At 38.8% G+C, this 60,948-nt stretch overlaps 5 protein-coding genes and 1 long non-coding RNA gene across 10 annotated transcripts; 2 read left to right on the top strand and 4 right to left on the bottom strand.

Moving 5' to 3' along the window:
• The first annotated feature begins 529 nt into the window (after positions 1-529).
• On the top strand, positions 530-21,832 carry LOC102714603 (callose synthase 7-like). 3 transcript variants are annotated; one of them, XM_040521512.1, is made up of 43 exons: positions 530-599; positions 1,502-1,602; positions 2,223-2,320; positions 2,395-2,479; positions 2,570-2,686; positions 2,795-2,926; positions 3,086-3,172; positions 3,346-3,431; positions 3,520-3,649; positions 4,256-4,375; positions 4,468-4,544; positions 4,611-4,677; positions 5,791-5,898; positions 6,000-6,117; positions 6,230-6,561; positions 6,661-6,713; positions 6,785-6,845; positions 7,959-8,040; positions 8,768-8,817; positions 8,901-8,987; positions 9,079-9,162; positions 10,304-10,386; positions 10,475-10,556; positions 10,644-10,807; positions 10,910-11,033; positions 13,283-13,383; positions 13,467-13,551; positions 13,628-13,779; positions 14,777-14,886; positions 15,176-15,298; positions 15,376-15,444; positions 15,569-15,722; positions 15,799-15,904; positions 16,304-16,426; positions 16,495-16,610; positions 16,730-16,813; positions 18,053-18,165; positions 18,248-18,477; positions 18,927-19,724; positions 19,811-19,861; positions 19,936-20,121; positions 20,597-21,134; positions 21,239-21,832. In XM_040521512.1, exons 1-42 carry the CDS (start codon positions 539-541, stop codon positions 20,948-20,950), a joined length of 5,544 nt encoding a protein of 1,847 aa, XP_040377446.1. In that variant the 5' UTR covers positions 530-538; the 3' UTR covers positions 20,951-21,134; positions 21,239-21,832. The 3 variants fall into 3 exon arrangements, with proteins under 3 accessions (XP_040377446.1, XP_040377447.1, XP_040377448.1); XM_040521513.1 differs by lacking the exons at positions 530-599; positions 1,502-1,602; positions 2,223-2,320; ... (5 more) ...; positions 3,520-3,649; positions 21,239-21,832 and having other exon boundaries at positions 4,314-4,325; positions 4,420-4,544; positions 20,597-21,232; XM_040521514.1 differs by lacking the exons at positions 530-599; positions 1,502-1,602; positions 2,223-2,320; ... (6 more) ...; positions 4,256-4,375; positions 21,239-21,832 and having other exon boundaries at positions 4,465-4,544; positions 5,796-5,898; positions 20,597-21,232.
• Positions 21,833-23,245: 1,413 nt separating this feature from the next.
• LOC102714058 (beta-galactosidase 1-like) lies at positions 23,246-29,388 on the top strand. Its single transcript, XM_015843399.2, has 17 exons — positions 23,246-23,445; positions 24,073-24,168; positions 24,255-24,367; positions 24,499-24,565; positions 24,662-24,754; positions 24,864-25,016; positions 25,125-25,213; positions 25,353-25,458; positions 25,536-25,623; positions 25,697-25,815; positions 25,912-26,073; positions 26,187-26,377; positions 26,497-26,585; positions 26,682-26,791; positions 26,902-27,015; positions 27,087-27,194; positions 28,450-29,388. The coding sequence occupies exons 1-17, from the start codon at positions 23,272-23,274 to the stop codon at positions 29,050-29,052; spliced, it is 2,475 nt and encodes an 824-aa protein (XP_015698885.2). The 5' UTR covers positions 23,246-23,271; the 3' UTR covers positions 29,053-29,388.
• A 2,744-nt stretch (positions 29,389-32,132) lies between these two features.
• On the bottom strand, positions 32,133-33,105 carry LOC107304738. Its single transcript, XR_001550775.2, has 2 exons — positions 32,969-33,105; positions 32,133-32,549 (listed from the first exon to the last, which is right to left on the bottom strand). It is a non-coding gene; the product is annotated as an uncharacterized LOC107304738 (long non-coding RNA).
• A 1,752-nt stretch (positions 33,106-34,857) lies between these two features.
• On the bottom strand, positions 34,858-46,774 carry LOC102699723 (pre-mRNA-processing protein 40A). Of its 3 annotated transcripts, XM_006644192.3 has the most exons (30): positions 46,668-46,774; positions 45,970-46,055; positions 45,801-45,866; positions 45,402-45,701; positions 45,127-45,270; positions 44,951-45,012; positions 44,757-44,826; positions 43,902-43,954; positions 43,756-43,813; positions 43,616-43,682; positions 43,354-43,537; positions 43,208-43,280; positions 42,769-42,867; positions 42,606-42,674; positions 42,462-42,539; positions 42,243-42,329; positions 42,120-42,154; positions 41,860-41,965; positions 41,574-41,654; positions 41,396-41,488; positions 41,272-41,325; positions 41,069-41,185; positions 40,893-40,991; positions 40,562-40,609; positions 40,384-40,476; positions 40,106-40,213; positions 38,774-38,838; positions 37,771-37,873; positions 37,227-37,535; positions 34,858-36,116 (listed from the first exon to the last, which is right to left on the bottom strand). In XM_006644192.3, the coding sequence occupies exons 2-30, from the start codon at positions 46,003-46,005 to the stop codon at positions 35,982-35,984; spliced, it is 2,892 nt and encodes a 963-aa protein (XP_006644255.2). In that variant the 5' UTR covers positions 46,006-46,055; positions 46,668-46,774; the 3' UTR covers positions 34,858-35,981. The 3 variants fall into 3 exon arrangements, with proteins under 3 accessions (XP_006644255.2, XP_006644253.2, XP_006644254.2); XM_006644190.3 differs by having other exon boundaries at positions 43,354-43,682; XM_006644191.3 differs by having other exon boundaries at positions 43,354-43,682; positions 45,127-45,258.
• A 2,567-nt stretch (positions 46,775-49,341) lies between these two features.
• Positions 49,342-53,113, bottom strand: LOC102699443 (40S ribosomal protein S15a-5-like). Its single transcript, XM_006644189.2, has 3 exons — positions 52,810-53,113; positions 50,781-50,941; positions 49,342-49,749 (listed from the first exon to the last, which is right to left on the bottom strand). The coding sequence occupies exons 1-3, from the start codon at positions 52,937-52,939 to the stop codon at positions 49,651-49,653; spliced, it is 390 nt and encodes a 129-aa protein (XP_006644252.1). The 5' UTR covers positions 52,940-53,113; the 3' UTR covers positions 49,342-49,650.
• Positions 53,114-56,311: 3,198 nt separating this feature from the next.
• LOC102713785 lies at positions 56,312-57,544 on the bottom strand. The gene has a single exon (XM_040524746.1). The coding sequence runs from the start codon at positions 57,499-57,501 to the stop codon at positions 56,719-56,721; it is 783 nt and encodes a 260-aa protein (XP_040380680.1). The 5' UTR covers positions 57,502-57,544; the 3' UTR covers positions 56,312-56,718.
• Between the last annotated feature and the right edge of the window lie 3,404 nt (positions 57,545-60,948).

Here is a 60,948-nt window from a genome sequence, read left to right as displayed (position 1 = left end):
CTTCCGTTCGCTCTCGGGTGACCGCGATATCGGTGTCCACGGTGGCGCCTCAGGCTTTCCAGCGCCACCGCCACCCCCCGCAGAGGCCGCAGGGGGAAACGGGCGGCGAAAGAAAGCACTTGTCACTTTCCAACGGCCGAAACTCACAAAGAGAGAGATAGAGAGAGAGAGAGGCGGCGAGGCCGATTCCTTGCCCTCCTCGCCGGGGTCTCGAGCAGGGGGGAAGGAATACCGCCGGTGCCCGCAAGCGCCCCCTCCCCTCCCCTCCGCCGCCGGTGCCCTCTCTCTCCTCTACGATGGCGTATAAAGCGGCGCTGGCCGAGCACTTGTCGATGACACCACCAGCAGCAGCAGCAGCAGCAGCGCCGCGCTTCGGGGGGAGATGGCGATGGCGTCGACGTCGACGTCTACGGAGGTGGTGCCGGGGACGGGGAGGTGGAGGCGGGACGCGCTGGCGCACACGCTGGCGTCGCGGAGGCTGCCCGAGGGCGTGGCGGGGGCCGGGGAGCGGGTGCCCGACGCCGTCGCGCCGGCGGTCATGCCCTTCGTCCGCGCCGCCGACGAGGTCGAGCCGCTCAGCCCGCGCGTCACCTTCCTCTGTAAGCTCTCTCTCCGGCTTCCCCCCCACCCCACATTGCGGGCTTCACCCCCTCCCCCCCCCCCCCCCCCCCCCCCCCGCGATTGGGACCCATCCAAATGAGGCCTCTCTAAGCTGGCAATGCTGCCTTGAACCGATTCATCCAGTTCCGCCAATTCCATACTATTAACTGGTTTACATTTATGTTTCCGCTTTTGTTACAAATATGATGGGGGCAAACAATGCTGCATACTATTTTCTATTGAGTTGGTTTGCTTCACACCTTGACACATGTTTAGCGGCAAAGTACTCAAAGTTCTACAATATCCATATTTATTTCGCTGGAAGCCCTTTCATGCTTGGCGTTTGTGCAAGAGGCATTCATGTTGACATGTGTCTGTAGTTAGCTTGAGTAACTCATATGCATACTGGAGTTTCACAGCCTACTTACATACAATGGGAGAGGATAGGAGTTCTTTCTTTTCAGTCTAAAAGTGCATAGAGGAACTTTCATACTGGATTCGAGTGTGTTGCTTTCAGAGAGGAGGCGGCTTAATCCTTCACTACCATACAAAGCTTAGATCAACTCATGAAAACCTGAACTCTCAACAAACGCAGCACTTATCTGTGTAAATTGACTTGTCATAGAAGTTTTACTTGGGGCAACTAGTAGTTTGGTATTTAGGTATATCATGCAAGTGACAGCTTTACAAAAGTAATCATGAATCCACTTTGTTGATACAAATCCTAAATAGAAATTTGTTCACCAAATGCCATACAGCCATAGTGCATCAGGATATGAACCGATTTGGTGCTGAGTGATTGTTTTCGTGTTTATTTATCTTATCAGCTTTTTGGTTCCTTCTTTCATGTATTTCACCAAGATGTACAGGTTTTTCTGATATGAATTTTGTTCACATGAAGGTCGCCGGTATGCCTACAAGAAAGTCCAAAGAATGGATCCATCATCAATCCAACGTGGAGTTCGACAGTTCAAAACATACATGTCCCTTAAACTAGATCAGGTAACCATGCGTCTGAAATTGTAAATGTTGCAATTCCTCTTCCTCACTGTTGCTAAAGTCTGTGTAATTTCTATTGAAGCTTGCTCATTCTGGGTAAAATGTAAATACACCATCTGTCAACTCTTGTTTTGGTATTCTTTTGAACCAGATATTAGATAAAGTCTGTTATACAGCACAATTACGATGTAGATATGCTTCCTAGTTATTTATAACATCACAAATGGGAACAGGTGCCCTGCAGGGGCATTAAAAAAACCTCTCTTTCAAATGACTGCTTAATGTAGTATATTGTCGTGACCCATCTGACCAAATATGTTCCTTCGTTACTGCATTTAGCTTGATATTATAAAAACATAATATTCTCTTTAGGCTGGTATTTGAAATAGTCAAACATATAGAGCCCTATATTTATATAGTCAATAACAACTCTGATGATCATGCATGACTGCAGATTACCTATCACCCTAGCATGGAACTCTAAAATGATCCTGTTGTGATTATGTTTGCCATATTACCTTTCCTTTGATTATAACTAATTTTATGTTCTCCATTTTAAAAATGTGTTATTTAATAATATTTTCTCCAGTGATGAACCTTTGAGTTTACTCTCTGTTTAACAGGATGACACCCAAGTTATGGGCAATGATGCAAAGGAAATCCAACGATTTTATAAGCACTATTGTGCTAATCTGAGTAGGATTTCAGAAAAGAGAAACTTGTAAGAATGAATGCACTGATTAGCTGTTTCCTTGATGATATGTTTTAACCACCTTTTGTGATGTTGAAACTCAGTGAGGAATTGGTGAGACGTTACCAAGTAGCATCTGCTCTTTATGAAGTTTTAAGAGATGTGACTAACAACAAAGTTGATTCTGAGGTACTTACTGCAAACTGTTTCTTAATATAAGCTATCTTGCTTGCTACTGGTAATATTCTTCTCTACAACCTTGCAAACCTTGTGTTATAGGTGTTGAAGTTTGCGAAAGTGGTTGAGGAGAAGAGTGTTCATTTCAAGAACTACAAGTACAACATAATTCCCCTGAACTTTCCTGGTTCATCTGAGGCAATTGTGGAACTCCCTGAGGTTAGATATAATTCTTCGCACTTATGTTCGGCTCTTTGCTCACAGTATTTCTACCTGTATATGAAAACCTTTTGTAAATTATGGTATTCTTGCTTGCAAATGATGTAGATAAAAGGTGCTATTGATGCACTAAATAGTATAGCTGGTCTTCCGATGCCACACATGTCTTCTGTGCATAGGGATGGGGATACATCTGTACGAGATTTACTTGACTGGCTTTCACTAGCATTTGGATTTCAGGTAAATTTTTTCATGTCCATGTATATGTTCTGATGGGTCCCAATGAGGCGATACAATGTTATTTTCTGCTACTTGCCATTTTTATTTATGCACATGCTATTATGTTTGAGAACCATATTTAAACATTGTGATATCTGAAGTAAATTATTCTTGCTGCAGAAATCAAATGTGGAAAATCAAAGAGAAAACTTGGTTTTGCTGCTTGCAAATATTGGTGCAAGGACTGCTGGGCAAGAACATCCTTTGGTAAGATGTGTGCTCTTTCTGTTTCATTAAAACCAAGATATATGCTCTTTGAAGGCTTTGCTGCAGCCATTTTAGCTCATGTTTTAAGTATGTGCTTTGCTTCACTGAATGACCAATTTTGGTATTCACTTTTAGGAGAAAATCTAACAGTATGCCGGCATTTTAACTTTCAGGTTGACACCGTGGATGAATTATGGACAAAGATATTTCAAAATTACCAATCATGGTGTAGCTATTTGCATATTAGTTCAATTATCAAGTATGTCCAACAGTTTATAAAGACTTTATTTATTTCTCTTCACAATATCCTCAGCATTTAATATCTTTAAATGTGATTTTTCTATCAGACATGCTAATGCAGTCACAAGACAAAATAAACAACTAATGCTTCTTCACATTGGATTGTATCTTCTTATCTGGGGTGAGGCCTCAAATGTCCGTTTTATGCCTGAGTGCCTGTGCTACATATTTCACCATGTAAGTATCTGCAAGCTAGCTTTCGTTTACTTCTATAAGGGCTTCTAGTTTAAGTAACTTCTTACTGACCTTATTGTGAAGCCATGAATTTGCATCTTTCTTCTTCTTCTTCTTGAATTTATGTCAGTGCAGATGCAATAACACCGGTAGAGGAAGCAGTGGGTCACCAGTGTGTTGCAGTGTTTGGCAATATCTTTCCTGCACAGGCAATTAGATAGAGGATAGTACTACGGACCCCTTCCAGTATGGTAGATCGATCGGGCTCTATTAGGGTTTTAGGAATTTTGTCAAAGCTTCAGGCGTCCCCTCCACCTCTCCTCTTTCCTTTTATATATTGCACTGGTGGGGCTCTGGAGCATATCTCGATTAGAATCTAAGTTGTTACCACCGTTCACGGTAACTTTATCTCTTGGTACTTTTCTGTTAGGGAAGATAAAGGTGAAAATTTTCTCTTCCCTATTTTCACGGTAATTAACCAATAAATCAACCAACACATTCAACCATCTTTCATCATACACTGTTACTTAAGTTGCAATATTTGTTTGACTGGTTTTCTTATGCCTCCTGTATATAAGTGTTGACTGTGACTTTCCAACAATTTGGCAGATGGCAAAACAGTTGCACAAAATGATCGAAGAAAATTATTTTCAATCACCACCTGGATTTGAAGAAGAGGGTTCATTTCTGAAAACTGCCATTGAACCTATCTACATGGTTTTGCAGAAGGTGAGCATTTAATGTTTGAGAAATAACTTGATTATTCCTTGCAGGAGATGTTCTTGTGCTTACAAACTGTTGTTCTTAATTTAACCAAAAAGGAAGCACATAAAAGTAAAGGTGGTACAGCCGGCCACTCTACTTGGAGGAATTATGACGATTTGAATGAACACTTTTGGTAATTTCTTAATCTTCTGTGTTGGCTTTTTTTTCAGTCTGTGAGTCTTATTTTTCTTCCATGCAGGTCCGAGAAATGTTTTACGACGCTTAACTGGCCATGGGACCTCACTGCAGACTTCTTTTATCAAGAGGTAAGTAGCAGATGATATTGACTTGATTAGTGTCATGACAGTTTTAATGTGTGGTTCCTCATAAAAAAGGTAGAATCTGGTTTTGAACTTATCATATTAGGGATATTAAAGTCCAAGAATTTGGTGAACCATATTATGGTTTAACCATCTTTTGATAATGATTATGGTTTCATCATTAATGAATGAATGAAGAGACTTTCATGGTGACAGCAGTTAAAATGATGCTTATAATCAGTGACATGTTTTGATGGGATTTTTAAGTAATCATACTATATCCTGCAAAATTTCTGTGTTCCAAACAGGCAATCTGCAATGACTATAATTCAATACCTTAGGCAAGAAGGCTTGTCCTATATTAAGTGACATTCAAAATTGGGTAGCCCTTTCTCACTTTCAAATGATTTCTGGGCTCTTTTAACTAGAGCTTTTTTTAGCCATACCATATACATTTTTCTTGAAAGGAATACATCACAGGAGAGCCCTGCCACTGGGAGAAAAATAAAAAAATAGAGCACAAATTATCCACAGGTGGAAAGGAGCTTAACCCAGTAGCTAGACATTGTTGTTTCTATCTATTTTTTTTATGAATTCGCTACTAACTTTTGAAGATCTCTTAACTTTTACCAAGCCTACATCAAGGAGAATAATAGTTCTCCATTCAGTCCAAATTTGTCTGTGTCAAATCGCATTCCCTTGAAATATTGTATCAGAGCTATCAGAGATTGTGCTCTGATGCATGTAAAATATATTGGCTGGAAAGAAATTGAATGGCAGTCTTTGTGGTTGGTTGTGTTGGAGAGTAGAGAGAGAGAGATGTACTGTCTAACTGGGGTTGTTGTATTGAGCCTTGAGGGGCTGGTATATTTAGGACTCCAAGAAGTTGATATAAGAAGGTACTAGAGATAAGGGAGGACTCTAATCAAATCAATCCTATCCTAATAATCCTCTAACTACCATATACTCTAACATGTTCGTTCCATGGAAAGGTTTTTTTAGGCAGATAGTTACATGGAAATACTGCTCATCCTATTCAGAGCTTGAACTGTTTCATGCTCACTTGAAATATACATTATACATAGTTGCTTTTCAGCTAATGTTTCTTTGTTTTTGCAGCACAGTACATCAAGAAAGGCCAAAACGAATTTTGTTGAAGTTCGCACATTTCTGCACCTATTTAGAAGTTTTAATCGTATGTGGATGTTTTTGATACTAGCTTTTCAGGTGATTCCTCTTTCTGAAGTACATCAAATCCTCTTTCTGAAGTACTCAAATATTTTTATTTTATAAATTCAACACAAACACCTTGAATTTCCACTTTCTAGGCGATGCTAATAGTTTCATGGAGTTCTTCTGGATCTCTTTCTGGGCTTGCTGATGCAACTGTTTTCAGAAATGTATTAAGTGTCTTCGTAACAGCTGCTCTACTCAACTTTATTAAAGGTGTAGTACTCTCTTCCAAATCCCTTTTCACTGTCAGGTTGAACTATTTTGTTGTAGTATTCATTTCAAAGAGCTATGTTATTTCTGTAACTCGTATGTTCTACCTGTGCAGTAACCCTGGACATAGTGCTTACTTTTCAAGCGTGGGGGAATCTGGACTGGACACAAATAGTCAGATATCTACTAAAATTCTTCGTGGCCATTGCTTGGATAATAATTCTTCCATTGGCCTATTCTAGTTCCATCAGAAACCCGTCTGGTGCTGGAAAACTACTAAATAGTTGGGTAGGAAATTGGCATAATCCGTCAGCATATAATATTGCAATCATCATATATATGGTTCCGGACATTTTGGCTGCGTTTCTCTTCTTGTTGCCACAACTTCAGAATGTCATGGAACGCTCAAATTGGCGTGTAATTGTTCTTCTTATGTGGTGGATTCAGGTCAGTGTTGCATATTTCTAGTAACATGATGCACACATACATAAGTAATTTGAATGTTGAGTACAACTAGTGCTTACATGATGTTTTTCCACATATCAGCCAAGATTATATGTTGCACGTGGTATGCATGAAGATATATTGTCCATTATTAAGTAAGTGCTTCACCTTTTCAATTTATTGTTTTCCTTTGAATTGAATATGAAAACTAATTTGGGTTCAACAGATATGTCTTCTTTTGGGTTGTATTGCTCACCTGCAAGCTTGCATTCAGTTTCTATGTTGAGGTAAATTACTAAAATTTTGCACTTCTTTTCCAAAGGTAACGCATATTTGAAAGTTGTCAATTACTAATACTCTTCAGCCGGTGCAAATTAGATAACATTTTTTAGAAGATTGCCCACTTGTTTGAGGGGTTATATTTGTCACACTGCATATTATTAAGATTTGGATCCTCCAAAGTTTCTCGTGTGATTTCTGTTGGCAAACTGTTACAAGTACACAACTTACATGCCACTAGTTATGTGTGAAACAAGAAATACAGGAAAGCTCCTTTTTTGCTAGCATCAGAAAACTCTAGGTTTAAGCAATAGTTTCTCATGAAAAGGGTCAAGAATTTTTTTTTTGCAGAATATAGAAACCATATGTTCATCACTTCAAGTTGTTTTGGCTTGGTTAGTGCCAGGTCTAGCATGTTAGTGAGATTCATTGTTCTTCTCTCCAACGTCATTCCTATCTTGTCTCTCCCCTCTGCTCTCCTGTAGTGACACAGTACAAACCAGTGCCTGCTACACCAGTGAATAGCTAATGCTCACATTTGCCATAGTGGCTTGATTATGTGTGCTCGCCCCTGCGTACTCAGCGGTTTGGGTAGGTGTGGGCTGTACCGCCAAACGAGGTCAGGCTCCTATATGGAGTCCGGTTGGCTTGACATGATGAATGAGCCAGTTCATGGTGGCCATGGGCTGATGACCGTTGGACCCAGGAAGCACAGTACATTGTGATTACAGCCTGGCTGCACTGGGCTGTACATGAATACCAAGTGTAGTCTTATGGGCTAGGGCCAGAGACTTAATCTGGTTTCCCCTGAAAAATTGAATAATCCAAAAAAAATGTATAACCTTGCAATCAACTTTTTCCTTTACCCCAGAAAATGAAACAACTACTGAAAATTTAAATACGAGATATATTAATGTTTACATGGCATTGTCTGCCAAGTGAAAAAATTGCCAAGTAAAATATCAATGTTAGAACACTTCAGCAAATAATAGCACTACCTGTTATTTTTTTTTCTTGAAAAAATATGTCCTCTATTCTGCAATAGGGATTATCATAACAATTCCTATGTATGCAATTTCCTTCTTTTCCTTGCTCTATGGAATTTGTTTCATTTTGTGCAGTTATCCCCAATGATTGGTCCAACAAAGTTCCTTCTTGACCAAAGGATTGGGAACTATGAGTGGCATGAGATCTTCCCTTTCTGTAAGTATCTTGTAACATAGCTAGATGGGATCAAATGACCCATTCTTCAACATTGAATCAATCAAAACCACCATGGAGTCAGGTTGAGGGTGTTATCTGACCAGATTTTGAAGTTCTGGGGAAAACAATCATTTTTCATGCGCGGAGTGAATAGCATTCCATCAAAGTTTGAGGGCCAAATTTGATTTGTTTTTCTTGTGATAATGTTCTTTCATTTGGGGACTTCATTTTCTAAAATACTAGATGAAAATCCCGTGCATTGCTGTGGGAATATTGTATCACAATGGTAAAAATAAGGTGCGAGATACATTGATTTTATATGCTTTGTGCAATTTTCATGTTTGGTCAATCATCCAAAGGCTAATAATTGACATGATGTATCTTTACTCTTTACAAGAGAATGAAGATAGTTTGCTCCATAGGCTACTCAACAAAGGTTAAAAGCAATTAGACTATTTAGCTTTATAATAGAAGGGAGGCAATTTGAACCATAGTTTAATCATCCAAAGCTAGAAACAATTGAAGTGATGTGGCTTCATGAGGGAAGAGATAAATACAACTACACTTAGTTTTTGGCTTCATATATTTTGCAACTGTATAATTAAGTATATATAACTTTTCCTTATTTCTTCCTACTATTCTCTTATTCTATTGGATTATACTACTATTTGCGTGGTTCTTACGAGGAAGCGAATTTACTTATAATATTCCTGTTAATATTTGATAGTGCCACGCAACCTTGGTGTCGTTATCACTATATGGGTGCCAATTGTCATGGTACGTAATTATAACCATGAAGGTTCTAAACTTCCAATGTTTCCATGATTCATATAACCTACTGCTCTATCTGTACTCTGTAGGTATACTTCATGGATACACAAATATGGTATGCTATTTTTTCAACTGCATTTGGGGGCGTTTCAGGTGCCCTTAGTCATGTTGGTGAGGTTAGTGACTCTTTTATATTGTATATGGCAATACATCTGCAGTATTTAAAAGTATTTAGTTGTAAGATATCTCATTTTGCTTCCAATGTAGATACGCACACTTGCCATGTTAAGAGCCAGATTCAAATCAATGCCAGAAGCTTTCAATAAAAGCCATGCGACACCACATAGAGAGGTTTGTATTTTCCTCACGGGGACTGCTAACCATATATTGAAAAGTCAGACTGGTGGGTGGATCCATCAAGCTTTTGGTTCACTGATGTAGAAGGCAGACAGTCAGTCTAGGAAGTCAACTGTTGGTTAATATTATTATACTTATATGCGGTTTATGTTCCATTTAAAATGCAACAACCTTCATGATAGGATGGTGAAAGCACACATTTTAACATCTCGACCAGTGGTTGAATCCCATATCACACACCTTTTACTGTTTTTTTGCCAAAAGAAAACTGTGGTGGGCCTCGAGGGAAAGGATCAGGGTTTCGTTTGGCCTATTACAGACATGCTTTCTTCCCCAGCTGACACAACCGTGTATTTTTGTTTTTGTTTTTGTTTTTTTTTTGCCAAAGAAATTAAGCTGTGGTCGGTCTCGAGGGAAAGGATTAGTCCACCGTTTGGCCCATTACAAACACTCTTCTGCTCCAGCCGGTGCAACCTATCCAAGTTTAATAGCCAGTTCACCTTGACTATCTGGTTCGAGCTTTTCAAAGTGGTCAAAATGCACTTCCAGTCATTTGGTGCGACCAAAACGTGCTAAACTGTTCTGGTTTTTTTCTGGTTAACCACCAGTCCTGTCTGGTTTTTACAACTATGCTGCTATTACATGGACAACTAAAGCAAATGAAACCACACTCCCCTCATCATATCTGTTACCTGTCTCCTTTGCAGAAACCCTCTCCACGTTGAATAATTGTCATTTCCCTCTTCATCCCTATCTCCAAAAGCAAAGAGGAGAAACTCAAATTGACTTCACAGCTTTTGACTCAAAACTTGAAAATATTTCAAGCAAAGAAAATTCAATTTTTGTTTTCAGAAAACATCTACCTGGGAAATTTCAAACTTCTTTTGAAGATTTCAACCAGGGAAATTTCCTCTAGCTCATGGTTGTGAAACTTTCACCTTAGTGAGGTTAGATAGGCTTTCCAAACATAGCAATCTGAGTTAACCATTTTACATGCAATGGGAATGAAAGTGTAAGTAGTTGCTATGCATACGGGGACTATCCTTTATGTGGGCTAAAGACATAGAAATGCATAATTTCTTTAGTAATTGCTAAAGCTGTTTGAATTTTGAGTGATTTTCTACCTTCATTGCAGCAAGCATGTAGTGAGGGGAGATTCTTTTGTGTTTGGAATTCATTCATCAATTCGTTACGAGAGGAAGACTTCATCAGTGATAGGTTGGACCATTGAACTTTTTTATATAGTATGCCATTATGTGTCTATGCAATTGACAATAAGGTTAAACCTCAATTTTTATTTTGATAGAGAGAGGGACATACTGATGGCCCCATCATCTTCAAGTAGTTTCTCTGTTGTTCCCTGGCCTCCTTTCCTTCTTGCCAGTAAGGTGCGTAAAGGCTGTAAATGGATAATCAATTATCAAATATCATTTGATGATTTTACAGATATGCTCTTGATCTCATGAATATACTAGGTACCCACAGCTCTTCACATGGCCATGACATCTAAAGAAGGGGATTACCATGAGCTGATTGAAAAAATCAAACTGGACCGGGACAGATACAATGCTGTCATAGAATGCTACGAGTCCTTGATTCTTATACTTATGAATATTCTGCTAGACAATAATGATCAGATGTAAAGACCATACTCTTTCATTTTGAATTTTACTTGCTGAATCTTTTCCTCTATAAAATATCTCAGAAATTACTGAGTTGACTCATTTGACATGCTCTGCAGAATTGTCGATGATATTAATAAAAGGGTGCTCGATAGTGTGGTAAATTATACTCTCTTGGAAGACTTTCATATGGCAGAAGTTGGGAAAGTCAGCAACATGCTAGCAAAATTATTGCATCTACTGGTAAATACTGCTATGCCTGATTTATTTTATTAGTTCATTTTCTGCATATATCTATAACATTTAATGTAGATTCATTTTGATCACTTATTTTGCAGAAGAATGAATTGATTTAGTTATATTAGTTCGAGCAAGACTAATCTGTGCACCCCTCTTAGTATAAGCTATTCTACACCCCCACTCTTCCAAGGCCACCAAGGCCCATCCCACCTCCTACCCTCCTCCCAAGGCCCAAAAACTACCCCACATTGTTTAAAGGCTGGTCAAATGGTTAATCCCATGGGTCAACCCCTTATGGGTTTTTCCTCGTGTCTATCTAAGCTCACCTCTCGTCTCACAGGAATTATGCAATAACACGACGATAAAAATACAGTAACATGACGACTAATTTACAGTAACAACGTCGAAACATACCCATAAGGGATCTACTTTTTTAGAACAATTTTTTCAAACAATATGGTACAAAAGTTCTTAAAAAATAATATATGAGGTGAGAGATAAAGTTGTTTAAAGTTCAAAATCTTAAGAAATATCTATATGTGCAGCAATGATGCGTCTCCTATACAGTAATAACGTTATGTTGCTATAAAATATATGTATTGTTACAGCACAACTGCAGTAACGTCATGATAGATGTGCAGTAACATCACGATATACGTGCAGTAACACGTGTGTTGCATAGTTGCAATAACTTCGTGATAGAAATACAGTAACATCACGATAGAAATACAGTAACATCTTGACTTTATATTGTTGTTACAGTACAACTAATGCATGTGAGGGAACTAAAAATATTGTATTCCCAATCTTTAGAGAGCAATATCTCATGTGTTTTATATTATTTTTCAAAACCGTTTTCACCACATTGGTTAAAAAAATATGATTTAAAAAACTAGATCCGTCATGACTATATTTTGACATTGTTACTGTATTTTGTAAGGCATGTTATTGTATTTTTGGTTTCGTGTTACTGCACTTTTCAGATAGACGGGGGTTGGCAAATGTGGGGTGTGGACTGTGGAGGAAGATTAAATGACGGGTTTGACCGGTGAGAGAGCGCTTTGACCAAGCTAGAAGAGGGGTTTTGGGCCTTTGGAAGGGGGTGGGAGAGGGTTTGGGCCTTATGAGGGAGGGGGGCATAGAATAGCTTATTCTACTAATATGTGCACCCCCTTAGAATAAGCTATTCTATGCCCCCCCTCCCTCATAAGGCCCAAACCCTCTCCCACCCCCTTCCAAAGGCCCAAAACCCCTCTTCTAGCTTGGTCAAAGCGCTCTCCCACCGGTCAAACCCGTCATTTGACCTTCCTCCACACCCCACATTTGCCAACCCCCGTCTATCTGAAAAGTGCAGTAACACAAAGCCAAAAATACAATAACATGCCTTATAAAATGAAGTAACAACGTCAAAATATAGTCATGACGGATCTAGTTTTTTAAATCACATTTTTTTAACCAATGCGGTGAAAACGGTTTTGAAAAATAATATAAAACACATGAGATATTGCTCTCTAAAGATTGGGAATACAATATTTTTAGCTCCCTCACATGCATTAGTTGTACTGTAACAACAATATAAAGTCATAATGTTACGGTACTCGTGATGTTACTGTATTTCTATCACGACGTTACTGCAACTGTGCAACACACGTGTTACTGCACGTATATCGCGATGTTATTGCACATCTATCATGACGTTACTGCAATTGTGCAGTAACAATACATATATTTTATAGCAACATAACGCTATTACTGTATAGGAGGCGCATCATTAGTGCACATATAGATATTTTTTAAGATTTTAAACTTTAAACAACTTTATTTCTCACCTCATATATTATTTTTTAAGAACTTTTGTACCATATTGTTCTAAAAAAGTAGATCCCTCATGGATATGTTTCGACGTTGTTATTGCAGATTAGTCGTCGCGTTACTGTATTTTTGTCGTCGTGTTACTGCACAATTCCTTTGAGACGATAAGTGAGCTTAGATAGACATGAGGGGAAGCCCATAAAGAGGTTGACCTACGGGATTAACCCTTTGACCAGCCTTTAAACAAGGTGAGAGTGGTTTTTGGGCCTTGGGAGGTGAGATGGGTCTTGAGAGGCCTTGGAAGGAAGGAGGGTATAGAATAGCTTATACTAAGGGGGTGCACATATTAGTCTTGTCATATATATATATATATATATATTCATAGCTAATGCCCTGCAAGAGCATTTAATCTATATTCATTTTATCAACGCATTTTGCAGAGCAATGAATCTACTAATGGTGGTGATGAGAGAAAAATTGTTAATGCCCTGCAAGATTTTATGGAAATTACTACACGAGACTTTATGAAAGATGGACAGGGGTAAGAACTATGGAATTTTATGATAGTAAAGAAATTCCTTAGATATGTATTGTGTTGATTTAATTGTTTGAAAACTGTGGCAGTATTTTGAAAGATGAGAATGAGAGAAAGCAGAGGTTCACAAATTTAGACATGGATATGATAAATCATGCTTTTTGGAAGGAGAAGGTGTGCAACTATAATTGTGATTTATCTGAAAGTTGTTACCTAATTGTTTAATACTAAATAGATGTTTTGCTCCCAGTTTGTCCGGTTGCACTTATTGTTGACTATGAAGGACTCCGCAATGGATGTACCAACAAACTTGGATGCCCGACGTAGGATCACCTTCTTTGCAAACTCACTCTTCATGAAAATGCCGAAAGCACCTCAAGTTCATGATATGATTTCTTTTAGGTGTGCAGTTTATCATCAATGAACTTCTATTTCAGAAAGATGTTGATTACTAAAGTTAATGTTCTGCTTGCATATGTTAATTAGAGCATAAATTGATGATATTTTGATGCCTGCTTAAATCTTAATGACTATTAGACTACATCATATTTGTTTGGACATAACAGATCCTAATATTTTGATATGTGGACTAATAAATTAATTAAATAAAACTGTGTACTGCATTTTGAGTTTTTTTTTTCTAATATGACATCGTGCATACCTGCTGCATTTGACTAGTTAGTAATAAGGGACTGGCAGTTAAACTGGTAAAACTAGAACCAGTACCTGGTTTGGTCTGGTCTGTATAAAAGACTAGAGATGCATACAAACCAGTGGTAACCTGTTGAAGCTGATAGTTTTTCCAAGACCTGGCTGAAAGCTGGGGATGGTTCGACTGCCTAACAAGATTGTTCTTTCCTAGTGGCTCACAAGATTTATTTTAGGGAAAAAAATCACTCATATATGTGGGAGGTCTATCTCCTGACCTCTCCATGTGCACTTGCTTACCAAGTCAACTGGACAAGTTATCTTCTTCAATCTACAGACAAAATAAATTTACTACTAGTCAACAAAAATGTAAAAAAAAGAGGCTCGAAGTCAACCGTTGAACCAACGGACTCACCAATTCGACCATTATATAAGAAGCCATCAGGCATCATATATAGATTGTTTATTTAGTAGATGGTTGTAGATCTATTATGCCCAAGTGGTCATCATATTCCTGCAACAGTTCTTGGAACATTGAGACATGGACATAAATGTATTTTCTTTTTAACTAACCGTATTCAAACTTATGCCTTTTGTAATAAGTCACGTTCACGACATGATGTTTTTATTATATATTCGCAAACAGTCCTGTACACCTGTACTTAGTGTGCAGTGTTACTTCTGTAATGAATTTACTGTCCTCTACACTCATTTCAAGGAACTTCACATTCTAACAAGCTTCACTATTTAGTGTTTTGACTCCATATTACAATGAGGAAGTGCTCTATTCTTCTCATGAACTGAATAAAAAGAATGAAGATGGCATTTCAATTTTGTTCTATCTACAAAAGATATACCCAGGTAAGCTGCAGATTCTTGTTTTATCAATAAAAACTACTGTGCATAATTCATGAATGATCCACAGTATCAATATTACAAATAAAAATAGATTATATGATAAGAGTAATGAGTGAAAGAGCAAGTGTAGCACAGCATGGCATACACAACAAAATAATATTTCCACCAATCTGGCTTCCCATACTATCAACCATCTTGGGACTCAGTGGATTTTAGTTATCTTAAATGTAGTTCATCATATTTTTGTTTTCATAGAAAAATTTTAAATTAGTAATGCTTGGCACTTCACCAGATGAATGGAAGAACTTTCTAGAACGCATTGGAGTTGACCCAGAAGATGAGGAGGCAGTAAAAGGGTGCATGGATGATATCCGTATATGGGCATCTTACCGGGGTCAAACACTTGCCAGAACTGGTAATGTGAATGGTTCTATCATCTAGTAAGCTTATATCTATTCTCCAGATCTTATTGTTTTATCTTCTTATGTCTAGTGAGAGGAATGATGTACTATAGACAAGCTCTTGAACTACAATGCTATGAGGATATGACAAATGCGCAAGGTTAGCCAGATAGTGTTATTATTACGAAACACTGGTTGTCCATTTTTCATTTGGTGTGGATACACTTGAAAACAGTTAGCCTTGGTTATGTGGTGATGAACATTATTATCTGGTCAAACCTTAGCTGATTTGGAAGGAGAGGAATCTGCAAGGTCCAAGGCGATTGCTGACATCAAATTCACTTATGTTGTCTCCTGTCAACTCTATGGCATGCATAAGGCATCAAAGGATTCCCGTGAAAAAGGTCTTTATGAAAACATCTTAAATCTCATGTTAACGTAAGTTGCTGAACACCCATTTCATTTTATAAAGTGCATACCTTTTGTGCTTCCTTCAGTTTTATGTGCAATACAGGTATCCAGCATTGCGCATTGCTTACATTGATGAGAAGGAAGTGCCATTACCAAATGGTAAAATGGAGAAACAATATTACTCAGTTCTTGTGAAAGGCAACGACGAGGTACTGAATTTTCATTGCATGAACTCAAATATCTACTTCTTTCTGTATATTTATTATCAATGACAGTGATATAGATCATTTTCACCTTTAATTGGTAAAGTTCTCACCATGTTTTGGATAGTGATATTTATGATATAAATTGGAACAGTATTCAAATGCATACAGACATCAACATGCTGTCAGAGTGTAGGCATCAGGTCAACATTCCAGAGAAATAACAGTGGATCAAGGATCGAACAACCTCTTAATTGCTCCATGAATATGTTGTGCACTAATGAACCTAGATCAAATATCTGTTGTAAATAGAGCTCAATATTGTTGTTAACCCAGTCAGTACATGGTGAAGTAAACTAACTAACAAGACCTTACCTTACATTTTAACATTTAACCTGTTTTTAGGAAATTTATCGGATAAGGCTTCCAGGTAAACCGACAGAAATTGGCGAGGGAAAGCCTAATAATCAAAATCATGCAATAATCTTCACTAGAGGAGAAGCGCTTCAAGCAATTGACATGAACCAGGTCTGTAATCTCTTTATAAAATAAGTTCCACGTAGTTAGCAGTTCATCTTATATTCTCTGCTGTGTAGGATAATTACCTTGAGGAAGCATTTAAAATGAGAAATCTACTGGAAGAGTTTCTTATTAAACATGGAAAGTCTGAACCAACAATATTGGGTGTCCGCGAGCATATCTTTACTGGGAGGTTGGCTCTTCTTTTTCTATTAATAACCTCTAAACTTTAATGAGTCATTGCTGATGGATAGGGTTTATTTTTGTGACTTCCTTTGTACTACTAACATTATGTTCTTATTTGACATATAGTGTTTCATCCCTTGCGTGGTTTATGTCCAACCAAGAGACCAGTTTCGTTACCATTGGACAACGTGTTCTTGCAAACACTCTCAAGTATGTCTCCCTTCACCTTCAAAATTTTATTCAATTTTCCATTTTATAGATTCATATGTTTTTTATTATTATTGGTTTCTTCCCAAGCATCCTTGCTAGGGTATAGTTTTGTCTACCTTTGAACCTGTATAATTTGTGACATAGCTCCTAACCTGTAAAAAATGTAGCTGTGGATTTTGATCAACTCAACTGACACAGGACTGATAACTAGTAAATCTTTCATGGAACCACAACCAACCACCAAACTAACATATGTTTTGAGTTACACAAGGGACTAATAGTATTTAGTTAGTAAGGATCAATATTCTCTGGGAGATTTACTTGTTAAGGTGTAAAGGAACTATAGTTTTGAACAATAAATAGGACGGCAAACAGAAGTTGTCCTGCAATAGTTGATTTTGGATATGTTGCAACCATTTCTAGCCAGTGGGAACACTACCCCCACCATAGTCTACAAGGCCATGCATGCCTAGGAGCCCAAGGGCTGAGGTAATAGAATTAGAAATGACAATTTACAGCATGTAAATTCAACCGTTTGCAGTTCGCCTGACAGGGTTGTAAAATCCAGTAGAACCAGCTAGTTCTCACATGTTTATGGTTGAATCAGTCAGATGCAACAGACCAATTATTCTTGTCATTTACTCATGTGCAGGGAGTTAGTAGTGATATTTATACCAATTTACTCCCATATTACACTGGTTTGACTAACCTTGAACAATTTTCACCACCCAAGAACCCCCCAGTTTTAGGAAAACCAGTGGGGCTAGGTACTATCTCAATTCTGGTTGTGTCAAACTTGATTTTAAGTACTACCTCTATTTTAAATATATGACACCATTGACTTTTGAACATGATGTTTGACCATTCATCTTATTCGCAAATTTATTGCAAGTTTGTAAAAATATAAGTCATGCTTAGAGTACTTTTAATGATAAAACAAGTTACAACAAAATAAATGATGGTTACGTAGGTTTTTGGAATAAGCCGATGGTCAAACGTCATGTCCAAAGTCAAACGCCATATATTTAAAAACCGAGGGAGTGCATATCATGCAAGAGAATTTTTGTAGAGGATAGGATGTAAATTGTTGTTAAGTAAATATAAGAATTATATAACTCAAGTAATACATATTAAACCAGAACTGTCTATTTGTACCTTGTTGTGGAAATCTTTGTACAATTGTACTACGAGCACTGAACTTTTCTTTTTTGTTGTTGTTTCTCCAAATTTCTAATGCAGGGTACGATTCCATTATGGCCACCCTGATGTTTTTGATAGAATCTTTCACCTCACAAGGGGTGGCATAAGCAAGGCATCAAAGGTTATCAACCTTAGCGAGGATATCTTTGCAGGTAAAATTTTCAGAGAATATCTGCATCATGCATATTAGCTTTAGTTATATATGCAGTAAGCTCATGGTTTTTCTGATTGAAGGATTCAATTCAACCCTGCGGCAAGGAAATGTTACTCATCATGAATATATACAGCTGGGTAAAGGACGTGATGTTGGAATGAATCAAATATCCAACTTTGAGGCCAAGGTGGCAAATGGAAATGGTGAACAAACACTCTGTCGAGATATTTATCGACTAGGGCACAGATTTGATTTCTACAGGATGCTGTCTCTATACTTCACTACAGTTGGTTTCTACTTCAATAGCATGGTATGAATCTTTTTTTTTTTTTGACATGTCAACTTAGTAACAAACTTTCAGGAACCTGTAGTTGCTGATTTATTCACTCTATGGTCTGTAAGCGTGACAACAAACAAGATATGAACAAAAAAAAATCTCACCGCTAAAACCAATAGCTACCATTACTGCAAAAGAAAAAAAATAAGTCGCTGTAAGGTTGAAACTGATAAGTAGATGCGAAGTTTGAGGCACATTTAACATATAGCCCCAATAATTATGTTCCCTTATCATTGCATTTCGTTTTATCTGAGATGAATTCTACAAGAAAACACCTTGTAGGGAAATAAAATGGTGTGTATTGTTCTTAATTCTTTTTAAACCAGTGACCAGAAGATCGTAAAGAATTAAAAAAGTGTGATGTAAGGTTTGTACTTTGCTCAAAGTGAGCTAAGGCATTTTATGCTCTTGATTACTTTCAGGTGGCTGTTCTTACAGTATATGTATTTTTATATGGGAGGTTATATCTTGTTTTGAGTGGCCTAGAGAAGTCAATTCTCCAAGATCCACAGATTAAAAATATCAAGCCCTTTGAAAGTGCACTTGCCACTCAATCTGTTTTCCAACTTGGAATGTTGCTCGTTCTCCCTATGATGATAGAGGTTGGCTTGGAGAAAGGATTTGGCAGAGCCTTGGCAGAGTTTGTGATCATGCAGCTTCAGTTGGCTTCTGTTTTCTTTACTTTCCATCTTGGAACAAAGACTCACTACTATGGAAGAACGATACTTCATGGCGGTGCAAAATATAGAGGTACAGGCCGGGGGTTTGTTGTGCGCCATGCAAAGTTTGCTGAGAATTACCGGATGTACTCCCGGAGCCACTTTGTGAAAGCACTGGAGCTACTCATTCTTTTGGTTGTCTATCTAGCTTATGGGATTTCGTACAGGAGCTCAAGCTTGTATCTGTACGTCACAATTTCAATATGGTTCCTTGTTTTCTGTTGGCTGTTTGCACCTTTCGTCTTCAATCCATCATGCTTTGAGTGGCACAAGACTGTTGATGACTGGAGTGACTGGTGGAGTTGGATGAGCAATAGAGGCGGTATTGGCCTGACACCAGAGCAAAGTTGGGAGGCTTGGTGGATAAGCGAACATGATCACCTGAAGAATGCTACAGTACGTAGCTTGCTGTTGGAGTTCATCATCTCTCTTCGTTTCCTAATATACCAGTATGGTATTGTTTATCATTTACACATAGTGCACGGAAATAGAAGCTTCATGGTAATTAACCTGACTAAAGTGCTCTGCATCAATTTCAATCACAATGCATAAACTCTGACCAGACTAATGATTTTCTGTTTCCCCAGGTTTATGCATTATCTTGGCTGGTTATAGCTATAGTTCTTGTATCACTGAAGGTAGAAGTTTATTTTGGTATTGTACTATCCTTTGTAATAATAAATCTTACCGTCGAGCATATTTCTTCTCCCAGGTTGTCTCAATAGGGAGAGAGAAGTTCATTACCAATTTTCAACTTGTCTTCCGTATCCTCAAGGGCATTGTCTTCATTGTCCTCGTCAGCTTGGTGGTCCTCTTATTCATTGGTTTTAATCTGACTGTCTCTGATGTTGGTGCTAGTATTTTGGCCTTCATCCCAACTGGCTGGTTTATTCTTCTGGTTAGTGATGCATCTGTTCTCACAACTTTAAACCTGATTTTTATTTCCCTTCCCACTAGAATTATCTGTCAATATACTAAGCTTGGCACACCTTTACTATTCTCAAACTGTTGTAAATACTCCCTCTGTTATTTTCTACCTGTCATCATACAATACGCATCAATCACTATAAAATTAGGTTCACTATATATAGAATAGAAGTATTTAAATTTGTCACATGAAAATGGTATTAATAAATCTGTCATCAAATGTACTTGCGTATCATTATAATTTTGGCATGGGACTCCAGATGTTAATGGTCAATCATGTGTATTGCCATTGGAGACCATGTTTATGGACCAAAAAAACAAGTAAAAGAGAGAATAGGAGATATAGTAGCATCTATCCCATGTTCCATTGATATGACCCTTCTGATTTACTCTTACATGTCCACTCATTGTCAAGTGCATTCAATCACTTCTATCGCTTCTTGTAGATTGCACAACTCTCTGGACCATTGTTCCGGAGATTGGTCTCGGAGCCGCTCGGCGCCATATTTTGTTCATGTGGCACTGGGGGTGCATGCAAGGGACCTTGCTGCGCCAGGTTTAGGCTGAGGACCCGGGCTGCCCTCCGCAAGATAGGGCCATGGGACTCCATCCAGGAGATGGCGAGGATGTACGAGTACACCATGGGTATCCTCATCTTCCTTCCCATCGCTGTCCTGTCGTGGTTCCCCTTCGTCTCTGAGTTCCAGACCCGGCTGCTCTTCAACCAGGCCTTCAGCCGGGGGCTCCAGATCTCTAGGATCCTCGCCGGCCAGAATGGGAACGGCTCAAAGAGAGACTGATCCTGATCATGGGTTCTTCTCAGGGTCGACAAGTGAAATACCAATGTAATGCTGCTCAGTTTGCCTGATCATGGGTTCTTCTCAGGGTCGACAAGTGTATATACCAACGTAGTGCTGCCCACCAGTTTGTTATCACTGTCTCTAACTGCTCTTGCCGTCATATGGCGCTTCTCAGGAATTTCTGGTTAGATGTTCTTGAGACTTGTGTGCAGTTTCTATATATTGTTTGTTGCTTGGTTGCAGTGTTGAACGTCCAAAAATTTCTATAACAATGAATAATGTTTCTAGTTCACTTCCCGAATGCACGCAACGACTGGACAACACGGTAGTGCGCGGCTGGGGTGGAGCTTAGTGGAGGCCAAGCAGAGTCAGCAGTCAAATTTAGTTAAAACTAGTTTCAACCCTTTTCTTCAGTTTTCTGTGGAGAGTTTGTTAGTGCATGCCGCTTTTAATCAATGTTAGAGCAAGTATAATAGCAGGCTATAAGCTGGCTATATACTTATGTGAAAGAGAGAGTGGACGAGAGATGGCTATATGCTTATGTGGAGGAGAGACTGGATGAGAAAGAGTGTAAGCAGACTGTTAGCTTATAGCCAGCTTGAGCATAGGAACCAAGAAACTCTCTGAGAGTGATATGTGGGTTCTGCATTAATGATGAAGAGCTAACTAATATATGGGTGGGCTAGGAGAAATCTATAAGAAATCTTATAGCCAGCTTGTTGACTATATTATTAGCCTTGCTCTTAGTTCAACTTGTACCATGTCTCCAATAATTATATTATATGAGGAAAAGTATGGAACATGTGTCCAATAATTATATTATATGAGGGAGAACAGTATAACGTTCCATGATAATGGTATACTGTTTTCTAGCATTTCTGTAATTACATTTACCTCCTTTCCTGGCTTTTTTAATGATGGATGTTACCATATCTTCGTAATATTTCTCTTCTTCCTCTTTTCGATTTATATATGATGGCTCCAATAGATGACAATTGGCAAGTCTTAATTTTATTAAAGATGGTTATGTTCAACACAATATTTTATTCAAACTCCAATATATTTTCTCTAGTATTGAAAACATGGTTTTAGCTCTTCCATTTATTAACGAGCATATGTGTCATTATCTTATTAATTTGTTTCCAAATAATGTATATCCATACTAAACTAATCTGTGTCCACTACTGTAGCTCCTTTGTGTTTACCTAACAAAATATCGTAATCTAAAGAATGAAGTTACGTAAAAAAGAAATATATATAATTCCTATGAAGAGAAAAAAAAAGGATAACTCCCTTGATGGTATGTTATGATGATTTTTTATTAACTTTAAACTTGCATGGTATACTTAGTATGATACATTTACGGTATTTAAACGAATTTGATCGCCTAAACTTAGCATGCTAAATACTGGCAAAATATATTGTATATTGAAATTATTGTTATTGATATATTTTTACTCTTTATCTCCATAGTTGCCCTAATCGATCTGTATCTTTATAGATCTACTATCTCCGCCGCTGAGTGCCTGAGTATGCATGCATGTTGGGTGCACGTACATACCGAAACGACGATGGTAATTGGTACGTAGCAAGTAAGCACGTCGTTAGTATTGTATAACGGCACAAATAGCTACATATATATCTTCGATCTCCCTCGCTGATACATTTGTATTGTTTGGATGGATATCCTCTCCTTTGTTACCCTTTCATCTAAATAGTTAATAAAAATATTTAACAAGATAAATTAATACGAGAAATAACACTCTATAAATTTACATGTTCAAATTTAACTTCTAGTACAGTGTATAAGTAATATAACTGTGTATGCTACGTATCCTAGCTAGCTTCAGCTTAATTTGGCCCTTTCCAACTGGTAAAAGTTAAATTTTAGGTTTGTACGTATTTTCATGTAGCGATAAATATCATATTAATATTTTTTTAAAAAATAATAATAACTATTTAACTGACGTATAAGAAAAAAATGACGAATATCCAACCGACCGGCCGGTTTTCGGTTGTGTTCCGTGCAATATCTAATCTTCAGTTAGCCAATTAATATATCTCCAAAAAGCTTAAGTCGATAACAATTAACAAACCAATGCCACGTGTACGTACGTACTTGCTTATCCGGCCGCTCGCGCGCGCATGATCTCGCACCGGCGCGCATGCAAGCTGTCCCTATAACTACCCAGCACCGACATCCCGCCTCTTCCCATCTCGATCGATCTGCAGCTTCCTCCGATCGCCTAGCTAGCTAGCCTACTACTCTCCCATCGATCGTCTCTCGTCTTCTCTCCTCTCCTCTCCAAACGTGGCCGGCGATGATGGGGCGGCGCGGCAGCTGCTGGGTGGCGCTGGCGCTGCTGCTGGCCGTCGTGGCGGCCGGCGGCGTGGGCGGCACCAGCGTCAGCTACGACGAGCGGAGCCTGGTGATCGACGGCCAGCGGCGCATCCTCATCTCCGGATCCATCCACTACCCCAGGAGCACCCCCGACGTACGTAATTAATTATATAGTATATAACTCATCACTTCAATCATTCACTCGCAAGCTTAGCTTATACATACATCTTATACGTAATTATATTATATAACTCACCTCATTAATTCACAAGCTAGCTTATGTATTAATTGTACGTGATCGGTCGATATGACGATGGTCAGATGTATTAATTATTATATGCACCAATTGACACAGTTGCACGTACGTACGTATAGTCGCTGCACGCATATACGTATGTATGTATATACGTGCGTTTCGCATCGACTGTTATCTACTATACTTAAATACAATTCCATGATTTTGTTTTGTCATGCATAAATAGAACATATTATAATTAAATTGCATGAAGTAAATAAAAAACATTCTTTACGGATGTATCGTCAGTATTTTTTTTTTGCCGACAATAATCCTTCTTCTCAATTTTTATTTTGATATAATATCAAGAAGTTCGCGTGTATGCATGAATGCATCTGCTCTATGCAATATTTTCTCTAGATATCTATGTATACTATAGTCTGTGTAAGATCTTGTCCATACACATGTATTTAATTTCTTTTATTGTGAAGAAAGTGTCGATGCATATACGGGCAATTAATTCGCTTCTCCAATTTATAAATGCAGATGTGGCCTGATCTAATCAAGAAGGCCAAGGAAGGTGGCCTAGATGCAATCGAGACTTACATCTTCTGGAATGGTCATGAGCCCCACCGTCGTCAGGTTACAACTTCTTTAATTTGCACATGTAATTAAACATCACTTCCTATTCCTAATTAGCTTAATTTAATTTTATTTATGATCTGCAGTACAATTTCGAGGGGAACTATGACGTCATCAGGTTCTTCAAGGAGATACAGAATGCTGGCATGTATGCCATTCTTCGCATCGGCCCATATATCTGCGGTGAATGGAACTATGGGTATGTATACAGTATATATACACACGAGTATTCTCACCATGTTTCAATGCAAGCAATACGAATAACAAAATATGCTAAATATATTGCTTATTACCTTTTGATTATTATTTTTTTGTGAAAAAATCTTGCAGAGGACTTCCTGTTTGGCTGCGTGACATCCCTGGAATGCAGTTTAGGCTGCATAATGAGCCTTTTGAGGTAACTTAAATTCGATCTCCTATGTTTTTCATAGACTTTTATATACACTAAAGTAGACATTAAGTGCTGTTTTTTTTTCTGTTTTCCGTAAAATAGAATGAGATGGAGACTTTCACCACTCTCATAATCAACAAGATGAAGGATGCCAAAATGTTCGCAGGGCAAGGAGGCCCAATCATTCTTGCTCAGGTAATTAATGGGTTGATCACTTGATGGAATTTAACATGTTAGTAATTTTCATGCTCTATCTCCATTGTCACAATGTCACTAATCATTGTTTCAATTAATCTACATACAGATTGAGAATGAGTACGGGAACATCATGGGAAAACTAAACAACAACCAGTCTGCGTCCGAATACATCCACTGGTGTGCGGACATGGCGAACAAGCAGAACGTCGGTGTCCCATGGATCATGTGTCAGCAGGATGATGATGTGCCGCACAATGTGGTCAGCATTTGAGTAGTTTTAATATTTCCAGAAAATGTATATATATAGGATATTTCATTTATCTATATACATCTAAGCTAACATACATGCACATGATTTAATTATTAGGTCAACACTTGCAATGGATTCTATTGCCATGAGTGGTTTCCAAACAGGACTGGCATCCCCAAGATTTGGACAGAGAATTGGACCGGCTGGTAATTAATTTCTGCTTTTCATGGTTATCTCTTTGTTTATTTAATAAATTAATTAACTTCTGAACTTGGCAGAGGTGTATCCTACCATTTTTGGTTTAAAAGTTTATACTTGAATTATGTTGGCATGATTATTCATTAGGTTCAAAGCATGGGACAAGCCTGACTTCCATAGGTCAGCTGAAGACATTGCTTTCGCGGTTGCGATGTTCTTCCAAAAGCGTGGATCTTTGCAAAACTACTACATGGTATATATGTTTCCTCCTCTTTTCACTGTTGATACTTTTTCAGTTAGACTGAACTGAATTTCTTTTTTTTTTGTTAGTACCATGGTGGGACCAATTTTGGCCGTACCTCAGGAGGCCCATACATCACAACTAGCTATGACTATGATGCGCCTTTGGATGAGTATGGTAAGTTTTATATTCACAATTAAGACAAGTTAACAATTAAGTGGAAAACTTATTGGTCCAATTTAAACAACAGGTAATCTCAGGCAGCCCAAATATGGCCACTTGAAGGAGCTACACTCAGTCCTCAAGTCCATGGAGAAGATTCTTGTCCATGGGCAGTACGTCGACACCAACTATGGCAAAAACGTCACGGTAATTTTAATTCAGATCATGGCTTCTTTTTTAAATCAATATTTTATAAAATTTCTGATATCGCTTAGCTACCTTCTGTCTTTTAATTAAATGCAGGTCACAAAGTACACTCTGGACAAGTCCTCTGCTTGTTTCATCAACAACCAATTCGATGATAGGGATGTGAATGTGACACTTGATGGAAGCACTCACCTCTTGCCTGCATGGTCTGTTAGTATCTTGCCTGACTGCAAGACTGTTGCCTTCAATAGTGCCAAGGTATATATATTTTTATCCTCTCACCATTGAGTAATGGCATTAATGAACCATATATATGCAAACTCCATAAATCCATTGCCAATGATTTGTTTCTTGTTTATACTACGTGATAGATTAAGACCCAGACATCTGTCATGGTGAAGAAGCCTAAATCAGTGAAGCCAGAGAGCCTAAAATGGTCATGGATGCCTGAGAACTTGAGACCCTTCATGACCGATGAAAAGGGCAGCTTCAGGAAGAACGAGCTCTTGGAACAAATCACAACATCAACTGACCAAAGCGATTATCTGTGGTATAGGACAAGGTACTGAGAAGCATATCATTAATCATATTATTTACTGAATATTTCGTTCAAAAAAATATTATTTACCGAATATGATGATGGCTTCGATTGGAAATATAATGTCTCCAATAAATATGTAGCCTTAACCACAAGGGAGATGGGAGCTACACATTGTACGTGAACACAACTGGCCATGAACTTTATGCCTTTGTCAATGGAAAGCTTGTTGGTGAGCTCCTACAATTTACACAACACAACTATTTTCTCGTAAAAAGATATATCACATCATCAGTAATTATCACTCGCAAACCATGTGTTTTGACAGCACAAAACCATTCTGCCAATGGTGATTTTGTCTTCCAACTCAAGTCGCCAGTGAAGCTTCACGACGGCAAGAACTACATCTCTCTCCTGAGTGCCACCGTTGGCCTTAAGGTTAACACTTTATTTTATTTCTTTACTCATCAGAGCAATGAACTGCATTTCTTTACTTGCAATCCTATGTACTGGTGGTAGTATAAATCTTGCTCCTTGCTATCAACCAGAACTATGGACCTTTGTTCGAGAAGATGCCTGCTGGCATTGTCGGAGGCCCAGTTAAGCTAATCGACAACAATGGCACCCAGATTGACCTCTCCAACAGCTCATGGTCTTACAAGGTACAGACATCATCTTTCAACTCTTTTGGTCATTTCAGTGTTGATATTGGATATAATGTTTTGCTTTCTAGGCTGGGTTGGCCGGTGAGTACAGGCAGATTTATCTTGACAAACATGGCTACAAATGGGACGGTCACAATGGCACCATCCCTATCAACAGGCCATTCACTTGGTACAAGGTAATACAGTCCTTTGATATCTAAAATATTATTGTTCCTATCCATAAATATATTCACACAATTGTAAAGAATACCCCGAGGATCGTTCTGAAATGAGAAAAAGTATGGGATTGAATAAGAGATTCATACATAGAGATCTAAACTCATGGAAGGGCCCGGCCAGCAAACGAGATCTCTTACATCCAAACAAGCAACGGATACCACACAGAAGAGTCAAGACCGGGCTCCCTAATAGAATGTTTAACCGATCCATTCCGGATCGATCGAATTGGTACGGAAGTTGTAACATGGGAAAAGCACAGAAAACACGACTTATTTGAATAACCCGGTGACCTACCAATTGTAGAAGTAGGATTTTGTCTCAACGCCCTTACGAGGTAGTGATGAGTTTCACGCGCTCTAAGCCCGGCCCGCGCGCAGTTAGGAGGATTGGCCGCTATTTGAGCGGTACCACCCATCCTACCCTACTACCTATAGGGGGCCGTCCGTCCTACAGCCGCCCGAAAAGGAACTGTCCTATAGCGATAAAAAGAATCCCCATAAAAATACCACTAGATCGAGCACCAGTGATTTCGTATCCGGTCAAAATCTTGGCTAATTGATCGAAGTGGGTAGCTCCAGTAGACCCATAGATCATGGAACAAATAGGGTGGGTAGGCCCAACCACCACACTACACGTATAGACGCGAACCACCCTCCTTACCGTACGTGCGACTCTCACCGCATACGGCTCGCACAAAGACTCCAAAATCCATCCCGAGCTTTTTATTCCACCTCTCCTCCCCAATCCTCGATCAAACTAGCCTTCCCCAGCAAGAAAACGTATCCACACAGCACAGGCGCAACAAAGCGCTCATCGCTTATTCTTGAGCGCGCAAGGCGCTCAAGACGGTGATTCTTGCTTCAAAACTAAAGCACTCCAGCTTTGAAGCTGGAGTTTTGAACTACAGGTTTTAGCCCTCCTGCTGGGTGGGCGCTTCCTTCGTCTATCGTATGTCTCGCTTGGCTTCACCCCGAACCAAGGAGGCATGAAAAAATAACTACCATCACCTCGATTATTCAACCCCTTAAAGCTATCGTCTTTTTTAGTTTATTCTTTGTTAATTATAGCAAAAAATAAGATATCACCCCTAATTTTTCTCAAAGTAGCATAAGCCCTTGTATTTTTTTTTAGTGTTTGTGTATTTGTTTATTCTTTGCAAAAAGAAAAAATGGATTCTTTATCTTAATATATTATTTTTTAATATAAATGTAGGCTACGTTCGAAGCTCCCGTCGGCGAGGACGCGGTGGTGGTGGACCTCCTGGGCCTCAACAAGGGCGTCGCGTGGGTCAACGGCAACAACCTCGGCCGCTACTGGCCCTCGTACACGGCGGCGGACATGCCCGGCTGCCACCGCTGCGACTACCGCGGCGTCTTCCAGGCCGAGGGCGACGCCACCAGCTGCCTCACCGGCTGCGGCGAGCCCTCCCAGCGCTTCTACCACGTGCCCCGCTCCTTCCTCCGCGCCGCCGAGCCCAACACGCTCGTGCTCTTCGAGGAGGCCGGCGGCGACCCCTCGGAGGTCGCCCTCCGCACCGTGGCGCCGGGCGCCGTCTGCGCCTCCGGCGAGGCCGGTGACGCCCTGACGCTGTCGTGCGGCGGCGGCGCCAGGACCATGTCGAGCGTCGACGTGGCCAGCTTCGGCGTGGAGCGCGGCCGGTGCGGCGCCTACGAGGGCGGCTGCGAGTCCAAGGCGGCGTACGAGGCATTCGCGGCGGCGTGCGTCGGCAAGGAGTCGTGCACCGTGCAGATCACCGGCCAGCTCGCCGCCGCCGGGTGCGTGTCCGTCGTGCTCACCGTGCAGGCCACTTGCTGATTATCCAATCTATGCGAAGGTCTTTAGTTATTTAGTTAATTAGGTATTAATTAGTCGCTTAATTAATTAGGTTTTGGTTTGTTAGTTAATTGGGTTAATTAAGCAGGTCGGCACCCCTGGTGCAAGTCAGATTATTTCATCTATATATACTTATCACGATTGAGTGGTAAAAAAGTGTTTCCCTTATATTTGAATTTATTTGCTGTTTCACTCAATTTTATTAGGCTAGAAATTAAGGTAACTGCGGGTGAGAGAAGCTGCAAAAATATATTTTTACTGTTTGTTCTCAAATATAGCAACTTCTACATCTTACACTATTTAATTCTCTATACATGTGCTCACCTTTAGAACTTCTTTCTTAATACGTGTGCTCATCTCTTATATATGCTGACAACTCATATAATATATTCTTCAGAGTGACCTATATGCGGTAAATTAATTTACTACTACATCTCTTGTTGTAATATGTTTTGACATCACCTACGTCCATCCATAAATCGATGTATATGATTTATATATATATAGATTAATTAGTATCTATATGAATCTAAAATTAAATAGAAAATTTTATAATGTGAAATATATTGGAAGGACTAGAAAACCTTATAAATAAAACAGTGTGTTTTTTTTTGCCATAATCTAAAAACTTTGGCCCCATACGTCAGCTAGCAACAACGCAGACAACATGTGTCGTATCCCGTTAGCTGCATATGTTTTTTTAAACAATCCTACCTACATGCCCCCTCCGTTTTTTAATTTAATGCAATTAATTTTTTATATGTATTTAATCACTCGTCTTATTCATTTTCTTTAAATATATAAGATTATAAGTCATTCTTATAGTTTTATAGTAATAAATTAAATTTTAATAAAATAATTAATCATTATACATTTTTTATGATGAATGGCCAAAAGTAGATAAAACATAAACGGCGTCCAACAGAATAAAGTGGAAGGAGTATATGTGAATTCAACCTATTGCGCAAATCAAAGGTCGAACAAACGGCGTATATGCACGTACAAGCAAATTACATTTTTAGTCACCTGGTACGAAAAAAGGTAATATTGTGATAACCGCAGTAAACTTAAATATAATTTAAATATAGTTTGAATATTAAATAAATGTTATCTGGCTTTTTATGGCTTGTCATAGCTACCGCCGAGATGTGGTAACCTTTGGTTTGTGCAACGTTTTTACATGCAAGTTGCATGCAGATCAGCATCAGAGCAATGAGAATACATACCACCGTAGCATTCCATCTGGTTTAAAGAGCAAAGATCACTATGTTTTATTTTTAGTGTAAGGATTATTTTGAGAGGGCATTGTAAACTTATAAATTAAACTGGTAGCTCAATTTTCTATTTTCGCAACATTTGATGTTTTAAAAATATTTCTATTTTTATATAATAATGCATATTTTTGTTCTTGATTTGGTTTATATATTGTTAATCTTTATAGAAAACCCAATTTATTTTTGTGCTTGAGATGAAATTGAATATATGAGTTGGCCTGTGTATGCAGGCATTTGAGAGATAAACATGGTATAAACTCGATGGCATGCAGATATATTGGTCAATTTCGAGAAAAGCTCTACTCGGAAAGCTACTATATATTGAGGGAATAATCTCATATTTTAGCAACGAATTGATACCATGCATGGTTTAGATAGAGATTGTCTTGGGGCAAGTACAATAGTCTTTATTATTGGGCTCTCTTCGTTGGTACGTAAGTAAATTTGATAACGTGTGAGAGAGGAGTACAGAGAAATGTTGTGACTATATATGACAATGGCTTAGAGTTAACTCTTAATATTTATAGAAGAGAATTCCGTTACGGCTATAGATAGATAAAAAAAGAAAGGAGAGTAATAAAAAATTATTTTTGATATATTGGTTAGATACTATCTTGTACATGCATTAAGAATTTTGTTGGATAATAATCCCATGGTTACTTTACTGTTGTAATAGGGCAAGTTTGATGAATTGATGTAGCATATATAAAATGTTCCAATTGCACTCATAATCAGTAATGTCAATTAAAAAACACTACAAGGCAGAGTGCACAAAAAAGGTAAAATTTATCTCACTCTTCTCCCCTTACCTGTTTCGAAAGCACGCATATTTTGCTAGTTTATAATAAAATTTAATATCCCCTACCAGATTGTCAGGATGGCCGGACACCATCGATTGCTCTCCATTTAAATGAGTAAAATTATTTATTTTATGTAAACTCGTAGGCACGTGATGCTTGCGAGTAGCATGCACAAGGTCTCATACCTGTCACCGGTAATAGGTATACCAGGGATATTTAATTATCTCATAGGCATGGGTATATATATGCAGTGCATGTGTCCATTATATTTAAACCTGTTAAAGTTGAGCTAGGCCCAATTATGTATTGGGCTAGGCCTAGGGCTAAATATTGAAGTCCGAAAACCTAAAATTTATATAAACACAAAAAAATCTCGAAAAAAAAACCCCAAAACCTCAAAAAGAAAGCCCAAGTGTTAGGCCAAGGGTTTAATTTTTGGAACAATTGCATAAATGGCCCTACTTTAGAGTTCAATTGTAGATTTAGCCCTATTTTTTTACTTTGCAGATTTAGTCTCGCTTTTCAAAAATGAAGCTCACGTTTAGCGCTACTCCATTAAGTTAGGTTAACTGTGTTAAAGTGAGGAAAATGTAGATGTACCCTTGCACATTTGACCTTGTTTTGTTAGTATTATTGGCATATTTGATCTTGTTTTTACACATGTGTCTACTTTAATAAATATTTGTAATATTTAACTTGTATTTAACATATTTGAGTCAGTTTTGATTGATATTTGAGTGAAGTTTGATAAATTTGACTAAAATTTAAAATACATTCGATTAAAATTTGTGGTAAACAAAATTGACATAATTTAGTCTGTTTTTTTACAACATAATTACTGCAAACCACCGTATATACGCGCTAAATTTTTGTACACTTAACAAGTGGGGAAAAATTGTATTCAAACACGGTTAAACCATATAAAAATGCATTGCATTTGCATGACATAACATATCCATTACATCGGTCCACTCATAAATTAAGTTATTATAAAAGATAAAGCATTATTGTATTCCCAAAAAAATGACAACTTGAGGAGAAAGAAGAGGAAATTCTTGTACAGGCAGCAGTAATGCAGGCAGGCAGAGACATTTCGCTGTGGTGCTTTGATGATTGGTTGGCTGGCTGGCTGCTTGATGGTCTCCATCCATCAGGTCCACCCAGCAGTGATCCTTGAGATTTCTGATCACTGATCAGTAATCACCAATGGACAGCAGATGGAAAATTTTCTTCTGTCCTGTCCCTGAATTCTTCTCTTCTTCTTTTTCTTCTCATGCAGCACATGAAGCTACTACATCAGGCAGTAGTACCAACCAGTTGGATTTGCATTGTCACTTAGCCCGCGAGCAAGAGCCTTAAATTCCCCTGCAATTCTTGCTCGAGCCGATGAAAACTTACTTATGATCTGAACAAAATTCAGTTTTGAGGTTAATTAGCTAGCTGTCGTCAGAACACAGCAGCATGTATTATGCCGGTTTCATATATACTGTATTTCATCGACAAATTAGGCAGTTTGACAAATGACAGTGCCTGAACTAAGAAAATTGTCCAACATATATGACAGGTAAATAACAAGAAATATACCGACCAAATGACAAAATTGAGGACTAGCTTAGCAACAAATTGGATATCAAAATAGCATGCAGTTTGAGATGTTTGCAGGTAACGAATCATATACATTCAGTGCTAACAAATAATGGTTAAAGTAAACAACATACGCTTGGCTGTCTTTCAGAATCACAACATGCATACAAATAAGCAAGCATAAGCCAGTTTAGTGTTCTCTGCAGACACAGGTGGATCAAAAGAAGGGAAGATGCTCACCGGCACTCCGTGCGCTGGCCGCGGGGCCGCCGCACGCTGGCTGCCGCGCGCCATAGCTTGCTCGCCGCCGCTTCTTTTCCCCCGCGATGGTTGCCCGCTGCGCCGCGCGCGCGCCCTGGCCGCCGAGCCGCCTCGCGCCGGCCCGCCCCCGCGCGCCTGCTCGCTCGCCGCGTACCCTTGCCGCCGGAGCGCCGCCGCGCCGTTCCCTCGCGCTGGCCGCCGAGCCGCCTCGCGCCGGCCCGTCCCCCGCGCGCCTGCTCGCTCGCTGCGCGCCCTTGCCACCGGAGCACCGCGGCCGTTCAACCCTAGGGCGTGCGTTCTAACTGGGGGAGGGGGCAGATAGGATTAGAAAGTAGAGAGGGTATTGTTGTCATTTCGCGTGTTATTTCTTTTTCTTCTATTTTTTCTTCTTACAGTACTCACGGTAGATTAATAGTATGACCAAACGGAAGCTTCGAATTTGAAGAGCGGGGCTGAATTTATAAAGTGAAAAAAAAGGAACCAAATCCACAATTAGACTCTTTAGAGTCAGCTATGCAATTGTCCCTTAATTTTTTTTCCCTAACTGTCAGGTTCAGGCTAGGATCGGACCTCAGTTTTTTGGGTAAGCTTTTTCTAGGTCCGGTCCGATGTTTGAACATGCCTTACGTCACTTTGCTATCCGTAAGCTAAGACAAGCCTAGTGAAAAAATCGCGAGAAGAATGGTTAACCAGCAATATACGTAAGGAATAATGAAACAAATGTGTGCGCGATTAGGAACAAGTTCAAGCACGAGTTTAAGTCCTCAATAATACATATCGAATTTTCTGTTCTCCCTCCCATTTGAATCAACACTCCTGTCTCCTAAGGACATTCAAAATATAATGATTAAGATTGTTTTCATATAATTAAATAAGTTGCTACGTATAATAAATCCATTGTGGTAACTGAGTAAATAGAAATAAAGAAAATACAACTTATATGAGACAAGATTTATACCGTCTTATTGTTACTCAAAAAAACACCTCTTCTATAACAAACAAAAAAACCAAGTGGTCTCTTTTGAAGAACTGTTTCTCTCTTTAAACAATCGTTTCTCTATGAACATGTGAAGTCCATATCATCCGTTATAGCGACTTGTTACAATGCACGAGTATATTCCTAGTGAAACATAAAAAGAGAGTAATCGCATTAAATTTAAATATAAATTAGAGTGTTTGCATTAAAAATATAGAGATGGAAATCATTGTTTGTGATTGGCCTAACCCTACTCATATTTAGAATAGCTCCTTAGCATTCCCACATCCATCTCAACCATCCTAAAAATAGAGTATAAGATGTAAAAATTAAGCTCTAGCAGAATATTCATCTCATCCTCTATTTTTGGATATGAAAGAAACTTCATATTGTGATGTTCTCTCTATTCTCTAAAGAGATAGGAATATCATATATGGATGATCTGTTATTTTAGATAATTATCTAAATAAAGATATGATCAAATTTAGATAAGCTGCTAAGGTGTTCTTATTACCTTTGTACATGCTCTGGGAACAGTGTACTTTTCGAGCATGTAGCTTTTGCCAACTGGAATAATTATTCCAGCAGAGATAAAAGCACATGCAACTACAGAGATAAGTTACCCTTATTTCCTGCAGGTACCTACCATACACGCCATACTAGGTGAATAATTCACTCCGACGAATAAAGGCCGGTTGAAACGCACAACACATGAATAAAGGCGGGTTGAAACGCACAACACATGGCACACATCACAAATTGCGTGCAGAACCAACGCCGCGCCGGTTACAGGGATCGACTGAAACTGGCTGAATAGACAATCATGAATAAACGATACCAACGAACGGCTTATAGGCAGCCATAACAGTATAACACCCTAATGCAAAAGAGGTTTGTGAGAAGTTAGCAACTTTCCCCTTCCCAGTTTTTTCTTCATAACTGAATCTACAGCCATAATACAAGGATCAAAGTTCAACCATCCAACAAAAATCGCCCACAGAATCACACTGACTTGATGAGAATATCAACAGCGTCAGATGCAAGTACATCCATCTATAAAAGCACCATAAATAGCAGCAAGCTATTACAAACCGCTAATTACGATAACTATGTTAGATGGCAAAAATAAATAACAAGATGTTAAACAGCTCCAAAGTGCAAGCACTTTACTAGTGTCACAACTCGGATGAAACTGCCACAGCAGCACAACCAAGTGAGTTGGGCAGGCTTTGCCTCTTGCCATGCTTCCAACTAAGAAGGCGTACTTCCCATTCCATGCACCCCCGGCACCCCGCTGCCAGGGCTCGCTGGTTTACACCAACAGACAGCTGCCATGCTCAATGGTGACAACAATGCAGGTGACGGAAACAGATCCATGGAGAAACACGTCTTGGAGATCAACAGCACTAATCTCAGGATGCAGTTGCGACTGGGCACAACAGATGTTTCAACGAAATTTGTCAGTAATAAACCTTAGTATTGCATGCATTTCCCACCAGGTCTAGTAAAGGATCTTTTTCAGCCATTAAACACTTTCCAGCCCCCCTACCCTATACACGCCTACACCCAGATAACAACAAAAGGGAGGGGGAGGAATAAAGATCTATGAAGGCAACAAAAACGTTTTGCAGTACAAGAAGCTTCATGACTGCATTCTCAATATCCAAACAATGAAGGCTATCGTCCATTTCTCCCACAACCCAAATCAAGACAAGATATAAAACTTTCACATTAGCAATCCCCATAAAGAAATAATCCTTTCTCTGGAGAAAGATTTATAGTTGCCAACAAAACGCACCATCATTTGATGTCAAAAAAGGAGGGGGGAACTGTATTATGATACTGCAAAATGGTATAAAATACTAGGTAAGTCTCAGAGCATGTACACTAATTCCAGTGATTAACACTACCAAATTCTTCAGAAGATGCACTACTTGAGCAAAACAGGAAAATGGCAGCAACTAATAACATGGCAAGGGGCAGTAGTACTGACAATATCAGTGAAGAAACGAACGACTAATGAATCTCCCCATCTTCTCCAAGTTCACCATCTTCAAGGTCATCACGTGTGCCATTTCTGCGGGAATTATCTCGATCCTTTTTATGTCTTTTGTGGCGATTTTCACTATCAGAGTCTGAAGCATGGGTATGCTGCAAGAATAGCATTCATAAAATTATTACATGCCTTAACCAAGTTTATTCAGTCAGGATAAACATGAATAAGATTTACTGGAATACAGCTATCCTACCCTCTTCATGGAAGAGATTTATAAGGCATAGTCAATTAAAATTCAAACTTGTTGATTTTGACAAAAATCTAGTCAAATTATAAGTAAATGTACAGTGAAAAGGCTACACTAATAGGTTAATTAATAGGGAAAATTGCAAGGCTGCTACTATAATTTTGCTAAATTGGAGATATGTCATCCTGACCCACGTGTCATTGATATGCCAATAGATTCATATTTCATAGCTCTTTCACAGTAGGGACCACTTAACAAGATCCTAATATTGCTGCTAGATGAGCTGGAGAAAAGATGTCCAGCTGAATACAAATATCATATACTCCCTCATTATGCAAGAAAATTACAAGGCATATTTTAACCTATAAAAGCAAACTTATTACTGGAAAAAATTGCCGAATCACAAGTATATTTATTGTAAAAAGGCCATAGCCATAGATTCATTCGCACATTAGGGACCACTTAACAAGATTTGAAGAAATCTTTGATATTGCCAATAAAGCACATAGCTCTTATAATATTACTGATAGAAGAGCTGGATATATGCAGTGTTACTTTTCACTAGAACGTCCTAAACCCAATTCTCCCTTTCACTGATAGAAACTATATTATTAAAAGAAACTAAATTACGTTTCAATAGAAAGCTTGAAGTGATGGCATTGTTAGCTTGCAATGGTTCACCAGAAGCTGTGGCTGAGATGCTTACAGCATCCTACCGCCACTATGCCTTTTACATACAAAAGTTGACTTAAATGTTAGCATAAAAAATTAGGACCAACAAAATTATCCACCAAAGAGTTCAAATAACTGTCCACTTGAGCATCAACGCTAATATCTGGTGAGGATGGAAGGTATTTAAAGGGAGGTGGCAAGGTCTGCTGATAAACAGCACTAAAATGGTAATGTTTATCATCCTAGTACGGTAGTACCAGGGGCCGTATGCATGATACAGTGCCATACTGGCACCAAATCACCCATGCTTAGAAGCTTGATTTGCACAAAAGCACAAATGTTATACCTTCCTTGATTTCTTGCGATCACTGCTATGTCTACGGGACTTTTTAGAGTCATCTTTCTCATCCCTTTCAGAGCTCACATCATCTGCAGTGTCATGGTGGCGTCTCTTATGCTTCTTTTCCTTGTCCTTTTCCCTTTTCTTGTCTTTCGAACCATGGCTATCTGCATCAAGAGCATCACTATCCATCTCATCTCTCCTCGATCTATCCTTTCCTTTGTCCTTTTCTCTTTCTTTTTCTTTGCGTTCTTTCTCCTTCCTTTCTTTATCTTTCTTCCGTTCTTTCTCTTCACGTTCCTTCTCTTTTTTTGCCTAATTGAAGATACAAATTCAGGGGGGAAAAGCATAAGACAATGTTCCTGACAAAGAAACAGATGATGCTGATACAAGTAACGATGTTTCACCCATGTTATGACATACACATTCTGACAGACAGCTAAGTGTACAATTACCAATTGGGATACAGCCTTTTCAATAAAATTAACAATAAATATTGAATAATATTCAAAAGATAAACTGGAAGACAATATAGCCGTCAGTATATTACCTTCTCTTCCTCCCTCAAGCGCTCCTTCTCTTTTAACCGTTCTTTCAAGTGTACAACACACTCTTCAAAAAGCTCTCTAGCATATGAATCGCTGTCCAATGCCCTAATGCAAAAAATAATATAAAACCATTTTATAACCCAAGCCCACATAAATAGCATAAAAGTATGATAGCAGGCAGTCAGAAAATTCAGTCATTCAGAGAACATGTATTTTGCAAAGGAAGCTCTGTTAACATCTTGGTTCAGGCGATTCAGTCATTCACTGCCTTGCTTGCCATGTTGCTGAACAGGTACAAGAACCACTATTTAAAAAGAACTATTTTGTTGCACCAAATACTGCATTGGACACACATTTTGTCTGTGGGCTACAAATTGTCTCGAGTTGTAACAATGTAAAATACGGTTAGTACAAGAGAACCTAGGTTCAAAAATTATGCAATATTAATTAAATTATATATAAAAAAGGTTGTGCCATTGTTATTCTAATTGCTACATCTCAGGAACTCGAGGCAAACTTTTCTTCCATCTACCCGTATTTATCAGGTCCATCCGCCATTGAGCAAGGCAAGGCAAACCAACCCCGTTTACAACCGAGGCAGAAAAGTGTAAGAGGGTGGCACCATACACAACAAAAAAAAGAAGAAAATTAGAAAAATATAATATGAGCCAATATTGCATTCAGCCAATCACCACATTGTAGCTCTGTACACAATAGTCAGCGCAAGAGCCTATTTAAAGCCACCTCGTATCTTTCCTCTGTTACCCTAGCCACAGGTGAAATAGGTACTCCCTCTCCCATGCAGAGGTGGCCCTCTCTCCCTCTCGTGCACTAAGCTATAATGGGGTTTCTGCCGCTGGGTGACAAGGATGGTGCACCTCTGTGGCAGAATGGAAGCATCACCACCTAGAGCTCCAGGGAGAGGCTATCCCCCTCTCTTTCCATCACTACTCTGGTTTTGGTGAACGTTTATCACAGCATTAATTTTCAGAGGATTGCCCTTACTTGTACTCTTGGCTATCTTCGAACAGTGCTTTAGAATCATCCCATGTTGAAGAAGCTGATATTTCCTGAAATATTATAAATGAAATATATATCAGTCCAAGAAGATGAATCTCAAGAGTGCAGTCTCAACCCATGCTGTTGCAGTTGGTGTAAAGCATATTCATGAATTTAATCCAATACACGGTTCTGCATGCTGGAAAGCAGTTTTCGGCAATGTCCTCCAATAAAACTTTAATGATATGTGTATACCTTCTTGCTATTTGAAACTAATGCCCGTCCATGATTTATCAATATGTTAAAAAAATTACACTTCACAAAAGGAAAGCAAGAAACTGATGGACTTTGTTTTTGTTTCTGGCCAGTACCCGGGACCACATTGGAGAGGATTAGATATTATATGTATACTGGAAACTGAGCATTGCTCTGACATGTAGAACCGAAATTACTGTACATAAAGAGGGAACTGCAATTCACTATCAATCAATGAAACCATTGCAAGTCACGGCTAGAGGAAATGAGCAACAAAATTAGTTACTAGCCTAAAAGCTTTTAGGAAACATATTTTGCCTGGCCATAAAAGCTCATTATTCAAGCACCCCAGAAACCCCAGTACAGTAATATTTCTGGTTCCAACTCATCAATTATTTTTCTATACAAATCACATCTGAGAATTATAAAGAAGCGTGAAGATAATTATAACCTTAGTTCAATGAGTAAATAAGCACAGCCATTTTTCCATGGATATTTTTCAACTATACACTTCCAACGTGTTTACCACATACAGTTCATTGATATGCCACCAATGCACACATATAACTTATAAAAGAATACACTGTAAATTGATTTTATCAAAAGATAGTTTTCTATGCAACGAAAGTATAAATAAATGAGTAAATAAAAGGGAATTATGGATCATGCTGGCAGCTGAGAAATCTTCCAGGCTGTCAAACAGTTAATAATGCTTTGCTCTATAGTGCCGTGTTAACTTTATCGTGAAAATTGCTCAACTTTCAATAAGCATAGCAGGACAATTAATTGTACTTCATCCCAAAATATAGCTACATAGTACAGTTTCGGGAGAATTAAGGATTGAGGTAAAAGTTCCAAAATGCCCCTTATTAATGCATTGGGGTTTGATGGGATTGAGAATATCATGTGTGGGGTGCGGGTTTCAGGGGATAGTGGGGTAATAGGGGCCATTGGGGGTAGTATGTGGAGTAATGAGGTAAAATTCACTTCTTACACAATTTGAATCTAAAGGTAGTTATATTTTGGGATGGATGTAATAGGTAATCAGGGATGACATAAAACAAATTACAGTGAGTGCCGCACCTTAATTGAGTACAAAAGGTCTGAGAAATTTTCACCCAGTCGCTGGCGCTTCTTTGCTTCCTTCACCTCCTTTTCCCTGAGCCTTTCAACTTGATCATCGTAAATGAGCTGCATCAGGTCCAGCAAAGATAAGAAACAATATCGACAAAAGCTAGCATTCTTAAAAGTCAAAACTGAACATGGAAATCTTTATAGCAACAGCAGCATCAACAATACACAACTATAGTATCATCTTCATCAAACATAATCAAATTTTGAGGCTGACAAAAGAATGACACCTTCATGTTTATGTTTGTTATTCCTTTAAAAGTATCATCCTCCATAACAGCAGTTTGGAAATCCTCCAGTGTCCATGAAGCCACCATAGGAATCTAAACAAAATAATAAGCTTGTCAGCCAGATCACAAACTAATTACTACAGATACATGCCTATGAAGTAAGATTGTAAAAATGAACCTTTCCAGACTTCACTGCTTCTTTAATTCGAGCCTTGTCATCTTGATACTGAAAATGATGGTAGGAACATGAGTTCACACAGAATAAAAGAGCAAATATTCCAAAACTTAAATGGTGATTGTAATGAGATGGGAATATTATAGGTTCATGTTTTTCTAGTTGCATGATGGAAATATTTTAGTTATTGTGTTTCACGTAGGATGAGAACAGGTATAATTAACATCTTTCAGTAGGACCAAGATGAAAGCTAGCCTTTGCCATAGTTCCTGGCCACCCTCTATTCATGCTTGCATAAGGTAACTATAATGCATTGGATACACTAGGGACCAACCTGTTTCTCAACCTCCTCCATTACATCTTCAAACAGTTCTTTTGGCATAGAACCACTTGTGTTCGAGGCCACAGCCATGTAAACATGTGAATCTTTAACCTACATAATTTTATATATCAGTAAAGAAATTGTTTTGATGTTTTAATTATATTAATAAAAAGTGCATTCTCAATGACCTGGGCACAGTAATCACGCCAACGAGTTTTTGCATTAAGCATTCCTTCAGCTGCATGTTCTTCCAACATCTTGCGAAATTCATCACGATTTTTGCGTTCTTGCCTCCTTATTTTTTCCTGACAGCATTGACTAACTTAAACTTTCGTCTGTATGGACAAAAGAACAAAGGTAGTATAGAAGTGATAAGGTATGACTAAAAAACCTTGTGTATCCGCTTGTGCTCTTCCTCTTCTTTCTCCAGATCCCTTATATACTCCTGGATTACACAGAATACATAGTTGAGGCAGAAAATTAAGAAAATCACTGAGGATCTAAAAAATACTAACTTGGAAAATCTCCAGGCGATCAATCTTTTCAAGTCGGGAACAGCGTTCATCATCCTCAAGCCGATCTTGCACTTTCCTCCACTGGGTATTTGCCTGCAGCATAGCAAAAGACATTATTTGTCATTGATGGAGCTGTTTGCATATAAATTCACTAAATAGTAAATAGTAAAGAAATAACCTTGATGAATTCACATGACTCAAGAAAAGCTCTATATTCTGCTATGTGTTTTTTGTGTTCTTCAGCAGCCCTGGCTCTTTCCTATAACAGGATGATTGTTAGATCTTGATTCATAGTCAAGCCATGACACAAATATCCCCAGTTTTGTCATTAGCCATACTAAAAAACTGTGGGATATAAGTCAATTAAACTAAGAGATTGCAGAATAGGATTTTCTCTACGATGTGTTCTAGAAACAGAAAAATCCAACACCAATAAAAAGAGAACAGAGTTTTTATGTGACAACCTTCTTCTGCAGTTCCATAAGATAGTTCTCAAATAAGTCTTCACGCTCCCTTGGACGCTCAACAGCACTAAACCTTTTATCATCCTCAAACATAGTTATTGCTTTACTGCATAACATTGAACACGAACAAATATAAGGCATGATTGATAAATAAAAATTGCATTGCATCTAGGAGCTCTATTAGTTTGGTAAACCAAATTGCATTGAACTATCACATGATTGCTAGGTACAAATATAGAAGCTTGAAGACAGTGATATACCTCCATCTTGTTGATGAAGTAAGCTCCTTGCATTCCTGAAACAAACAACAGAAATAAAATAATAAGTATAGTCAGAACTCAAAACTAATGAGTAAGGGGCAAAACATAAATGAGATATCTTACTTCTAGCATAGCTAAAAAATCATCACGCGCCTTCCTCTGTTTGACACGTCTTTCTTCAGCTTCAAGTTTTTTCCTCTGGTTTAGATACTGTAAGAACAAACAGGCTTGGCTTCAGTGAACCATTAAGTATAACAGAATACAATAATGCAATACAAGACTTAAAATATTCCATGTAATTGCTTAGACAGATTTTAGCTCATACAAGAATGAAAAGCTAACCTCATTAAAAGCTTGCTTTCTCTCTCCAAGAGTTTTGAGGGCACCGTACCTTTTGTCATTTATGATAACCCTCATAGCCTGGATATATTATACCCAGTGTCAAGCATTTCACTAACTGACATTGATTCAAGTGAAATTACATACCTGATCCCATGTCCAATCAGACTCAACATTTGATGATTCAAGCAGCGCTTTGAACGCATTTTTAGCTTCCTATGAGTCAAAATTTAAAAAAAAATAGTGTACCTATGTGAGCTTAAAACTTGAAATGCACAGTCCGTTCTTAATGTGTGCCAAATTCCCTTACCAACTTGTTAGCATAGATGACAGGTTCTTCTTCACTTGTTTTATCCTCCACTGGAGTAACATTGATCTTCCCTGGAAGTGGCATGGTCTTTTTGGCCTCCTACAGAGTAATATAAGAGGCATAAATGTCCAGGTGTACACACAAACACTGCTGCTACTTTCAGATACAAGCAACTGTGTAAGCACTAGGCAGAAGAGCATAATTGTGACCATCAACATAGCACAATCAATCATAAGTAGGCATAAATTTCTTTGGAGACATTAAACTCAATTTATCATGCAAATATCTGTCCAAATGTGCAAAACGGTATGCTTCCATCACTACTCACAACATAGCTTCAGGTAGATGAGATCATAACTTAACTCAATTATCATGTAATTGCAAATCTTAGGAACTCAAAACTAGAAATCTAGAACCTGTGAGATGAAACCACACTTACCTCCAAATCATCAGCAGATGCTCCATTTTGCATGTCAGCAGTGCTAGCTTTAGATGAGTATTCGTTATTGGCTCTGAACAAATAATATAACTATATTAGCAACGTTTCAGTGGTGATGAAGCATTAAGTAAAACATTGACAATTACCTGCTAATCCCTGCATCACTGGCAACTGATGGAATTCCTGTGCTTATGACAGGAGTAATAACAGTACTTGGACCACCATTTTGCATGGCAGTATTTGATGAACTGGAAGTGTTCTCCATATTGTGCGAGGAGCCAGCACCAGGAGGAACAGAGTTCACTGCTGCGTCAAGTGTACTTGAAGCAACTATACTCATCGTGGAGGACTGGTTAGCAGGTATCGAAGAAGGTTCCACAGAGTTAGAAGTGGGTCCAGAAGGAGCACCAGCAGTTGTTTCTGTTTCATGATCATGGCGTGAATTTGATGCCTTCTCTGCTAATTCGCGCGCCATCTATAAGAGAAGAGAATTTAATTATAGATATACTACAATCTTCAATAAAACCTCAAAGGAGGCATTAACAAACCTTTAGCTCATCTGGAATCGTCCATTTGGATTGCTTTGTCACCTTATTGTAGTAGTACCTAGAATGGTAAAGTAGTAAGAACCGACAAGAGTGATTTTTCTGAACTTATATATTAGTGACAACAACCGTTTCCATCAAGAGCTTACTTTCTACCCTCTTGTGTAGTAAACTCTTTCCATTCAGTTGAGGCATCAGCTCTCTATAACATCAAGAAAATTAAAAATATAAAACACATAGCATTTAGCATAGCAGAGATGGAGGGAAAAAGGTAACGGTGAAGCTGTTATATAAAAAAACGTCCAATACATCTTTTCAGTAAGAAAATGCATTTTCTGGGGTAAAGAGTAAAAAGGTCATTCTGGAATAGTCTAATAATGAATTCCAATTCACCCCTTCAATCTTTCAAGGCAATCCAAACTGAATAAGCCCCTCAACTTTAAAATTCAGAGCAGTTTGGAACCTGGTGATGGAATTGATTGTAGTGATACCAATCAAAATGGTGGCTAGATCAGAGGAGTCAGCAGAAGTCCATAAGCCATGAAATCCACATGATCAAGAGATTCATTTAAAAATAAACACAAATCTTCTCTGTAACCATTCCCATTGTGCTCTCTTCAACTCTTCCTCATATATCTATTTTCTCTTTCTATCAAGTGAATTACCACTTTAATGTACCAAGTTAACCAGACCACGATGATATGTATGTGACCAACATGGTAAACCTTCTTAGGAAACCACAATCAAAGAGTGATTTGTATTTTCTTTCGAATCGAGATGTGTCGGTAAACAGTTTTGTAGGGCAATTTAGCATATGGACTGCTCCATAAATGATGTTAGAAAAGTTAAGAAAAATTTAAGAGACAGAACCCCTTAGGTTAGGGAAATGTAAAGTAACCATGCCATGCTCTGCATATTTTTATCATAAAAAAATAAAGATAATGGAAGAATATATCTACACAAAGAAAAATAAAGATGGCATATAAGCACACAGCCAAAGTAACCTCCAAAGGTGTCATCAGTTCAGCAGGTTTCTCCCAACTTGATTGCCTTGTCTTCTTATTATAATAGTACCTAAAAGACAAGAGAGGGAGTGAACCAAATAAGAGTAAAGATCAAAACATGCAACAATAAATGACGCTGAGCACGATGAGAAAGTTAATGGCAGAAGGCAAGTAGGTAACACAATTCAACTTACTTTTTCCCATCATTTGAAGTGTGCTCTTGCCAATCTGAAGAGCTAGGTTCGCTGGAATTGATCTATTCATTTGCAAACTCAATTGGTAAGGATGTCATATTTGATAAACCAGAGATAGTAAATTCTATCTAATACAGAAAAATAAACTGATACAGAAGAGATTATGTGATATTTACTGAAGGCAATGTAGTGGAAGATGACACAGGTTGATGCCCAGGCTGCACAAGAGGTGCCACAGGAGGCACATTCTGACCTGGAGCTGGACCCCAAGGTTGCACTATGGTAGGAGGAACAGATGATGGTTGATACTGCAGTGTAACCTATAAGTATCAGTGACTTATTGGCAAGGAATGGCATTCAAGATATGGCATGAACCAAAGGTAAAATTTAATACATGCGTCAAATGAACTCACAGAACACACAAAATGCAAGAAAATATAAAAGGATTTACCGTATAGGATGGAGGTGGCATAGGGCCACCCATGGTGGGCATATGGCCTCCAGGGAATGTTGCTGGCGGCTGCAGAGGCCCAGATGACATAGGCCTAGCTGGCTGATAAGCCATAGGAACAGCTTGTGATGTGGGTGGAACTTGACCAGAGTGAGGCAAGTGCTGTGCAGGTTGTTGAAAATGTGGCATCTGACCTGGCATGCCAATGTTAGCTCCTGGCATGGCCTGGCCAACAGGCCGAAACTGCTGCCCCGGTTGCATGAACTGGGGAGGCTGCTGCAGAGGAATGACTGGCCTAAACTGAAATTAGAGCATGACATCACATATTAGGAGTGTGTAAAATGATTAAAAAGGTCCATACTGTGGATAGAACGGAAAATTCCATCGTGGGAAGTTTACCTGCAAAGGCATCGGAGGTCCCAAATTTTGAGATGGGGCACTAGAGCCCATCATAGGAGGCCTTTGCTGCTTGAAAGAGAGAGTAATAAAAGGAAGAAGTTAGTGCATCACACAACAAAAACCAAAACTTTACACTGAAAATTGCCATCCTTATCACGATAACATTTACCTGCGGTGGCCCAGAAGGTTGCATATTACTCGCCATCAAATAACATCAAAATGTTACACAAAAAAAGAGGAAACAAGTTTTCCTGACTGCCAAGCAACAAAAAGAAAGAGAGAAAACGACAAGTTAGGACATTAAATGCTTGTGAATCAATCAAGTTGTGAAGAAAACTGCAATAGTTAACTAAACTTGACAATCAACTTGCTCAGCCAGCTGCGCTTTGGCACGGTATTTGTATATGTATCTATATACAAATCAATACGCCATATTTTAGTATCTAGTAAACATGATAATGGATAGCTTCTTTTGGCTCCTTCCTCTCCCTCCCTCCTAGCGAGGAAGCGAATAAACAACCATGCCTTTTCTATAGCTGATGAGCTAAAACTAGACATCAATCCAGCAAACTACTAGGCGAGTAGCTGGTATAGGTTAGACATTCGAACATAACAGATCTCCGCATGCCCTCATGAGAAAAGACTTCACATTTTATCTAAGCACAATGTCCCCACGAAACTAAGGGAGGATCGAATTATCAGAACAAGATCACGTCCCATGTTCTGACAGAATCAGGGCAGGGGCAGAGGATTCCGTTAAACCCTAAAACAACTACCGGGAACAAATCTGCGCGATGGATAACTGGCGACGGTTCGCATCAAAACGAATAGAAACGCAAAGGAAGCTAGGGTTTCGTCGGTCGTTACCGCGGGGACGAATCAATCCAGGCCCGGATCCGCGGTAGTCCAGTAGAACGACCGCCGCCGCCGCCGCAGCCACGGGAGAGAAGGCCCCCTCCGATTCGGGGGTGGCAGGAGCGGCTCGGCGGGAGGAGACCTAGGCGGGGCGGGGCGCACGGCCTGGGCGCCCCCCGCGAGTTAGGGCGGGCGCTGCGGCGCGGGCGAGCGGGCAGGGCAGGGCAGGGCGGTGGCGCAGCAGAGACGACTCGCTGCGGGCGCGCTAGCCTGTGGCACGCCGGCGGCGAGGGGTTGGGGGGGTTTAGGGCTAAACTGGGGTATGGGAACGATGGAAGGGTGGGTGGGTGGGGCGAGTCGTGCGACACGGGGGGTCCCAAGCCAAACCAACTACAACGAGGGTGCTAGTGTGCTGCTACACTGCTGCTGCTGCGTGTAGAGATGGTAACGGATATACCTTGTTAGACCATACCCCATGGTCCGTATCCATGAACTAGAAATCTTATTTCATTACGCATACTAAGGTTAGACATGTGGCAATAACGCATAGAGGTGAGTAGTCTATTTAGGTCCTCCAGTGTTGGCAACAAGTAAGGTCCGACAGACATCAACACCTTGTAAATCTATTTAATGCCACATCATGAACATTTTGTAAAAGAATTTATCCATGGTGGCATTAAACTGACGAAGAGACTAAGCCCCATTCACAATCAGAAGGAACACGGTGTCATTGCAAGGCTCATAGTATCAAAGAAGACAACCTCAAATCAACTAACAATTAGTTAAGTCCGACAGTATCAAGCGATATGTTAACGTCTATGCTCCCCACAAGAATGGCCCTAGCATAGGCCTTCTCCTCCAATCAAGAATGACATTAGCAAGATCATCAAGGAGACCACACTTAGTATTCTCATTAGCATTGGCTGAAATTGTAGGCTAGGACAAGTTGAGCAAGGTCAATCACCCGTTAGATAGCCTCACAACCATAGGCAACAAATGTGAATATGCATGTGTGATGCATATTCACGAAAGTTGAATATGTCTAACTGTTCAGGGAGAGAAATGACACACAGTTTTCCTACAGGCGCCATCCCAATAGAGGAGAGCTCCATATGGTGTCTCAGCATCACATGGGCAACAACAGATAGGGACCTTGCTCAATAGTAGCGGTAGCAAGACTGCAGAGGTGACAACAACATTGTTAAAAGTGGTAAACAAGCATGTAGATAAGGCATCAACACTGTTAAGAGCAAAGGAAGCAGTGCATAGTAGAGAGTGGAAGAGGTGGCAAAACAACAGCAAAGGTGTTGTCATGTTTATCTTCAAGCGGTGGGCAAGAGGAGCAGTTGTACATGTTAGAGAAGAGGAAAGAGGAGCAACATGCGACAACAATGGACTCCTTCCCTGATTCTGATGGTGGCTATGGCAGTGCTCTGCCCTGCTTCAGACAGAAAGCACATACACCGTTAAATCTCATATGAATGATACAACTATGTATAAAGTCTGTACTTTCTACTGGATAAGAGCAAAAATATGTATGAATGTGTTTATGTCCCTTAGACGTGAAGGGTAACTACACATTATAGCAGCATGGACTTCTTATATATATGTATATGTATGTGTGTATATATCTAAACTATTCTAAAAGAAGGTAATGGTGGTGGTAGCATATTTGTCATTTACCAACTATATTATATATTATCAACTATTTTATGTATATAAAATATTTCAAAATAGTCATGTGTATTGGTTCTTATTTCTTCTCCAAAATTCAAGTTCCAAACAATGCTAATATGCGTATAATTTATATTTCTCCATACCAAAGCACAAGTATTTAGCTAGTATATATATGTATGTGTTTATATGTATATATGATGTAATATGAATGCTCGGTTTGAGTGATAACTAATGTAAAGAATCTATCTATTTTAGATGATAGCACAAATAGCAATACGGATGTGAGTTAGAGCATCTCCAAGAGATGTCTAAAATTGATCCCTAAAACTAAAATTTGGGAATTAAGTAAGAAAATATATCTCCAACAAGTTTCTAAAACATTCATAATATTTACACATGCCTAAATTAACACATTTATATCCTAAATTTGGGGCAATAATACTTGTGTATCATACAAGTTATTCATTTTTATATTTCCGTTAAAGAAGGACATAATTGTTATGCCTAATAATTTTTTTAGATGAACCCAATATAAATGTTTAGAAATCAAAATATTAGCATTCTCTTGGAGATGCTCTAACTGAAAATGCTATAAGCACTGAGACATCATCTTTTTAGTGGAGTCTAATTCTTTCTTTATTTTTATTAAAAAATGGTGTTTGCCTATAGACACACCCTTGGCTTGCACTTGTTCACTGTTGCCACAAACTAAATGAAGATATTTCTGCCGCCTAGGAATTTAATAGTGCCATATTGTATCGTAATACAAAACCCAAAAAATCTTTAGGGAATCCAGCATAAGTCACAAGTGCCACAATGTCTCAGGAAATCACCTGTGTTTTGTTTTTCCTTTACAGATCTCCAACAGAATTATAGGAGTTTCATGATCTGACAACAACGCTAGAGAAGCTCCTGTCGAAACATCAATTTCAAAAATCCGAAATATTCACCGGTCACCACCATGAACATTACTCACAGTCACAAGCAAGATATCAGAAAAGCTTATGTATCAGACACAAACTGCCATGCTCTGCAAGACAATAAATAGCTGCTCCGATCAACAAAATAGTTACCGATGCATCTCCAAATATCTAGATGCAATTGTCATATCAAGACTACAAGTCCCAGCGAAGGATTACAATATTTTCCTTTAACAATTGGCATCTCCTAGAGCTTTTAACCGTCTTTTATGCGTTATTGCATTTCCTGCTGCCCATGAACAAAGGGAACAGAACTCAAAGTAAAAACAAAATGAGCAGTGATAACAAAAGGGCTAACAAGGCCAAACATAAGAAGACAGTAAACCCATTGTTCCTTCTCAATGGAAATAGCCAAGGACTTGCCCGCCCACGTTCTGCTTAATTGCTTCCTCATGGTCGAGGACACCATTTGGGGTTGTGATCACGACATAGCCCCACTGCGTAATAAACAGTGCAGCGTGTCAGGAATAACACATTTAAAACTAGCACAATGCACAAGTGGTTCTGAATTGTGTAAAAATGAGAACTCAAGAACATCCATGCTAGGTAGGTAACGCTAATTAGTTGCTTAATATAACTGGAATTTTTTTGTATTGCCCATTCATCAATTCATGCCATAAATGAAAACAAGAAAACCAAGTTTTTGCAAGAAATCAAATTAGACAAAGTGGCTTATCACCATGAAAAAATAGCACATGGTCCATGAATCATATCACTTGCTTTGCCTTATGAAAGGGCAATTGCATTACAGGCACTTCAAGACATGCTCCTTATCAACTTTCTCATCACCCATATTACTTTATTGATTCAATTTCTCAAAATATTTTATGCTGACATGTTAAAAGGGTCTGCCACCTCAGAAAAACATTGCAACAAAAGAAGATAGATTACTTACAATTATGTCAATTAGAAATAAAAATTATCAAGTTTTCTAAGGGGTTAAGTGTTGGAGATACTAAGACATTGCAAGCTATTGCCCGATCTAGTCAAACGTTTAGTTGCTCCTAAACATAGTATACACAGCTGACATTGTATATATTCCATTACTTCAAGAGTAGATACAATATCTAGCATTCAAATCAAGAACTTATAAGAACTTGAGCTTCCTAATTCTCTAGATGCCATTTGCAGTATCAAAAAAGGATAAGCAAAAAATGTCAAACAACTGACTGAATGTTTTTAAGGGGTCACATATAAGTACTCCCTCCGTTTCATATTATAAGATATTTTGACTTTCTCTAAAGTCAATCCTACTAAAGTTTGATCAAATTTATGGAAAATATAGCAGTATCTACAACACTAAATTAGTTTCATTAAATAGAACATTGAATATATTGTGAGAGTATATTTGTTTTATGTTGAAAATGTCGTTATGTTTTCCATAATTTTGGTCAAACTTAAAAGAAGTTTAACTTTGAAAAAAGTCAAAACATCTTACAGTATGAAACAAAGGGAGTAGATAGGATACCTGCCGTGTTGGAAGCATCCGAATTCTGTATTGTTCTATTTCCTTGGCTCTAATATCCTGCCTATAAGTAATAGCCTTACAATCTTTAATTCTTCCATGAAGCTCTACATTGATTTTTCCAACTCTATGGGGATCAATGACCTCAAATTTTTTGATGTACCCTGCAAAATATAGAAAGTATATATGTCAGAAATAACTGGACATACAGCAGATATCGGTTATACAGCACACTGAGCAATATTAAAATATTCCCTTCACTTTCCTTGCATGCAGAAGCCAAAAAATAAAGAGAAAAAAGGCGAGTTCATATGCCAAGTATCAGCTTATTTTCCTTAGGTTTGTTATCCATTTATTATGGTGCATAACACCATGTATTTCATGTTCAAGACTGGTGCAGTAAGGCAACCACTAACTTGTCAGATGAAATGAGTACAAGAAGCTCAATGCCTAATTACAGCATAATCTAGGCCTCTAGGGAATAGCACAACATGCCACATACAACACATTGAACAGCTAAAAGGGTAGGCCAATCTGGCAAAGGCTAAAAGATAGCTTGGCAAAGCTACCGATAAATATTTTTCATCTTATGAATGTGTATATGCTCCTTCATTTTTCCAATAACAATTCACAATTACAATTACGCTAGCTCACTGCATTTCATCCATCTTGAGGTGGCAAACATAAATCATGGTACACTCTCAATGAAATGCTTGCATCAGTAAAACTCATAACTGCAGAGAATCCGTAATACTCTCGATGAACCCCACCCCTCCAGTAGAGAATCCGTCAAAATTGATACAAACATATGCTATGCTTGGTGGATTATGTCCTCATTGATTACTCGGCAAGGACTCGTGAGTCACAAATATCATGGGCAAGACCAGCATAGGGGCATGGGGGTACATCTGTACCTTCAAAAAAATTGACCAAAATCTAGTATATCATGTATATTGGCACAGATACTTTTAGTTGGGCTAAAATGATCTTTTGGCTTTTGCACCCAAAATAGCTACACGGACCAACCAAACTCCATTCCTCATGGGCTCATTGATCATGTAAGCTACCAATCTTGGATCCATCTAGCTGACCATGTCGCACAGAGGCCGCGTTCTTTGCCCCCCTCAAGTTAACTTATCTCCCTCATTTCACGCGCGCACGCTTCCCGAACTACCGAACTGTGTATTTTTTGCAAAAATTTTCTATAGGAAAGTTGTTTTAAAAAATCATATTAATCTATTTTATATTTTTAAATAATTAATAATTAATTAATCATGTACTAATCTATTACTATGTTTTCCGTGCCATGCCAGGGATAAGTTAACTTACCTGCTACCTACCGAACGCAGCCAGAGTGGGCAGCATCAAACAACAGAGAACAGGATGCTGATGCTCACACATGATCAATGAGCGATTTGGAAAATTGGGAACTCTGATATCAAGTTGTGCTCTTTTGTCATTCAATTGATTGGAAATTTTTGAATGGCATTGAGCAATGGAATGATTTATCCTAAATATGTGAAGTCCGGATTTTGGCCATAGACCCTTTAAAAAGAACTGCGCCAATTCAAAAATAGATTTTGTTCAATCATTACAGATATCAAAAAAAATGTCTGAGAAAGAAAGAGAAAATAAAGAGGAACCATTCAACAGACTACTTTGATAGAATGTATATGTTTGAATTTATTTTGTAGCACAGCAAAAAAATGTAGACCTAGAGTTGAGGTCTTCATGCAGTAGAAGAAAAGTGAAACATAAGTTTCTGATGAACCTTAAATACCTATTTTTCAAGGGGATTGCACAGATATAATTTTTTGAACCTTCGGTTTTTCTATAGAACGAACACTCACTCCGATAACTTGGTATCCCCATCTCCGAAAATCCTGCGTCCGCCGCCGGAAAATACATACACATCTCCGCCCGGCGATGGGGGAACGGGCCGACGAGCCGCAGCGCGGCACGGGAGCAATAGGGCTCTTGGGTGGAAAAATAAACAAAATGACCAGCTGAGGTAGGTAGGGTTAGTGCGCACCTCGGTGCTTCATGATGTTGAGGAAGGAGACCATGACGCCGGAGATGGGCTGCAGGAGCGCCGTCGCCTTCCCCCTCCGCTCCGCGTTCACCATCGTGCGCAGCGCGTCGTTCAGGATCCGCCGCCCCATCTCCGCTCCCTTTGCCTCGCTCCTGCCGGACTGGATGGAGCCTCGGAGCACAGGTAGGGATGGCACTGGACTACTGGGGTCCTACGTGAAGAGCTCCACCAAATCTAAAGCCGGCGGCGGCGGCCAGTCGCAGCTGGTTCGTGCCGTCGCGCGACTCAGGAGGAGGAGGAGGAGGAGGGAGAAAGAGAGTTGGGCCTTGAGGGAAAAAAGAATCCAATGGGCTCAAGTGTAGCTATAGGCCCAAGCAAACGAAGCATTCACTTCTTCAGGCCTCACCGTTGCTTAATGGGCCTGCGCCAAAGCCCTACGGGGGCGGCACTGTGGACTGTAGTGCACATCGGCTAGGGATCCACCCGCAGGTTCGGGTCCCCGGCGGATACCCGCCCCTACAGGTATGGGGGCAGATATGAATTTTGACCCGTGAGTAATCGAGTCCGGTGCCTCGTATATGGGCGGGTTTAAGTCCTACTCGCGGGGACCCTACAAAGGTATATTAGACTATAATCTCTTAAATTAGAATCCATATTTCCTACGCCGGCGAGGGGCAAGGTACAGAAATCGGCGAGTGATGGATCTTGATTATTATGTATTCCAAATGATGGAATGATGGATCATGCATGAAATATTCAACTTTTGTTCAAGCTGAATTTATCACAATCTTTTATTTATTGTGTTGATTGAAGTAAGATGTTACTCAATGCGGGTGAGCGGGTCACCCGGTCGGGTTGCGGGTATCCGATCGGGTTGGGTACGGGAATTGAATTCTGCCCGTTTCTCCAATCGACTCTGGGTTCGGGTATATAATTCGGGTGACAGGTTCGGTCCGTTCCTGTCCAACCTGCCCCCGACCCGCCCTGTTGCCATCCCTAACAACGTAGCCGATTGACACTTGGGACCTCTTTTGTATTATTGTACTTCACGTTTTTCTTCATACGACACTGCTATCTTTTACGTTTATATTTTATTATTTGTTTTATTTAAAAAATATCTAAATATACTTTATTTAAAATATTATCTAAATATATAAAATTATAAGTTATACTTAAAGTTCCTACCTCTAAATTCCTTGTTCTCATAGCTCTAAATCCATGTGTTACTCCCGTATGTGACTCAACGATGGTTTTGAACTTTCAAATGTTTTCAATTTCTATAATATAGTGGATATGGCATTTCATTCCTTTTTTTTTTCATATTCCCGTGTTTCCACAATCCTATGCTCCAAATGAGACTTTAATTATTAACTTGACAACACATGTTATCTCATCAATTATCATACACTATTCTTTAAACGTGCACGTGCCCGGAGTTATTTGAGATCCACAATTAGTACATAAAAGTAATAATAATTTTTGTCGTGAATAATATTATCATGTATCTTTTATCCAAGGATAATACTTCTACAATTTGTGTGTCATCCAAATTACCACAATAAATTATAAAGCAATCTGATAACATATATAATATATTGGTTGCATCAGCATATATATTATTTTTCAAACATCTACTCCCACCAATTTTTTAATTTGATATCGTTGATTTTTTTTATCTACGTTTGACCATTTGTCTTATATGTAAAAAAATTAGTTACTTTATAATAAATACAATCATAACAAAAAAATTAATAATTATATAATTTTTTAATAAGAAGAACAGTTAAATATAGATACAAAAGTTAATGATATCAAATAAAAAAGTGGAGAGAGTATAGAATAAATGAGTATATATTACCTCTATTTCATATTATGAGATGTTATAGCCATTCATATATTTATATAGATGCTATATATATATATATAATTGATTGATGCATAGATAAATCTAGATAGAATAAAAATATATTATATCATGAAACTGGAGAGTATTCTTTAAGTTAAAAAAAACATCCTTTGGAATGCTCCTATACAATATATTGACTTCTCTATATACATATAGTAAATTAGAAATAATTCTAGTAATTTTGAGAAAACTGAATATCTAACCCTTGATTTTACAGACCTTTATATGTCCACCTGCTACAGTGGATGGAAAAAAAATCAAAATCATTAATTACAGTTGTATAATTTTATATGACACTAACAATGATAATACTATTTAGGTTATTCTGGTCAAAATCTTGGTCGTAATTAAAGCACATTCGGAAAAGAAATCTTATGGATGAGGTAGGATTCACTTGCCGTCGCGGATGAAGTTACCGTACCCTGAGGTAAACGTAGCAAACCAAAAAAAAAAATCAAAAGTTAAATTGTCTTTAAATTTATTTGAATTTGGTGAGGCACACATGTGGATGCATTAGCGGTTTTTGTAAGTTATTGGCCTTGCCAGTGGCGGAACCACGTGAAACCTGTGAGGTTAGCTGACCCACAACTTTTTACAAAATGCACCTTAAACATCGCTATTTTATATTATAAGATTTACTGAAAGTACATATACATACCTACAGGGTCTAAAAACATATCAAATCACCTCTAAATTTCGATTTATATGACTCACTAGATTATTTATATCAAAATCTTGTAGCACGCAAATTTTTTTTATTTTTGGAGATTTTAATTTTAAGTATTTGTTTGAGATTTTTAAAAGTGATTGTACTATATTTATAAAATATTCATATGTGTACTGATAAATCTTTATACATAGGATAGAACTAGGCAAAAAGAGATTGACCCGCTCTTATTTACATATCTACTCAGGGACGGATCTAGCGGGGGTGACGGGGCTCTAGCCCCCTACACGCTAGATCCCCTATGTAAAATTGAGGAGAGGGGAGGGGGAAGAAGAATAGGGGGCTGAAGGAGAAAGAAGGTAACTGGCCCCCCAACATTTGAATCCTGGATTCGTCACTGTATCTACTATGTATTTTGAACAACCCCCAACTTTAGAATCTCTAGCTCCGCCATTGAGCTATGCAGTAGTGGAGGTACAATATTATCTGCTCGGTGAGTTCCGCGGCAAGAGCGTAATGTAGAGAGAAGCGGACAACAATAAAAAGGGGCATATGCAGAGGAGATTCACTGTGCCACATATTCCATTTGTATTTTAAGATATGATGTCGTTGATTTATTTTTTAAAATTTAATCATTCGTATCATTTAAAAATTAATATTGTGCAAATAAATGAAAAATATAAGTTATAATTGAAATACATAAGTAATAAATCTAACCCTAATGAAATAAATAATAATTACATAAACTTTTTAATAATAAGAATAACGGCAAAAAGTCAAGGGTGTGTCATCTAAGATACGGACAGAGAATATTCGTTTGGCACTCATCAAGCAAATATTTGCTACTGAAACAGAGGAAGTGACACTTCAACATATTGATATGTAATTTACGTCATGATCGTTATATATATTGCACAAAGAAAGGCATGAATATAAGTCATCGAGATTCAAGACGGAAGATCATAACATATATAACCCCTTTCCATAACCTTCCTTCTTTAGTTCTTTAGGAGAAATAATAATATATGACCTTGGAATATGAATTTAACCCAAGAAAAGCTAATGGGCCATCCAAATCAAAGTAACTAAATTATTGATCGATCTATGGATGAAGGAAATAAGAATGAGAAACACAACAACATAAATATCTGTTGCTTCCTCCCCTGCTCCTGCACCTGCAACTTAACACACACATCTCCCTACCAATTACCAAACCAACAAATGCAAAAACACATATATATATGTCATGTGAGTAAGTATCATATATATGATTTATATGAGACTTTTGGATGGAGTTCTTGATGAACTGGATGAACCCTAGGTATAGCCAGGGAGGCTACAAGGCCTTGGTCTTGTAGTGGTGGTGGTGGTACAGGTCCTGCAGCTTCTTCCAGGACTCCTCCCTCTGCATCTTCAGCTGCTTGTAGAAGTTGCCGATGAACGCCTCCGCCTTGGTGAACAGCTCTTGCTTGCTCATCATGTGCTCGCCGGCGCCGGCGCCGGTGACGGTGGCTTCCTCCTCCTCCTCCGCATGGACGACGGCGTCCTCGTCGTCCCCGCCCCCGATGAAGAAGATGCTCGCCCTCGACGGGCACCTCCTCATCTTCTTCGACGCCGCCGCCTTCTTCTTCGGCGTCGTCGTCTTCTTAGCTGCCGCCGCGGCGGCGCCGGCGACGACGGGCGCGTCGACCCTGCCGCCTGCCTCTACCGGAGCCTTTGGCGGTGAACCCGCCGCCGCCGCCGCCGTTATCGCAGCGCTGGTGCAACTACCGACAAGGTGGTGACGAGCGTTACTGGCCGATGCGGCGGCGACGACCACCTCACCTGGCTTGCCCGCGCTGCCGCCGCCGCCGCTCAGTCTCGGAGCCGCGCCCAACGTCGCCAGCGACAAGGACCTCGTCACATGGCGCCTGTCATCACGCGGGGCGCCGGAGATGGAGGCGAGGAAGCCGGCCTCGACGCCGAGGGCGACGACGAGGGCATTGAAGAGGAGGTACACGTAGGGTGGCCTCAGGGAGGAAGGCACCAGGGGGAGGAGCAGGAAGAGGAGGACGATCCAGGCTATCTTGGCCACCTGGGCCAGCGTTGGAAACCCCTTCTTCTCCATCGCCATGGCCATCGATCTGCAGCAGCTAAGCTAGCTAGTAAGCTAGAGAGAGAGATCGAGTAGGAGAGGGAGTAGTAGAGGCACCTGCACCTAGGTCGTCTATATATACACGTGGTGGTGTGTCTACTTTCCTCTCCTGTGTGTGCAAGACAGCTTTTTTTTTTAATCTGTCTTCTCTACATGTTTTCTTTTGAAAAAAAGCGGCAAATAGATAAGCTTGCGTAGGTGCGAGAGCGAGATAGAGATCGGTGATAGAGATGACGCACAAGAAAGATGAATTTTCCTTGGGTGGAAGTATCTGTGCTGTGATTTTACATAGATCTCTTAAAAATAAAACATTATTTGATTTATACAATTAATTATTTAATAGTGTAAACGATGAAATTAGCTACTATAAAGTTAAAAAGTCTATTTTGAAAAATAAGATATATGATAAAATTCTATATAGAAACTTTTTCTTTTATAACATGTATATCGTTTAATGGTTTGAAAAATGTACAACCGAGAAAAAATTAAAAAAAAATATTGGGCAAAGAAGGTAGCCCTAATCGTGTTTGGCTGCTACCATTCAGCTGTGAGTGGGTGGAGTTGTGGGGCTAAGGTCGGTGAGAATATTCCGGTCGCTGTCGTGGAGCAGTGCAGGCGTTTCTCGCCGTGGTGGGGGAGATCTTTGGTGGGCTCCGCTCCTCTGCTTTTCTTTCCCGCCATATATACATGCGCGCACATGCATGCACGGACGGCGGCACCCCGGCCACTAGGATATCTGGATATGCCTAGCGCGAGCTCTGCAGTCAGGGGACAATTGGTCAATTGGACATGACTGGAATATGCGTGGTTGTCAAGAACGAAGGGTTGTTTGGATTCAATTTTTTAAGTTCTTATCGCATCTTATATCGGATGTTAATTAGAAATATTAAATATAAATTAATAATAAAACTAATTGTATAAATAAAGACTATTTTATTTGACAATTTTTAAGTCTAATTAATCCATAATTAGTAAATATTTACTGTAGTATCATATTCGCTAATCACGGACTAATTAGGCTCAATAGATTCGTCTCGCGAAGTAATCCAGAGTATGAGGTGAGTTTTATTAATAGTATATATTTAATACTTCTAATTAGTGTCCAAACATTCGATATGACACGGACTTAAAAAGAAGTTGAAGAGAAACAAACAACCCCTAAGTGAAACATTTCGTCAAAAATTAAAACTTACTAGCCTTTTTAGCGTCTGGTCATCGGTTCCATGAAAAACTACCTTCCGTGCTTGCACTTGGCATTTCTCCATGTGGTCATACGTGACGTAGTACAGTAATAATCTCTTCGTTTTTTATTTAACATGATTAAATTTTGAGTGTTTTTACTATTCTTTAAAAACATCTCGAGGTATATATTTTTTGGTGTGAAAATTTAGTATCTTGATGTACTTAAGAATGGTAAAAAAAACCCTTAGCTTTTGAACTTACGTTTTATCACTCATTTTATTAAAAAATTAGATAATTATTGATTATTGTTATTGTGGTTTGATTTATTACCCTTATGGCTTATGGTTTTACATATTTATACAAAATATTTAAATGAGATAAAAGGTTAAACGCCAATAAAAATCAACTGCGTCAAATAAAACAAAACAGAGGTAACTCATATTTTCGACGAGCCGTCGTTTGCATTTCACTGTAGTTTTGTTGATTGCTTGCACTGTACCCTTATTTGATCCTCCCTTTAACCTTTCTGTTTCGAGCGGCGAACTCACTAGTGTAGAAGGAAAAATATGTGCCAAGCGACGCACAGCTTGTATATGGGAACTAATATTTATGGGTTGTTTAGTTGTTGAAATGAAAATTTTTGGGTGTCATATCCAGACGTTTGACCGGATGTTGGAAGTGATTTTTGGACACAAATAAAAAAACAAATTTCACGGCTCGCCAAGAAACCGTGAGACAAATCTTTTGAGCTTAATTAATCCGTCATTAGCGCAAGTGGGTTACTATAGCACTTATAGCTAATCATGGACTAATTAGGCTCAAAAGATCCGTCTCACGATTCCTCACATAACAGTGCAATTAGTTTTTTTTATTTTATCTATATTTAATGCTCTATTTAGGTGTCCAAAGATTCGACGTGATGTTTTTAGGGGAAAATTTTTGGAAACTAAATAGGGTCTTAGCTGGTTTCAAGAAATTGTGAGCTATTCCCTTAGTTCCACGTTATAAGATTTTGTAGTTTTGTCTAGACTCATATATATGCTAGTGAATTTAGATGCTTATATAGAACATATACATTGATATATGGATTAATCTAGATAACCGAAAAAGTCTTATAATATAGAATGGAGAGAGTAGCAAACTAGCTTTTGCATGGAAATATTCCTTACATTCTTGCAAATATATTCTGAAAGAAATTAACTGACCCCTGTTGCCTGTGCCTTAATTTGGTTGATGTAGCTTTGCTGGAATAATTTTGTTTTAACAAAAGAAAATTCATAACGCAATTACGGGTCTCATTCACATGTATCAGCTGATCCGTATCTCATATATGCAGCGTAGATGACCAATTAATGTATATTGTCTTAATTGGAGCCACACATTAATTAGAGTTGGTCATCAATAACTTATCCACTTGAATAACTTACTTATCTAGGCTTTATGCTTGGGCTTTTTCGTTTCACATGAATTTTAGAAGAAACAGTTCAATTACTTTAGTTTTCTATAAAAATTCATTAAAACTAAGGTAATGTGCTTTCCTTAGTGATTCATAGTTTATTATGTTTTTTTCTCAATGAATGCTTCAATTTGTTTATTTCATCTTATCTCGAAGTTTTTGTCCCTTGTTGAGTTTTTTTTTGTCTCATAGGTTTTTTTTTGTTAATTATTAAGACTACCTTTCAACTTGAACTTATAGTCGTGTACATCCTAAATATTTTTAGAAATACTATATATATGTTTACTAACGAACTAACATTACTACAGAAAAAGCATGCATGATATATCTTAAGTCTCATCTGTGATGACTTATAGTGGACCGTTATATATGTTATTTGTAACAGCTCTCTGAATAAACCGTTAGAGATGTCAATATGAGGTTAAACCATAAATAGTGACTAGTCATCTATAACTACTCTAAACTTGGAGCCGTTAGAGATGTATTTGTGATCATCTGTAACAACTCTACACACCGTTACAAGTCAATGAGGAGTAATTTGGTAGCCATTTGAGTCTGGTGAGCATGTGGAGCCGTCGCAGATGAGTGGACCTTACAAGTCAATGAGGAGTAACTGGGTACCCATCATAGATCCGTACCAGTCGGCTCGCTAATCCCCCCAGGCAGATCATCATCATCTCATCTCCAGCGCACACATATGCCACTGCCTCTTCACCGACAACGCCCTCCTCCCCGCATCCATCTCCCGCTAATGCCGCCAACTCTTGCCTCTCGGCTTCCCGCCTCTACCACCT

Source organism: Oryza brachyantha, chromosome 1 (genome assembly GCF_000231095.2).
Source record: "Oryza brachyantha chromosome 1, ObraRS2, whole genome shotgun sequence".
In the NCBI taxonomy this organism is placed as follows: Eukaryota; Viridiplantae; Streptophyta; class Magnoliopsida; order Poales; family Poaceae; genus Oryza; species Oryza brachyantha.
Note: the sequence above shows the minus strand (reverse complement) of the source record. Positions and strands in the feature narration are given on the sequence as shown.

Bases quoted from the DNA above. Each gene is read 5' to 3' on its own strand.
- LOC102714603 (XM_040521512.1), top strand. From the start codon at position 539: ATGCCCTTCGTCCGCGCCGCCGACGAGGTCGAGCCGCTCAGCCCGCGC. The intron at 600-1,501 runs GTAAGCTCTCTC...GTTCACATGAAG, and splicing joins CCCGCGCGTCACCTTCCTCT to GTCGCCGGTATGCCTACAAG. The intron at 4,376-4,467 runs GTGAGCATTTAA...TTAACCAAAAAG, and splicing joins TCTACATGGTTTTGCAGAAG to GAAGCACATAAAAGTAAAGG.
- LOC102714058 (XM_015843399.2), top strand. From the start codon at position 23,272: ATGATGGGGCGGCGCGGCAGCTGCTGGGTGGCGCTGGCGCTGCTGCTG. The intron at 24,566-24,661 runs GTAACTTAAATT...TCCGTAAAATAG, and splicing joins TGCATAATGAGCCTTTTGAG to AATGAGATGGAGACTTTCAC. The intron at 25,459-25,535 runs GTATATATGTTT...TTTTTTTGTTAG, and splicing joins CTTTGCAAAACTACTACATG to TACCATGGTGGGACCAATTT.
- LOC102699723 (XM_006644190.3), bottom strand. From the start codon at position 46,005: ATGGCGAGTAATATGCAACCTTCTGGGCCACCGCAG. The intron at 43,814-43,901 runs GTAAGCTCTTGA...TTACCATTCTAG, and splicing joins ACTACACAAGAGGGTAGAAA to GTACTACTACAATAAGGTGA. The intron at 42,155-42,242 runs GTAAGATATCTC...TGTTTGTTTCAG, and splicing joins ATTTTTTAGCTATGCTAGAA to GAATGCAAGGAGCTTACTTC.
- LOC102699443 (XM_006644189.2), bottom strand. From the start codon at position 52,939: ATGGGGCGGCGGATCCTGAACGACGCGCTGCGCACGATGGTGAACGCG. The intron at 50,942-52,809 runs GTGCGCACTAAC...TATATTTTGCAG, and splicing joins CAACATCATGAAGCACCGAG to GGTACATCAAAAAATTTGAG. The intron at 49,750-50,780 runs GTATCCTATCTA...TTTATTACGCAG, and splicing joins GGATGCTTCCAACACGGCAG to TGGGGCTATGTCGTGATCAC.
- LOC102713785 (XM_040524746.1), bottom strand. From the start codon at position 57,501: ATGGCCATGGCGATGGAGAAGAAGGGGTTTCCAACGCTGGCCCAGGTG.